This window comes from Lactuca sativa, chromosome 3, assembly GCF_002870075.4.
Source record: "Lactuca sativa cultivar Salinas chromosome 3, Lsat_Salinas_v11, whole genome shotgun sequence".
NCBI classification, from domain to species: domain Eukaryota; kingdom Viridiplantae; phylum Streptophyta; class Magnoliopsida; order Asterales; family Asteraceae; genus Lactuca; species Lactuca sativa.
The window spans coordinates 165,020,432-165,092,520 of NC_056625.2; the positions used below are offsets into that span (position 1 = coordinate 165,020,432).

The window sequence follows — 72,089 nt, forward strand, 5'->3', positions numbered from 1 at the left end:
TATCAAAACCTCAGGATGTCATGTTCCGATACAGACCAAAAGTATAAACAGTACATTATAAGCCTTACAATAGTTATTTACAACTACTGGCCTATAATCCAAAAATTCCTCAACATCATCCAAATTATGCTCTGGGTCCACTACCTATAAAACAGAAAGTTGAGTGGATCAGGCTTGGGAACTTGGTGAGCATATAGGGTTTTCAACCCATAAATAATAATAAATTTATTAATTCATCGACCAACAATAAATTTATTAATTTTATCAACCAATGATAACCCTGATTACCCATTCCCGTTATCCTCACTTTATGTCCCTAAACACCTATACAAGGGACCTAGTCTAAGGATTTTATCATCGGGATGGTATTTACTTCTAAGGGGATTCCTCAGCCATATATGTCCGTAAGGCAACCATGAGGGGGATGGAGTACACCAGTGAACATCAAGCCCACAAACACCTACAGGTTGCGAGCCTGCTAGCGTTCCACTGGACTGTCTAGAAGAGTCAATGGTCGTCATCCATACTCCGCTAGATGACTGGAACACCAACAACATCGAGGCCTCTTATCATTTTAACACACATCAACTATTTCATCTACCCATGTTTTTGTTGAGATTTGAGCATTCTAACACTCCTATGGTGTACATGCAACCCTAAATACCTTGGATCTATGTTTTCTCTATTATACATGCAAATATCAATTTCCAAGGTATTGTTCTAACTAGCTTAATATAAAGTACATATAATATAAAATCTAGTAGAATTACATACCTCCATGTTGGTGCTTGATTCCATGTAGCTCGAGAGCCTAGTGCCCCAAATGTGACACCTCAAATGGTTCACACAACATCAAGTGCACTTGGAATAACCATGAGAAAAAGTAGAACACTTCATGAATCGGTTTGCCCTCCACACACACCTAGTGGCCGATTTCTCACATCAATAAGATGCTTATATAGTTGTTACAGTTAGGGTAAACCCTAATTGTCATGGCTTTCCATTTCCTTGGATCCATGGGTTCAAATACACCATGGAGCATCCTATGGGTTTTAGCCCAACTTGATAATCCATGGAGCATTAGCCCACTATATAAGTTATGGATGATTTACACAATCAACCCATATATTTAATTAGTCTTCTTTTTATCACTTAATTAATTCTAGATTAATTCTTGATCAATACTAATTAAATAATCTCTATTAATATATTAGAACTTATAATATATTAATAAACCTTAAGTGTTATTTCTCTCATTTTAGTCTATCCAAGTGCATGATGCCATGCAACCCAAATGGACCATGCCGGGTCGAGTCAAGTCTTACCAATTATAGTTATGGACTTAGACATTAATCCAACAGTCTCCCACTTGGATAAGTCTAAAACTATTATTGCAAGTATGACTTCATAACCCGACTAGCAATCGTAGCTCTCAAAAGGTGTTGTCGAACTTTGAACAAATCAATGACGCGTCCATTAGATAAGTGATCATATATTCCTCCATTCTAGATATCATATGGACTGAGACATGGATTATAATCATTCTCTTTGTTCATTTGTTGTTTCTCAATTTCCGATTTATGACGACCGACTAATTGAACAAATCAAATCAGTCTAGGCCCGACCGAGCACTTACGTTTTGTCATCACTAAATCATCGAGGGGCCCACAAATATCACTTTTATCCCGAAGGTAAAAGGAATGGATAAACTTCGACTCATATGCTTGTACTAACTACTTGTTGAATCATACACAAAGGCACGTTTTATAACATCGAGTTACCAATGCGTTTACGTGCAATCAATGTATAACCAACTCATAGTCAACAACTCATATCTCTAGGTTTGAAGAATATAAGATATTATCGTCTCATGATTCACTCGTGATAAAATCCATGAAGTGATTCAAATGAGCGTGGGTTGAATCCAATACTCAGAACTTATGAGCACTCATGAATGTTGTAGCAACTCTTGCTATGTCTAATGCACATTAGACAAATCATACAAGCCAAATTCATGCCAATCTTGATTCATATCTACTTCCAACATATGACTGACTGTGGATGGTTTGAATAACTTAGTCATTCAGGAAGAACGGCCTAGTTATTCTGGAAGTCAAAACATGCAAAGTGAAACACAAAATAATACTAATCCTATATGGCCCCAACACTTTTAGTGTAAATAAAACATCTTTTATCTAAGCACCATATTGATTACTCAATATTCATGTTTCGATTAATCAACTTAATACTTGAATTGAAACAATAGTCATGCCATGCTCTAAGCAGGCACACTATGTTTACCTATGGTCCTTTCTTTTGTGAAATAGATCAATTAAACATGACTCCAATGATGCTAATTTCACAATCCCAATCCCTTTTGTAAATGTAAGAACACCAAATTCTTGTCATTTACCGTAATCTTGTTAGATTCTAAACTTATATGCAATAATCCCCTTGTAATGAATATACACACAAGTTACAAAGACTTGGCAACAGACATTACAAGGTGTTCCAATGGAAAGCAATTCCATGGAAATGAAGTCTCAAATTCAAAGTACATTCCTTTGAATATCCTTCTTGCATTAAGTTCTTTAATCTTACACTTATTCAAAGAATAACTTCCACCTATGTAAACAATTCCATATTCCCATTTTGACCATCACTTTTGAACAAGAGTTTCCTCTTTTCAAAATATGTCAATATGGTCCTTACTTTATACTTCCAATTGTCCATGAGTAACCAATCTTTGGTAAACCTCAAATTGTCCTCGACAATTGCTTAATCATTTTAGTCATATCCATTTCTAATCCATTTTCCTCTCTTAATGCCCTAGGCATTAGGAAAATTTAGAAAGGATAACTATTATAGCTCATGTAATCGATCCTATACCCAAAGTATATGGGACACGATTCATGCTATAAAATTTTTATTTGCCATATTCTCACTATTCGAACTATGAAGAGGTATGCCGTAATCATAATCGAATTTTGAGAACGCAACATATATAGAATTTCCTTATGTTGAACCATTCCAACATAACATTCTTATATATCCTTGACTAAAGCAGATTAAAATCTCAATCTAAGCTTGTAGAATTGGAATGAAGTATAAAATCCTCTCCCTTAATTATAGGGAAACAACTTTTCAAAGCGAATTGAAACTTTTGTTTTCTATAATTAACATTGCTAACTTGCAACATAATCATCATGCTCCCACTAGCGTAATGATTATTATCTTACTAGCATAACACTTATGCTCCCACTTAATCATCATGCTTTGACATGTACTCAGAAATCAGTTGGACTTCTTGAAAAACAATACTTTATTGACTTTCTTACCAAAGTTCAGATTTCTGATACAAGATGCTTTGATAAGACTTTATCAAAATCAGACACCTTTCCTTAGATAGCTCACTTCTGTGTCTAAACAATTATGAAGAGGGATGTCGTAATCATAATGTTTAGACCTTTTGTCATTCTCACAATTGCTATCTACTTAAAATCTACTTAATGAAAGAGTTTCCTCAACATCATTTTCATGAATCGGAGAGAAACCTTATGACACTTAGATTTTGTGGTGCAAGTGTTCCTATCCATGTGAATTTGTCATAACCATAATCACAAGACAAGGTTAGTGGCAAATCCAAACACATATGGACTGAACTTGTGCGATCTTAATTTCTTGCCACCCGGCAGCACAAGGACCTACCATTGCTTCCAGGTTGTTATGCAAACAATTGAGAACTCATAGAACTCACAAGCATAGTCAAATTTTAACTGGAATAGACACAGAAATAAGAATATGTCAACACGATAGGTTACAAACCTCAAGTCGTGGGCTAGTGATTAACAAACATCTTGATTAGTTCTTGAACCTATCTTAAGATCTTTTAGACTCCCACTAACCTCTTGACATATAAGACTCTCTTGCCAAATATTCAAGAGATAGTACAGATTCTTTTACAAACACTTCACACAATTGGCCTTAGTTGGTCTTTGTTTTATCCAAAACATCACAACTTACCAATTTCAAATGTACAAGAGTAAGAAAACATTTTACTCTACATTTGACAAGTGTTTCAAAACTTTCTTAAGATTATGTCACTCGAGGCTCAATCTTGGAGTATGACTCTAAGATTTGATTTTGGAATGAAGTATGATTTATCTTTTGATTTAACCATTTCAACAACTCATGATTCCTTTCCTTAGCCAACAAAAGCACTAAGGTGTCCTTAGAGGATCAATTGTGATATGGTTCCATAATCACTAAGATAGTCATAAAACAAGATACACAAGCACTCTCCCATCTCTTCAGATTGGAGAAACTTTTATCTTTCTACCTTATTTGATTCTTCTTATTCATTCTGCCAATCATTGAAACTTTTCCAATGTTTCAGAATTACACTTAACCTTGTAAGCATAATCATATTTACTAAACTTTCAGTAAATCATAACGATTAATCTTATCAACCTTTTTGTGGTGGACCTGACTAGTGCACAACCTAATGTACCCGATCCTTTAGTCCTTCGCTTGACTCACATGCAAATGTGAACAAGGAATTAGTCTTAATTCACCAAAGATGAAAAACCTCATTCATCACACAATACATCTTGCATGATTCCAAGTTTCTATTCAACTGAAACTTGGGTGATGAGAATCTTTCCTTATTTGATAAATTATGACACTACCAAAAACGAAAGAATCAAATTCCTTTCTCCAATATTGCTTATCAATGGAAACATATAAACAACAATTTTTCACAAATGCCTTTGTAAGAATGCTTAAAATAAATAAAATCAAAAAATTTTCTTTTATTTTAAAACTTTGCAGAAAAACTTATCCTTACAATGCAAATTCATATGAAAACTTTGTTGTTATCTATTCCTAAGCAATATCCCATAACTCTAATGCAGTGGCTCAAAATTTTGGTCATCGAACCATGCGATCAGAATCAGCACACTTCCTTTTAAGCTTCATTTGATTCTTCAAAAACATCAAAATGTAATTACATTACATCATGTATTAAGAATCTCCAAAAGAGACTTAATAGAGTTAGATAATGGACTTTACCTAAAGTAAAGTCAAACTTTTGACTTTACCATCCTCATGAGGTTTCAGGTAAATTCGGCAGCTTCACAACCAATGCCCCTTCTTTTGTCAAAAGAAACATATTGACTCTTTGGAAATGGTACATGAGACTATCACAGACTTATCCTTTCTCTTTACCATTGGGCCAAACGACTTGACCATGGACGATCCCTTTCAATTGGGAAGAGAAAGTTTTTCTGGACTTCTAATGTTACCATTTTCAATGTCCAAATATGTTTGGGAAGTATATCTTCCAATCTAATTTGCTTTACCAATGCTCTAAATCATTGCTGATTCGACATCATCAAGCAAATAGGTAAGATCATTAAGGTTCATGTCGTGATCCGTCATTAGGGAGTAACTGAAGAACCAAGTCAACAGCCAGCTACCTCGAGACTTCGACACCCGACTCTCCCGGCTTGTCAATATGTTACTTAATCTCTAAGACCTAAGCACATATAGACTATGTTTGCCAATAAGGATTGAGTGACTTAGAACTTATCAAGTCTTGAAACTTATGGGATAGAGAGATTTATCGAAGGAGGTGGAGGAAATGAAGTATGATTTCCAGTCCCATTAGTGCTTAATAAAGGGATTAGTCTTTCACCTTGATTGCCTTTTGGGATATCATCTTCATTAGGAAGCTTGTTCCTAAAGATTTGGGAAGACCATAGTTGTCTAAACTAGACATCTATAAGGGAGAAATTCAAGTTAGTTGATTTAAAGTCCTTAATATAACACCCAATATGAAATATTAAGGCTAGGACCCAACAACCTATTTATAACCAGAAGAGGGATGCCGTAATCCGAGTGATAAAATAGTTGAAGGTAGGTAAATGATGATTTACCAATTTCCACCATGAAAAAATGAAAAATAATTAAGTTTTAATTGGATTTGAAACTCCTAGATCTTTTGAGATACATTGAACTTTCAATGGCATGTTTGAATCTCGATTGTGCCCTCTTAAGTTTGTGACTGGGATGCCGAGGATCACAAACAAGGTGTGAATAACCATGCAAATTGACTTGGTACCCTTAACTTTATCACCTAATCGATGTGCCGGTTAACCACACACGCTCCACCGATCTATAATAAAGTCAAGTTACCCTTTGCCACTCTAACTAGTCCTTGTTAGCATCCCGGTTAACCACACACGCTCTACTAACAACTTGGTAAGGTACAAAGTGTAATTTCATGGGCTAGCACCTTTTCACATTTTCCTAAGTAACTAAGATTGGGAATTTATAAGTGTTTAGTTACTTAGTATTTTTCATTATACTTTTAATGAAGGGAGAATTATAGTCCTTTCCTACCCGTTCGGCTAACGACCCTCCACCAGTCAAGGAAGCGGTGGATGAGAGTGGACACCCATTACACTGCCATTTTATAGGCAGTAACCTTAAACCCCCCTTATAGACCGACTTCGTGAATGAGGCCTACTAATGGTAAGATTGACTTTATCTTATACATATCTATATAATTAAAATTATAATAATAGTATAAGGGTGTATTTTAAACATTTAAAATACTTGGTGGTTTAATCCATTAATTAAACTATACTCTTAATTTAATTAAACTTAAACCATGTCTTTATGGAATTATTAACTCTTTTAATTAAACACTTTGATTAATTTAATGAAGTCCATAAAGTTTGAATTTTAGCTTTTAAAATTCTAAGGTTCAATTTGGAATTAAAGTATTAGAGTGTAAGACTTTACAAATTCCAAAACTTGAGGGCAAGTTTTGAAACTATTCAAAACCTTTCATTTCATAACTTATGAGTTTAATGGTTCATTAAAAAGAAGACTCTTCATTTTAATGTAACCCCTTATTCTTTAATAACATTTTTAATGAAGTGACTTTTCAACATCCATAACTTGAAGACAAGTTATGGAGTCATTAAGCAATTTAATGGAAAACTCTTCATTTTTATGTAACCTACAACACTTTTATGATTTTTAAGATTCATAAATATGACTTTTCACATAACTTGAAGACAAGTTACAAAAACATATTTTATGAACTTCTTTTAGATTAATATCGATTGAAATCAACAAAACATAATTTTTTCATCAATCTAAACTAAATCATAAATCAAGGAAACATAAAAAACTTTTTGGTAATCCATAACTTGAGGACAAATTATGGAGTCCATCCATTGAGATCAAAGAATAACAACAAACAATTTGCACATAATTCCTATGATCTACCAAAACTCATAAGCATGAACATTCATAATCAACATTTTTCAAGAATTACATAAACACATATAAACTTGAAACTTTGATTATAGCATTGAAATTGGTTTAACATAATCATTACCACATTAAAAACAGCTTTTATAAGACCAAAACAGTCAAAGGTAATGATTCTAGACCAATTCCAGCACCAAAACTCGAAGATATGTTGTTTGGGGTTCCAACTCGTCGAGTGCATGAACCAACTCGGCGAGTTGGATGAATTTTGTCTTGGACTCGTCGAGTCCATCAGTGCACTTGGCGAGTCCACTGTCCCAGCAGCAAAAAACTTCGATTTTAAGCAATTTGCATCAAGTATAAGTGAAAACAAGTCTAGGCTCTTATACCACTGTTGGGATTTGAGCATTCTAACACTCCTATGGTGTACATGTAACCCTAAATACCTTGGGTCTATGTTTTCTCTACTATACATGAAAATATCAATTTCCAAGGTATTGTTCTAACTAGCATAATATAAAGTACATATAATATAAAATCTAGTAGAATTACATACCTCCATGTTGGTGCTTGATTCCATGTAGCTCGAGAGCCTAGTGCCCCAAATGTGACACCTCAAATGGTTCACACAACATCAAGTGCACTTGGAATAACCATGAGAAAAAGTAGAACACTTCATGAATCGGTTTGCCCTCCACACACACCTAGTGGCCGATTTCTCACATCAATAAGATGCTTATATAGTTGTTACAATTAGGGTAAACCCTAATTGTCATGGCTTTCCATTTCCTTGGATCCATGGGTTCAAATACACCATGGAGCATCCTATGGGTTTTAGCCCAACTTGATAATCCATGGAGAATTAGCCCACTATATAAGTTATGGATGATTTACCCAATCAACCCATATATTTAATTAGTCTTCTTTTTATCACTTAATTAATTCTAGATTAATTCTTGATCAATACTAATTAAATAATCTCTATTAATATATTAGAACTTATAATATATTAATAAACCTTAAGTGTTATTTCTCTCATTTTAGTCTATCCAAGTGCATGATGCCATGCAACCCAAATGGACCATGCCGGGTCGAGTCAAGTCTTACCAATTATAGTTATGGACTTAGACATTGTGACAATAGTCAAAATCGGGTCAAGTCTAAGCCGGTCAAGGTCAACGAGTCAAACCGGTCAACTCGATTAAAACCTTGTATGATAGGGTTTATATTATGTAATTACTGTATAACTCACTATTCTAATGAGAAAACACCACTTGGAAAGTTCATGTGTTTAAATTTCCTTAGCATTAGTGCTAAACAATGAACAAAAACAATAATACAATGTTGCATACTCATAGGGAGTGCGTAAGATCCTAAATCATGGCACAACGGGGTCTAAAGACCTTGCATTGCGAAGCCGAACACTCTCATTCATCACACACGAAAACACTCTCAAACGTTTTCACTCTATCTTCCTATATGTGAAACCTCTCCCACATATCTCTAAGTATGTGAAATCTCTCCCAAATCTCTCTAAGTATGTGAAATCTCTCTCACATATCTATGTGTATGCGAAATCTCTCCAAGTATGTCAAATCTCTCCCAAATCTCTCTAAGTATGTGAAATCTCTCCCACATATCTCTTTGTATGTGAAATCTCTCCAAGTATGTCAAATCTCTCCCAAATCTCTCTAAGTATGTGAAACCTCTTCCACATATCTCTAAGTATGTGAAACCTCTCCCACATATCTCTAAGTATGTGAAATCTCTCCCAAATCTCTCTAAGTATGTGAAATCTCTCTCACATATCTATTTGTATGCGAAATCTCTCCAAGTATGTCAAACCTCTCCCACATATCTCTAAGTATGTGAAACCTCTCCCACATATCTCTAAGTATGTGAAATCTCTCCCAAATCTCTCTAAGTATGTGAAATCTCTCTCACATATCTATTTGTATGCGAAATCTCTCCAAGTATGTCAAATCTCTCCCAAATCTCTCTAAGTATGTGAAATCTCTCCCACATATCTCTTTGTATGTGAAATCTCTCCAAGTATGTCAAATCTCTCCCAAATCTCTCTAAGTATGTGAAATCTCTCTCACATATCTCTTTGTATGTGAAATCTCTCCAAGTATGTCAAATCTCTCCCAAATCTCTCTAAGTATGTGAAATCTCTCTCACGTATCTCTTCGTATGCGAAATCTCTCCAAGTACGTCAAATCTCTCCCAAATCTCTCTGAGAACGAGGAATCTCTCTCAAAATCTCTCTCGAAATCTCTCCCAACTTTCTATAATCACTCGGGGCATCCCGACCCTCGAATTTGGCGAAAATAGCCCAAGAACGGAAGTCTACGCGAAAAACGGACTTAAGGGAACGAACCCTCCGAACCGAAAGTACTATTCACGAACCGAACCGAAAGCACTATTCATGAGGGTCCGAACCGAAAGTACTGTTCATGAGCTGAACCGAAAGTACTGTTCATCCGAACCGAACCTGGCCATGAAAGAGATCTGAACCGAACCACGCAAGGAGGAAAGGTCCGAACCGAACCTCACATGGAAGGAAGGTCCGAACCGAAGTTACTGTTCACTACTGTTCACCACAGTAGCTTCGGTTCTAGCCACCCTTCGAACCGAACCTTACCTTCGCGTCGGATAGCTGCCTCGGACCGAACCCGCCTTCCGCTTCTCGCCTTCGCTTCGGATTGCATCGCTTCGGACCGAGCCGCCGCCTCGCGCTTTCACCTCCCCGCCTCAGCCTACCGCGTCCGAGCCGAGCCAACCTTCGCGCCTTCGCTTCCGGATTCAGCCTCCGCGTCCGAACCGAGCCCAGCTGATCGAGCCTCGGCCGGGATCCGAAGAAACTCGCTGGAAATTGCATTTTTCGCCCCGGTTTTGCATATTTTTGCGTTTTAAACCCATTTTTAATTATTTTGACATGGGATTTTCACCCAAAACTTTATTTTTAATTATAGGACCCCTAAATTAATGATTTAATCACATTTTAAGAGTAAAATTTTATTTAAAAAGGAGTTGGTAAAGTACAAAAGAAGAAGTGTTGACCTTACCCTAGTTATGACGCAAGCAACCCCCATGTCCACTCCATGACAACCCACACTCCTCCCCACCATACCTTGTACTTTTTACCTCCCTCACAAGCCACCTCCCATACTTTGAGAGCTGGATATTCACCCTCTCTCCCCATTTTTCTCTCATTTGCTCTCACTTTCACAAGAAGATCAAACTCCTTCTCTCTCACTCTCTCTCTAGAAATCCAAGATTCAAGGGCTGATCTTGAGAGTTTCCTCCACCTTTGGTAAGCATAATCCATTTCCTTTATGATTATCTTAGTTATTTCCACTCAAATCATGGATATCTTACACAAACTCCATTATAATTGTGTTAGAGCTTCGAATCTTCAAGCGATCCTTCTAGTGTTCTTGGATTGAACACTTCTTTTCTTCAACACTTATCTACTGAAATCACATAAGGTGAGTTCATACCCCTACATTTTCATGTTTTCTTAAGTTTTTAGGGGGGGGAATACAAGTTAAAACACCAAGAACATAACTAAAACTTTCTAACAGCTTTCATCAGAAAAGTTGGACTCCATTCACGGACTGTTTTGGACACCTTAAACATTTTAGTTTTCAAAACTGTTTTAGGTGCATGTAGTTCCACTTCTTAGCTTTAAAATGACTACTTGCACATCTCCATACGATTTTTCTACAATTTATGGTGATTTTTACAAAACTGCCTATCATTTCAAACACCAAACCGGACCAGTCTGTGATTATGGACTTTTTCACCTAAGTTGCAGGTCATTGAAAATCATGGTAAAAATTATGAGTAAACTAGACACATTTTGGGAACTCCCAGAATTTACGGATTTAGTTTCGACTTCGTATGATTTTTCTATAAAGTTTCAAAAACAGTGTAGAAAGGCTGAAAATTTGTTAACAGCTTGTAATTTTTACTACACTTTGTATTGTGTTGAGCAAGGTGTATATTGTCAAGTTCTAAGTATTGAATGTGATATGTTGTAAATTTTATCATCTTAAACTGAAAATAAGTCACTCATGATAAGATTATTCATTCATTTAGAACACGTATACATACACATAAACTATAATACACATAGTTTATTGGATTTTATAATCCTAAGACCTTTTCATAACAGAGTTCTTATATATTACAAACGTTTTGGATAAAACTATAATAAGTATAGTTTTCAATACATCACCTAACACACACGTATGAGAAGGGTACATTCATACAGAAAGGTTTTACACTCCCGCATACAACTAGTAAACTAGTTAACCTAAATTGTGAGACACTCTCTTTCCGTACGTCCGAGTGCGGAATATAAAATCCTGTACGTTATAATCAGAGTCTCCCGGAGGGAGAACGTGATAGTTATATATAGATCTATATTGGGTTTGACACCCCACACCTTGCTGCTAGCTACAGTTGGACCTGCAGGTCTACGGGTGATAATTGTCATTTCAGTTAATCGACGCCTGAGAAACGTCGTGGCAGGTTCATTAGTCTTAAGTATGATTATAGCGGCTCACATAAGGATATAACAATACATAAAGTTTACGGGATTTTTTTTATAAAACTTAAACGAGCTTTATGACGATTTTGAAATCACTTTTATCTCAATAAGTACGGGCATTACTGCACGTTTTCGGTTTCGGTATTTACGACTACACATCATGTGATACCACGTTTATAATTTTAAGTATGGACAATACTTGTTACTTTCTTGGTCCTAAGATTTAGGACTACACGCACAGAAAATATTAACAAATTTAAGAAATTTCGAGAGTTTCACTAATATCATATGCGTTTAAATTGAAATAATCATGCATTATTTTCTGTAAATAAGGAAGACTACTCATACATTACAGTTTTCGGATACAAAACTACATTATTCACTTTAAGAAAAATATCGGATTTTTCTGGAACAACTAGGCCATTATTTGACGAGCTTTTTCATAAAGATATCCAAATACTTATGAACTCACCAACCATTGTGTTGACACTTTTCAAACTGCTTGTATTCTCAGGAAATCGCTAAGCAGGTAACAAAATACTTTTGAGGATGGGACGTTAAGGCGTCAAACTTATCTTATTTTGTCAACATATTGTATTTGAATTTGAAACATGTAATACATACAATGATGTAACTTTTTCAATTATATATATGTTGGTTGTATTTACTTTCATCACTATTACCATTGTTGTTATGATACTACACATGAAGTCCTCCATCCTTGGACGTTTCCGCCATCCTTGGTTCAGGGGTGTGACAGATTGGTATCAGAGCACGGTTTATAGTGAATTAAGTATATCAAACAACATAGGATATACAAACTATAAACACATTTGGGACTAAGAGTCTCTGATTTTATAACATTCTAACCGGTTATACTTTTCGAAAACGAATAAGTTCTGTTTAAAAGTATACCTACATGCATTGCATACGCGCGTAGTGTCATAACTAGAAGAACTTAAACTAAAAGAAGAGGAGTTGAACGCTACGAGTATGCCTTGGTATAAGTAATCAGTTTTGGGAAGGATATAGCCTGATCAACTATATTAGTCCGGAAAGTGACTTACTCATACCGGGGGATAGCCGTAGGAGGGCAACAAGTCTTATAACCTAACTTCACCCTACAAAGAGTGCTATAAGAACCAAATCTAAACATTTAAAATACTATAGGAGTAATTGTATGTTGCTATATCGCAATATTATTAATATCTACTACTATCCGCTTCTTACCCCTCTATTCTCGCGCAGACGTCATGGCAGGATTTCACCTACCAGGAGACCCATACTTTCCCAACCAGGGAAATGCTGAATGGATTGAGGAAGAGCCCGAAGAGCTGATTGAAGAGGATCCCGAAGAGGATCCCGAAGAAGAGCCCGAGGAAGAAGAAGAGGAAGTAGATGAAGGAGAAGAAGAAGAGGAAGACAACGAGGTGGACATGGATGAGGAGGAAAGTGAAGAAGAGCCAGAGGAGGAAGTCTTCAACCCTCCTTACATTGCTAGGGTGCCTGCAAACCGCTGGGGGCACAATGGGCCTGAGCCCCGTTGGGCAACCATGATCGAGAGGTGGAGTCGGCAACAGCACCAGAGGTCACCCTATGGCGACCAACGAGGTTATTATGACCTCAGACACGGGGGACCGGCTGACAGAGCTCTCCCCGTTATGACCCAGCACATCACGAACTTGGGAAACCAGAGTAGGGAAATGGCAGACCAGATTCGAAATCTCAGCGCTATTACGGCAGCCACCGATGCACGCACCCAGGATTTGGAGAGGGACTTCTATCCATTGGACCGACTCATCGAGGACCTTACCGCCGCTCGAGCGGAGGTAAGGGAGTACCAGGTGAGACACGCAGCTCTCGAGGAGAGGGTAATCGCGGCTGAGCGCCGGATTGCGGAGCTTCAGGGAGCCTCGACCTCATCCCAGGGCCACCAGGGATCAGATGCTTCACGCCACGAGTAGTGTTCGCGCTACTTATATTTTGTTATAAATCTAGGATTTCGAGTATGCGTTGGTGCTACTCTTTGTTGCGAATAGGTTGATCTTGCGACTAAGTGATCCCACTAGTCAAATGGACTTTTGTACTGCCAAAACTTTATCTTTTACTATGATGTAATGTAGACCCTTATGAGGTCAAATTCCTAAGAATATTATGTACTAGCAAATTATCAATGAATGTGGTTTGTATTTTATTTCTTTTGATGCTGACACAAACCAAGCACTTGACTCTGCTGGAGTCAACACTAATTAATTCATAAGATTAATTGCATAAACTTGACAAATAATTGCCTTCTAAATTAATAAACTCGGACAAAATGCAATTGAAATGAAACAAGTAACGCTCGACTCGTTTCACCATTGAAGTCTTACCGTCAAGCCTTTCTTTTTATTTTCTTATGTCAGAACCATGCCACCAAGGAAAAGACCAAGACCTTCCGGAAACTCAGCACCACCCACTCCGCCGCCACCCCCGGAGTTTGATCCGGTGATGTTTCAGGCTGTAGTAACAGCAGCCGTGGCGGCAGCAATGTCGCAAATGGGTACAAATGGTTCCGGCGGTTCCGGATCCGGGAATACTAACTCAAATCAGGGGGACAGCACAGGGCGCATCAAGGAGTGTTCATACAAAGACTTCACTAATGGCAAACCCGATCCTTTCGACGGGAGCGGGGGCGTCATAGTGCTGATGCAATGGTTCGAAAGGACCGAAGCAGTCTTCGAAATCTGTGCTTGCCCCGAGGCAAGCAAAGTCAAGTATGCGGCATTCACTTTCACAAGAAAAGCTCTTACTTGGTGGAATGGCCGAGTTAAGTCACTTACGCCTGCAGTGGCTAACTCCATCGGCTGGGAGAACTTAAAAGCGTTGATGCTAAAAGAGTATTGCCCAAGGGGAGAAATACAAAAGCTCGAGGAGGAACTATGGAACCTCAAGATGTCAGGAATGGACCTCGAAGCTTATACAGCCCGATTCAACGATCTAGCACTCCTCTGCCCTGCAATGGTTACTCCGGAGGAGAAGAAAGTAGAGCGATACCTTTGGGGGCTGTCATCCCAGATTCATGACAGTGTTCTGGCCTCGAAACCTACTACCTTTGAAAGTGCCAAGGAACTGGCACAACAACTTATCGATCATAGGGCCAGCCGTGGCACCATGGTCGCCGCCACCAATCAAACAAAAGGAGGAAACAACAAGATGAAGTTCTGGAACCTTAAAAAGAAACAACCGATGCGGGACCCCGCAAAGAAGCAACGGACAGTTGCTGTCCGTGCAGCCACTATTGCTCCTGCCCCAGCGCCGCCAAAGCCATATGCTGGAATCCTCCCCAAGTGCAACAAGTGCAACTACCATCACAAGGGCGCTTGTCGGGAATTGCACTGCAAAAACTGCGACAAGAAAGGGCATACCGCTCGTTTCTGTAGAGCGCCAGCACGACCAAACAACCAAGTTGCCAATGCGGGGGCAAGCCAAACCTGCTATGAATGTGGTGAAGCAGGACACTTCAGGAGAAACTGCCCCAAGGCACAAACCCCTAATGGTGATGGTGTAGGGAGAGTCCTGACAATGGGACACGGAGAAGCGGTCAAGGATCCCTCGGTGGTTTCTGGTACGTTTCTCCTCAATAACACATATGCATGCGTACTATTTGATAGTGGAGCGGAGAGGAGTTTTGTGAGCCATGAATTCAAACAATTACTAAAACAAACCCCTCTTTCATTAAAAGATACATATGTAGTAGAAATGGCTAATGGGAAAGAAGAGCACACTAATGATATATACTCAGGGTGTACCCTCACTCTAGACAACCATTCGTTTAAAGTAGACCTGATGCCGGTCACAATAAAATGCTTTGACATAATCATCGGTATGGATTGGTTAAGTTCACATCGGGCCGACATTCTATGTTACGAAAGGGCCGTTCGCCTTAATCTGCCGAATGGTGAAACCCTCTTTATCTATGGCGACAAACCCAGTTCGAATCTGCAAGTCATCTCTTGCGTGAAGGCCCAAAAGTACCTCCGAAAGGAGTACCACGCATTTCTAGCCCACATAGTAGATATGAAACAAGAGGTGAAGGATATCAACGACATTCCCGAAGTGTGCAACTATCCCGATGTATTCCCCGAAGATCTTCCAGGTGTACCCTCCGCACGACAAGTCGAATTCCGGATCGACTTAATCCCGGGAGCTACCCCCGTCGCTAAGGCTCCATACCGTTTAGCACCGGCAGAAATGCAAGAACTTTCCAGCCAGTTAAATGAACTTTTAAGCAAAGGATTCATCAGGCCAAGCTTCTCACCCTGGGGAGCACCGGTCTTGTTTGTAAAGAAGAAGGACGGATCTTTTCGCATGTGCATAGACTACCGGGAACTAAACAAACTCACTATCAAGAACCGATATCCCTTACCCCGAATCGATGATCTCTTTGACCAACTCCAAGGAGCAAGCTACTTTTCAAAAATCGACCTGAGGTCGGGTTACCATCAACTGCGAGTACAAGAAGAGGATATCCCCAAGACTGCGTTCAGAACTCGTTACGGGCACTATGAGTTTGTGGTAATGCCCTTCGGATTAACGAACGCACCGGCAGTATTTATGGACCTGATGAATCGAGTGTGTCGACCCTACTTAGACAAATTCGTGATTGTGTTCATCGATGATATTTTAATCTACTCCAGAAGCGAGGAAGAGCACCGTCAACACCTCCGGCTGATCTTGGAAACACTGAGGGCCGAGAAGCTTTACGCCAAATTCTCTAAATGCGAATTCTGGATTAGAGAAGTGAATTTTCTTGGCCATGTGGTTAGCGAGAAGGGGATACATGTGGATCCCGCAAAAATCCAAGCTATTAAAAACTGGTCAGCACCTACAACGCCGACGGAGATTCGACAATTTTTAGGTCTCGCCGGCTACTACCGAAGATTCATACAAAACTTCTCGAAGATCGCCAAACCACTCACCACCCTGACTCAAAAAGGTGTGGTATTTAAGTGGGGAGATAAACAAGAAACCGCCTTTCAGACGTTAAAACAAGCCCTGTGCAGCGCACCAGTTTTGTCTCTTCCCGAAGGAACTGATGATTTCGTGGTATACTGCGATGCTTCAAACCAAGGCCTCGGATGCGTGCTCATGCAGAGAGGAAAAGTCATCGCCTACGCATCGAGACAGCTTAAAACACACGAAGTTAATTACACCACCCATGACCTTGAATTGGGAGCAGTAGTGTTCGCTCTAAAGATTTGGAGGCACTATCTCTACGGCACGAAATGTACCATCTTCACCGACCACAAAAGTCTTCAGCATATCCTCAATCAGAAAGAGCTCAACATGCGACAACGGAGATGGGTTGAACTGCTAAATGACTACGAGTGCGAAGTTCGCTACCACCCGGGCAAGGCCAATGTAGTGGCTGATGCCCTAAGCAGAAAGGAATATTCGGGCCGCCGAGTAAGATCCTTAACCATGACCATCCATTCCCACCTGGCCACACGAATTCGGGAAGCTCAATTAGAAGCCTTGAAACCAGAGAATGTGGCGGGTGAGGCATTAAGGGGAATGGATAAGAACTTAGAAGTTAAGGACGACGGAACCCGTTATCTTAGTAACCGGATCTGGACACCGAAGTATGGTGGGATCCGAGACGTGGTCATGAACGAAGCACACAAGACTCGATACTCCGTTCATCCTGGGTCAGATAAGATGTATCTAGACCTCAAGAAGTTATACTGGTGGCCGAATATGAAAGCCGAGATTGCTACATATGTGGGCAAGTGCCTGACTTGCGCCAAGGTCAAGGTGGAATACCAGAAACCCTCAGGACTACTTCAACAGCCTGATATACCGGAATGGAAGTGGGAACAGATAACCATGGACTTCATAACCAAGCTGCCTAAGACTACGAGCGGGTTTGACACTATATGGGTGATTGTAGACAGATTGACCAAGTCTGCGCACTTCCTACCAATAAAGGAAACAGACAAGATGGAGAAATTAACCAGAATATACCTCAAGGAGATTGTGCAACTACATGGTGTACCAATATCTATCATCTCAGACCGAGATAGTAGGTTCACTTCGAGATTTTGGCAGTCCCTGCAGAAATCCTTGGGTACTAGGCTAGACATGAGTACGGCCTACCACCCACAAACTGACGGGCAGAGCGAGCGCACTATACAGACATTAGAAGACATGTTGAGAGCATGTGTGATAGACTTTGGTAAAGCGTGGGATACCCACTTGCCACTGATCGAATTCTCCTACAATAACAGCTATCACACAGCATTAAAGTCGCTCCATTCGAAGCTCTTTACGGACGCAAGTGCAGGTCACCCCTATGTTGGGCTGAAGTGGGGGATACTCAGTTGGCTAGGGAGCAAATTCCGGATAGCACCCTCACTGGTCCTGAAATCATAAGGGAGACCACAGAAAAGATTGTTCAGATTCGAGAAAGGCTGAAGGCCTCCCGTGATCGACAAAAGAGTTACGCGGATAAGCGACGCAAACCTTTGGAATTCCAGGTTGGTGATCGTGTGTTACTAAAGGTTTCCCCTTGGAAAGGAATGATACGCTTCGGCAAACGTGGGAAACTAAACCCGAGGTACATTGGACCGTTCGAAATCCTTGCCAGGATTGGTCCTGTGGCGTACAAACTTCGATTACCTCAAGAACTCGATAAGGTACATCCCACCTTTCACGTATCGAACCTGAAGAAATGTCTGTCCGACGAGACACTTGTGATACCTCTCGACGAGATCGAAGTTGACGAAAATCTCCACTTCGTGGAAGAGCCAGTTGAGATTATGGATCGGGAGGTCAAAAGAACGAAACAAAGTCGTATTCCCATCGTGAAGGTTCGATGGAACGCTAAACGAGGACCGGAGTTCACCTGGGAGCGCGAAGACCAAATGAAGCAAAAGTACCCACACCTTTTCCTAAACCCTTAAAGCCCTGGCCAAAGCGTAAATTTCGGGACGAAATTCCCTCTAACGGGGGGATGATGTGACAATAGTCAAAATCGGGTCAAGTCTAAGTCGGTCAAGGTCAACGAGTCAAACCGGTCAACTCGATTAAAACCTTGTATGATAGGGTTTATATTATGTAATTACTGTATAACTCACTATTCTAATGAGAAAACACCACTTGGAAATTTCATGTGTTTAAATTTCCTTAGCATTAGTGCTAAACAATGAACAAAAACAATAATACAATGTTGCATACTCATAGGGAGTGCGTAAGATCCTAAATCATGGCACAACGGGGTCTAAAGACCTTGCATTGCGAAGCCGAACACTCTCATTCATCACACACGAAAACACTCTCAAACGTTTTCACTCTATCTTCCTATATGTGAAACCTCTCCCACATATCTCTAAGTATGTGAAATCTCTCCCAAATCTCTCTAAGTATGTGAAATCTCTCTCACATATCTATGTGTATGCGAAATCTCTCCAAGTATGTCAAATCTCTCCCAAATCTCTCTAAGTATGTGAAATCTCTCCCACATATCTCTTTGTATGTGAAATCTCTCCAAGTATGTCAAATCTCTCCCAAATCTCTCTAAGTATGTGAAACCTCTTCCACATATCTCTAAGTATGTGAAACCTCTCCCACATATCTCTAAGTATGTGAAATCTCTCCCAAATCTCTCTAAGTATGTGAAATCTCTCTCACATATCTATTTGTATGCGAAATCTCTCCAAGTATGTCAAACCTCTCCCACATATCTCTAAGTATGTGAAACCTCTCCCACATATCTCTAAGTATGTGAAATCTCTCCCAAATCTCTCTAAGTATGTGAAATCTCTCTCACATATCTATTTGTATGCGAAATCTCTCCAAGTATGTCAAATCTCTCCCAAATCTCTCTAAGTATGTGAAATCTCTCCCACATATCTCTTTGTATGTGAAATCTCTCCAAGTATGTCAAATCTCTCCCAAATCTCTCTAAGTATGTGAAATCTCTCTCACATATCTCTTTGTATGTGAAATCTCTCCAAGTATGTCAAATCTCTCCCAAATCTCTCTAAGTATGTGAAATCTCTCTCACGTATCTCTTCGTATGCGAAATCTCTCCAAGTACGTCAAATCTCTCCCAAATCTCTCTGAGAACGAGGAATCTCTCTCAAAATCTCTCTCGAAATCTCTCCCAACTTTCTATAATCACTCGGGGCATCCCGACCCTCGAATTTGGCGAAAATAGCCCAAGAACGGAAGTCTACGCGAAAAACGGACTTAAGGGAACGAACCCTCCGAACCGAAAGTACTATTCACGAACCGAACCGAAAGCACTATTCATGAGGGTCCGAACCGAAAGTACTGTTCATGAGCTGAACCGAAAGTACTGTTCATCCGAACCGAACCTGGCCATGAAAGAGATCTGAACCGAACCACGCAAGGAGGAAAGGTCCGAACCGAACCTCACATGGAAGGAAGGTCCGAACCGAAGTTACTGTTCACTACTGTTCACCACAGTAGCTTCGGTTCTAGCCACCCTTCGAACCGAACCTTACCTTCGCGTCGGATAGCTGCCTCGGACCGAACCCGCCTTCCGCTTCTCGCCTTCGCTTCGGATTGCATCGCTTCGGACCGAGCCGCCGCCTCGCGCTTTCACCTCCCCGCCTCAGCCTACCGCGTCCGAGCCGAGCCAACCTTCGCGCCTTCGCTTCCGGATTCAGCCTCCGCGTCCGAACCGAGCCCAGCTGATCGAGCCTCGGCCGGGATCCGAAGAAACTCGCTGGAAATTGCATTTTTCGCCCCGGTTTTGCATATTTTTGCGTTTTAAACCCATTTTTAATTATTTTGACATGGGATTTTCACCCAAAACTTTATTTTTAATTATAGGACCCCTAAATTAATGATTTAATCACATTTTAAGAGTAAAATTTTATTTAAAAAGGAGTTGGTAAAGTACAAAAGAAGAAGTGTTGACCTTACCCTAGTTATGACGCAAGCAACCCCCATGTCCACTCCATGACAACCCACACTCCTCCCCACCATACCTTGTACTTTTTACCTCCCTCACAAGCCACCTCCCATACTTTGAGAGCTGGATATTCACCCTCTCTCCCCATTTTTCTCTCATTTGCTCTCACTTTCACAAGAAGATCAAACTCCTTCTCTCTCACTCTCTCTCTAGAAATCCAAGATTCAAGGGCTGATCTTGAGAGTTTCCTCCACCTTTGGTAAGCATAATCCATTTCCTTTATGATTATCTTAGTTATTTCCACTCAAATCATGGATATCTTACACAAACTCCATTATAATTGTGTTAGAGCTTCGAATCTTCAAGCGATCCTTCTAGTGTTCTTGGATTGAACACTTCTTTTCTTCAACACTTATCTACTGAAATCACATAAGGTGAGTTCATACCCCTACATTTTCATGTTTTCTTAAGTTTTTAGGGGGGGGAATACAAGTTAAAACACCAAGAACATAACTAAAACTTTCTAACAGCTTTCATCAGAAAAGTTGGACTCCATTCACGGACTGTTTTGGACACCTTAAACATTTTAGTTTTCAAAACTGTTTTAGGTGCATGTAGTTCCACTTCTTAGCTTTAAAATGACTACTTGCACATCTCCATACGATTTTTCTACAATTTATGGTGATTTTTACAAAACTGCCTATCATTTCAAACACCAAACCGGACCAGTCTGTGATTATGGACTTTTTCACCTAAGTTGCAGGTCATTGAAAATCATGGTAAAAATTATGAGTAAACTAGACACATTTTGGGAACTCCCAGAATTTACGGATTTAGTTTCGACTTCGTATGATTTTTCTATAAAGTTTCAAAAACAGTGTAGAAAGGCTGAAAATTTGTTAACAGCTTGTAATTTTTACTACACTTTGTATTGTGTTGAGCAAGGTGTATATTGTCAAGTTCTAAGTATTGAATGTGATATGTTGTAAATTTTATCATCTTAAACTGAAAATAAGTCACTCATGATAAGATTATTCATTCATTTAGAACACGTATACATACACATAAACTATAATACACATAGTTTATTGGATTTTATAATCCTAAGACCTTTTCATAACAGAGTTCTTATATATTACAAACGTTTTGGATAAAACTATAATAAGTATAGTTTTCAATACATCACCTAACACACACGTATGAGAAGGGTACATTCATACAGAAAGGTTTTACACTCCCGCATACAACTAGTAAACTAGTTAACCTAAATTGTGAGACACTCTCTTTCCGTACGTCCGAGTGCGGAATATAAAATCCTGTACGTTATAATCAGAGTCTCCCGGAGGGAGAACGTGATAGTTATATATAGATCTATATTGGGTTTGACACCCCACACCTTGCTGCTAGCTACAGTTGGACCTGCAGGTCTACGGGTGATAATTGTCATTTCAGTTAATCGACGCCTGAGAAACGTCGTGGCAGGTTCATTAGTCTTAAGTATGATTATAGCGGCTCACATAAGGATATAACAATACATAAAGTTTACGGGATTTTTTTTATAAAACTTAAACGAGCTTTATGACGATTTTGAAATCACTTTTATCTCAATAAGTACGGGCATTACTGCACGTTTTCGGTTTCGGTATTTACGACTACACATCATGTGATACCACGTTTATAATTTTAAGTATGGACAATACTTGTTACTTTCTTGGTCCTAAGATTTAGGACTACACGCACAGAAAATATTAACAAATTTAAGAAATTTCGAGAGTTTCACTAATATCATATGCGTTTAAATTGAAATAATCATGCATTATTTTCTGTAAATAAGGAAGACTACTCATACATTACAGTTTTCGGATACAAAACTACATTATTCACTTTAAGAAAAATATCGGATTTTTCTGGAACAACTAGGCCATTATTTGACGAGCTTTTTCATAAAGATATCCAAATACTTATGAACTCACCAACCATTGTGTTGACACTTTTCAAACTGCTTGTATTCTCAGGAAATCGCTAAGCAGGTAACAAAATACTTTTGAGGATGGGACGTTAAGGCGTCAAACTTATCTTATTTTGTCAACATATTGTATTTGAATTTGAAACATGTAATACATACAATGATGTAACTTTTTCAATTATATATATGTTGGTTGTATTTACTTTCATCACTATTACCATTGTTGTTATGATACTACACATGAAGTCCTCCATCCTTGGACGTTTCCGCCATCCTTGGTTCAGGGGTGTGACAGATTGGTATCAGAGCACGGTTTATAGTGAATTAAGTATATCAAACAACATAGGATATACAAACTATAAACACATTTGGGACTAAGAGTCTCTGATTTTATAACATTCTAACCGGTTATACTTTTCGAAAACGAATAAGTTCTGTTTAAAAGTATACCTACATGCATTGCATACGCGCGTAGTGTCATAACTAGAAGAACTTAAACTAAAAGAAGAGGAGTTGAACGCTACGAGTATGCCTTGGTATAAGTAATCAGTTTTGGGAAGGATATAGCCTGATCAACTATATTAGTCCGGAAAGTGACTTACTCATACCGGGGGATAGCCGTAGGAGGGCAACAAGTCTTATAACCTAACTTCACCCTACAAAGAGTGCTATAAGAACCAAATCTAAACATTTAAAATACTATAGGAGTAATTGTATGTTGCTATATCGCAATATTATTAATATCTACTACTATCCGCTTCTTACCCCTCTATTCTCGCGCAGACGTCATGGCAGGATTTCACCTACCAGGAGACCCATACTTTCCCAACCAGGGAAATGCTGAATGGATTGAGGAAGAGCCCGAAGAGCTGATTGAAGAGGATCCCGAAGAGGATCCCGAAGAAGAGCCCGAGGAAGAAGAAGAGGAAGTAGATGAAGGAGAAGAAGAAGAGGAAGACAACGAGGTGGACATGGATGAGGAGGAAAGTGAAGAAGAGCCAGAGGAGGAAGTCTTCAACCCTCCTTACATTGCTAGGGTGCCTGCAAACCGCTGGGGGCACAATGGGCCTGAGCCCCGTTGGGCAACCATGATCGAGAGGTGGAGTCGGCAACAGCACCAGAGGTCACCCTATGGCGACCAACGAGGTTATTATGACCTCAGACACGGGGGACCGGCTGACAGAGCTCTCCCCGTTATGACCCAGCACATCACGAACTTGGGAAACCAGAGTAGGGAAATGGCAGACCAGATTCGAAATCTCAGCGCTATTACGGCAGCCACCGATGCACGCACCCAGGATTTGGAGAGGGACTTCTATCCATTGGACCGACTCATCGAGGACCTTACCGCCGCTCGAGCGGAGGTAAGGGAGTACCAGGTGAGACACGCAGCTCTCGAGGAGAGGGTAATCGCGGCTGAGCGCCGGATTGCGGAGCTTCAGGGAGCCTCGACCTCATCCCAGGGCCACCAGGGATCAGATGCTTCACGCCACGAGTAGTGTTCGCGCTACTTATATTTTGTTATAAATCTAGGATTTCGAGTATGCGTTGGTGCTACTCTTTGTTGCGAATAGGTTGATCTTGCGACTAAGTGATCCCACTAGTCAAATGGACTTTTGTACTGCCAAAACTTTATCTTTTACTATGATGTAATGTAGACCCTTATGAGGTCAAATTCCTAAGAATATTATGTACTAGCAAATTATCAATGAATGTGGTTTGTATTTTATTTCTTTTGATGCTGACACAAACCAAGCACTTGACTCTGCTGGAGTCAACACTAATTAATTCATAAGATTAATTGCATAAACTTGACAAATAATTGCCTTCTAAATTAATAAACTCGGACAAAATGCAATTGAAATGAAACAAGTAACGCTCGACTCGTTTCACCATTGAAGTCTTACCGTCAAGCCTTTCTTTTTATTTTCTTATGTCAGAACCATGCCACCAAGGAAAAGACCAAGACCTTCCGGAAACTCAGCACCACCCACTCCGCCGCCACCCCCGGAGTTTGATCCGGTGATGTTTCAGGCTGTAGTAACAGCAGCCGTGGCGGCAGCAATGTCGCAAATGGGTACAAATGGTTCCGGCGGTTCCGGATCCGGGAATACTAACTCAAATCAGGGGGACAGCACAGGGCGCATCAAGGAGTGTTCATACAAAGACTTCACTAATGGCAAACCCGATCCTTTCGACGGGAGCGGGGGCGTCATAGCGCTGATGCAATGGTTCGAAAGGACCGAAGCAGTCTTCGAAATCTGTGCTTGCCCCGAGGCAAGCAAAGTCAAGTATGCGGCATTCACTTTCACAAGAAAAGCTCTTACTTGGTGGAATGGCCGAGTTAAGTCACTTACGCCTGCAGTGGCTAACTCCATCGGCTGGGAGAACTTAAAAGCGTTGATGCTAAAAGAGTATTGCCCAAGGGGAGAAATACAAAAGCTCGAGGAGGAACTATGGAACCTCAAGATGTCAGGAATGGACCTCGAAGCTTATACAGCCCGATTCAACGATCTAGCACTCCTCTGCCCTGCAATGGTTACTCCGGAGGAGAAGAAAGTAGAGCGATACCTTTGGGGGCTGTCATCCCAGATTCATGACAGTGTTCTGGCCTCGAAACCTACTACCTTTGAAAGTGCCAAGGAACTGGCACAACAACTTATCGATCATAGGGCCAGCCGTGGCACCATGGTCGCCGCCACCAATCAAACAAAAGGAGGAAACAACAAGATGAAGTTCTGGAACCTTAAAAAGAAACAACCGATGCGGGACCCCGCAAAGAAGCAACGGACAGTTGCTGTCCGTGCAGCCACTATTGCTCCTGCCCCAGCGCCGCCAAAGCCATATGCTGGAATCCTCCCCAAGTGCAACAAGTGCAACTACCATCACAAGGGCGCTTGTCGGGAATTGCACTGCAAAAACTGCGACAAGAAAGGGCATACCGCTCGTTTCTGTAGAGCGCCAGCACGACCAAACAACCAAGTTGCCAATGCGGGGGCAAGCCAAACCTGCTATGAATGTGGTGAAGCAGGACACTTCAGGAGAAACTGCCCCAAGGCACAAACCCCTAATGGTGATGGTGTAGGGAGAGTCCTGACAATGGGACACGGAGAAGCGGTCAAGGATCCCTCGGTGGTTTCTGGTACGTTTCTCCTCAATAACACATATGCATGCGTACTATTTGATAGTGGAGCGGAGAGGAGTTTTGTGAGCCATGAATTCAAACAATTACTAAAACAAACCCCTCTTTCATTAAAAGATACATATGTAGTAGAAATGGCTAATGGGAAAGAAGAGCACACTAATGATATATACTCAGGGTGTACCCTCACTCTAGACAACCATTCGTTTAAAGTAGACCTGATGCCGGTCACAATAAAATGCTTTGACATAATCATCGGTATGGATTGGTTAAGTTCACATCGGGCCGACATTCTATGTTACGAAAGGGCCGTTCGCCTTAATCTGCCGAATGGTGAAACCCTCTTTATCTATGGCGACAAACCCAGTTCGAATCTGCAAGTCATCTCTTGCGTGAAGGCCCAAAAGTACCTCCGAAAGGAGTACCACGCATTTCTAGCCCACATAGTAGATATGAAACAAGAGGTGAAGGATATCAACGACATTCCCGAAGTGTGCAACTATCCCGATGTATTCCCCGAAGATCTTCCAGGTGTACCCTCCGCACGACAAGTCGAATTCCGGATCGACTTAATCCCGGGAGCTACCCCCGTCGCTAAGGCTCCATACCGTTTAGCACCGGCAGAAATGCAAGAACTTTCCAGCCAGTTAAATGAACTTTTAAGCAAAGGATTCATCAGGCCAAGCTTCTCACCCTGGGGAGCACCGGTCTTGTTTGTAAAGAAGAAGGACGGATCTTTTCGCATGTGCATAGACTACCGGGAACTAAACAAACTCACTATCAAGAACCGATATCCCTTACCCCGAATCGATGATCTCTTTGACCAACTCCAAGGAGCAAGCTACTTTTCAAAAATCGACCTGAGGTCGGGTTACCATCAACTGCGAGTACAAGAAGAGGATATCCCCAAGACTGCGTTCAGAACTCGTTACGGGCACTATGAGTTTGTGGTAATGCCCTTCGGATTAACGAACGCACCGGCAGTATTTATGGACCTGATGAATCGAGTGTGTCGACCCTACTTAGACAAATTCGTGATTGTGTTCATCGATGATATTTTAATCTACTCCAGAAGCGAGGAAGAGCACCGTCAACACCTCCGGCTGATCTTGGAAACACTGAGGGCCGAGAAGCTTTACGCCAAATTCTCTAAATGCGAATTCTGGATTAGAGAAGTGAATTTTCTTGGCCATGTGGTTAGCGAGAAGGGGATACATGTGGATCCCGCAAAAATCCAAGCTATTAAAAACTGGTCAGCACCTACAACGCCGACGGAGATTCGACAATTTTTAGGTCTCGCCGGCTACTACCGAAGATTCATACAAAACTTCTCGAAGATCGCCAAACCACTCACCACCCTGACTCAAAAAGGTGTGGTATTTAAGTGGGGAGATAAACAAGAAACCGCCTTTCAGACGTTAAAACAAGCCCTGTGCAGCGCACCAGTTTTGTCTCTTCCCGAAGGAACTGATGATTTCGTGGTATACTGCGATGCTTCAAACCAAGGCCTCGGATGCGTGCTCATGCAGAGAGGAAAAGTCATCGCCTACGCATCGAGACAGCTTAAAACACACGAAGTTAATTACACCACCCATGACCTTGAATTGGGAGCAGTAGTGTTCGCTCTAAAGATTTGGAGGCACTATCTCTACGGCACGAAATGTACCATCTTCACCGACCACAAAAGTCTTCAGCATATCCTCAATCAGAAAGAGCTCAACATGCGACAACGGAGATGGGTTGAACTGCTAAATGACTACGAGTGCGAAGTTCGCTACCACCCGGGCAAGGCCAATGTAGTGGCTGATGCCCTAAGCAGAAAGGAATATTCGGGCCGCCGAGTAAGATCCTTAACCATGACCATCCATTCCCACCTGGCCACACGAATTCGGGAAGCTCAATTAGAAGCCTTGAAACCAGAGAATGTGGCGGGTGAGGCATTAAGGGGAATGGATAAGAACTTAGAAGTTAAGGACGACGGAACCCGTTATCTTAGTAACCGGATCTGGACACCGAAGTACGGTGGGATCCGAGACGTGGTCATGAACGAAGCACACAAGACTCGATACTCCGTTCATCCTGGGTCAGATAAGATGTATCTAGACCTCAAGAAGTTATACTGGTGGCCGAATATGAAAGCCGAGATTGCTACATATGTGGGCAAGTGCCTGACTTGCGCCAAGGTCAAGGTGGAATACCAGAAACCCTCAGGACTACTTCAACAGCCTGATATACCGGAATGGAAGTGGGAACAGATAACCATGGACTTCATAACCAAGCTGCCTAAGACTACGAGCGGGTTTGACACTATATGGGTGATTGTAGACAGATTGACCAAGTCTGCGCACTTCCTACCAATAAAGGAAACAGACAAGATGGAGAAATTAACCAGAATATACCTCAAGGAGATTGTGCAACTACATGGTGTACCAATATCTATCATCTCAGACCGAGATAGTAGGTTCACTTCGAGATTTTGGCAGTCCCTGCAGAAATCCTTGGGTACTAGGCTAGACATGAGTACGGCCTACCACCCACAAACTGACGGGCAGAGCGAGCGCACTATACAGACATTAGAAGACATGTTGAGAGCATGTGTGATAGACTTTGGTAAAGCGTGGGATACCCACTTGCCACTGATCGAATTCTCCTACAATAACAGCTATCACACAGCATTAAAGTCGCTCCATTCGAAGCTCTTTACGGACGCAAGTGCAGGTCACCCCTATGTTGGGCTGAAGTGGGGGATACTCAGTTGGCTAGGGAGCAAATTCCGGATAGCACCCTCACTGGTCCTGAAATCATAAGGGAGACCACAGAAAAGATTGTTCAGATTCGAGAAAGGCTGAAGGCCTCCCGTGATCGACAAAAGAGTTACGCGGATAAGCGACGCAAACCTTTGGAATTCCAGGTTGGTGATCGTGTGTTACTAAAGGTTTCCCCTTGGAAAGGAATGATACGCTTCGGCAAACGTGGGAAACTAAACCCGAGGTACATTGGACCGTTCGAAATCCTTGCCAGGATTGGTCCTGTGGCGTACAAACTTCGATTACCTCAAGAACTCGATAAGGTACATCCCACCTTTCACGTATCGAACCTGAAGAAATGTCTGTCCGACGAGACACTTGTGATACCTCTCGACGAGATCGAAGTTGACGAAAATCTCCACTTCGTGGAAGAGCCAGTTGAGATTATGGATCGGGAGGTCAAAAGAACGAAACAAAGTCGTATTCCCATCGTGAAGGTTCGATGGAACGCTAAACGAGGACCGGAGTTCACCTGGGAGCGCGAAGACCAAATGAAGCAAAAGTACCCACACCTTTTCCTAAACCCTTAAAGCCCTGGCCAAAGCGTAAATTTCGGGACGAAATTCCCTCTAACGGGGGGATGATGTGACAATAGTCAAAATCGGGTCAAGTCTAAGCCGGTCAAGGTCAACGAGTCAAACCGGTCAACTCGATTAAAACCTTGTATGATAGGGTTTATATTATGTAATTACTGTATAACTCACTATTCTAATGAGAAAACACCACTTGGAAATTTCATGTGTTTAAATTTCCTTAGCATTAGTGCTAAACAATGAACAAAAACAATAATACAATGTTGCATACTCATAGGGAGTGCGTAAGATCCTAAATCATGGCACAACGGGGTCTAAAGACCTTGCATTGCGAAGCCGAACACTCTCATTCATCACACACGAAAACACTCTCAAACGTTTTCACTCTATCTTCCTATATGTGAAACCTCTCCCACATATCTCTAAGTATGTGAAATCTCTCCCAAATCTCTCTAAGTATGTGAAATCTCTCTCACATATCTATGTGTATGCGAAATCTCTCCAAGTATGTCAAATCTCTCCCAAATCTCTCTAAGTATGTGAAATCTCTCCCACATATCTCTTTGTATGTGAAATCTCTCCAAGTATGTCAAATCTCTCCCAAATCTCTCTAAGTATGTGAAACCTCTTCCACATATCTCTAAGTATGTGAAACCTCTCCCACATATCTCTAAGTATGTGAAATCTCTCCCAAATCTCTCTAAGTATGTGAAATCTCTCTCACATATCTATTTGTATGCGAAATCTCTCCAAGTATGTCAAACCTCTCCCACATATCTCTAAGTATGTGAAACCTCTCCCACATATCTCTAAGTATGTGAAATCTCTCCCAAATCTCTCTAAGTATGTGAAATCTCTCTCACATATCTATTTGTATGCGAAATCTCTCCAAGTATGTCAAATCTCTCCCAAATCTCTCTAAGTATGTGAAATCTCTCCCACATATCTCTTTGTATGTGAAATCTCTCCAAGTATGTCAAATCTCTCCCAAATCTCTCTAAGTATGTGAAATCTCTCTCACATATCTCTTTGTATGTGAAATCTCTCCAAGTATGTCAAATCTCTCCCAAATCTCTCTAAGTATGTGAAATCTCTCTCACGTATCTCTTCGTATGCGAAATCTCTCCAAGTACGTCAAATCTCTCCCAAATCTCTCTGAGAACGAGGAATCTCTCTCAAAATCTCTCTCGAAATCTCTCCCAACTTTCTATAATCACTCGGGGCATCCCGACCCTCGAATTTGGCGAAAATAGCCCAAGAACGGAAGTCTACGCGAAAAACGGACTTAAGGGAACGAACCCTCCGAACCGAAAGTACTATTCACGAACCGAACCGAAAGCACTATTCATGAGGGTCCGAACCGAAAGTACTGTTCATGAGCTGAACCGAAAGTACTGTTCATCCGAACCGAACCTGGCCATGAAAGAGATCTGAACCGAACCACGCAAGGAGGAAAGGTCCGAACCGAACCTCACATGGAAGGAAGGTCCGAACCGAAGTTACTGTTCACTACTGTTCACCACAGTAGCTTCGGTTCTAGCCACCCTTCGAACCGAACCTTACCTTCGCGTCGGATAGCTGCCTCGGACCGAACCCGCCTTCCGCTTCTCGCCTTCGCTTCGGATTGCATCGCTTCGGACCGAGCCGCCGCCTCGCGCTTTCACCTCCCCGCCTCAGCCTACCGCGTCCGAGCCGAGCCAACCTTCGCGCCTTCGCTTCCGGATTCAGCCTCCGCGTCCGAACCGAGCCCAGCTGATCGAGCCTCGGCCGGGATCCGAAGAAACTCGCTGGAAATTGCATTTTTCGCCCCGGTTTTGCATATTTTTGCGTTTTAAACCCATTTTTAATTATTTTGACATGGGATTTTCACCCAAAACTTTATTTTTAATTATAGGACCCCTAAATTAATGATTTAATCACATTTTAAGAGTAAAATTTTATTTAAAAAGGAGTTGGTAAAGTACAAAAGAAGAAGTGTTGACCTTACCCTAGTTATGACGCAAGCAACCCCCATGTCCACTCCATGACAACCCACACTCCTCCCCACCATACCTTGTACTTTTTACCTCCCTCACAAGCCACCTCCCATACTTTGAGAGCTGGATATTCACCCTCTCTCCCCATTTTTCTCTCATTTGCTCTCACTTTCACAAGAAGATCAAACTCCTTCTCTCTCACTCTCTCTCTAGAAATCCAAGATTCAAGGGCTGATCTTGAGAGTTTCCTCCACCTTTGGTAAGCATAATCCATTTCCTTTATGATTATCTTAGTTATTTCCACTCAAATCATGGATATCTTACACAAACTCCATTATAATTGTGTTAGAGCTTCGAATCTTCAAGCGATCCTTCTAGTGTTCTTGGATTGAACACTTCTTTTCTTCAACACTTATCTACTGAAATCACATAAGGTGAGTTCATACCCCTACATTTTCATGTTTTCTTAAGTTTTTAGGGGGGGGGGGGGGGGGGAATACAAGTTAAAACACCAAGAACATAACTAAAACTTTCTAACAGCTTTCATCAGAAAAGTTGGACTCCATTCACGGACTGTTTTCGACACCTTAAACATTTTAGTTTTCAAAACTGTTTTAGTTTCATGTAGTTCCACTTCTTAGCTTTAAAATGACTACTTGCACATCTCCATACGATTTTTCTACAATTTATGGTGATTTTTACAAAACTGCCTATCATTTCAAACACCAAACCGGACCAGTCTGTGATTATGGACTTTTTCACCTAAGTTGCAGGTCATTGAAAATCATGGTAAAAATTATGAGTAAACTAGACACATTTTGGGAACTCCCAGAATTTACGGATTTAGTTTCGACTTCGTATGATTTTTCTATAAAGTTTCAAAAACAGTGTAGAAAGGCTGAAAATTTGTTAACAGCTTGTAATTTTTACTACACTTTGTATTGTGTTGAGCAAGGTGTATATTGTCAAGTTCTAAGTATTGAATGTGATATGTTGTAAATTTTATCATCTTAAACTGAAAATAAGTCACTCATGATAAGATTATTCATTCATTTAGAACACGTATACATACACATAAACTATAATACGCATAGTTTATTGGATTTTATAATCCTAAGACCTTTTCATAACAGAGTTCTTATATATTACAAACGTTTTGGATAAAACTATAATAAGTATAGTTTTCAATACATCACCTAACACACACGTATGAGAAGGGTACATTCATACAGAAAGGTTTTACACTCCCGCATACAACTAGTAAACTAGTTAACCTAAATTGTGAGACACTCTCTTTCCGTACGTCCGAGTGCGGAATATAAAATCCTGTACGTTATAATCAGAGTCTCCCAGAGGGAGAACGTGATAGTTATATATAGATCTATATTGGGTTTGACACCCCACACCTTGCTGCTAGCTACAGTTGGACCTGCAGGTCTACGGGTGATAATTATCATTTCAGTTAATCGACGCCTGAGAAACGTCGTGGCAGGTTCATTAGTCTTAAGTATGATTATAGCGGCTCACATAAGGATATAACAATACATAAAGTTTACGGGATTTTTTTTATAAAACTTAAACGAGCTTTATGACGATTTTGAAATCACTTTTATCTCAATAAGTACGGGCATTACTGCACGTTTTCGGTTTCGGTATTTACGACTACACATCATGTGATACCACGTTTATAATTTTAAGTATGGACAATACTTGTTACTTTCTTGGTCCTAAGATTTAGGACTACACGCACAGAAAATATTAACAAATTTAAGAAATTTCGAGAGTTTCACTAATATCATATGCGTTTAAATTGAAATAATCATGCATTATTTTCTGTAAATAAGGAAGACTACTCATACATTACAGTTTTTGGTTACAAAACTACATTATTCACTTTAAGAAAAATATCGGATTTTTCTGGAACAACTAGGCTATTATTTGACGAGCTTTTTCATAAAGATATCCAAATACTTATGAACTCACCAACCATTGTGTTGACACTTTTCAAACTGCTTGTATTCTCAGGAAATCGCTAAGCAGGTAACAAAATACTTTTGAGGATGGGACGTTAAGGCGTCAAACTTATCTTATTTTGTCAACATATTGTATTTGAATTTGAAACATGTAATACATACAATGATGTAACTTTTTCAATTATATATATGTTGGTTGTATTTACTTTCATCACTATTACCATTGTTGTTATGATACTACACATGAAGTCCTCCATCCTTGGACGTTTCCGCCATCCTTGGTTCAGGGGTGTGACAGACATTAATCCAACAGTTTTACCCAACATATTTGTAGATAAAAATATATATACAATTTAAAACTTGTATAAAACATCCATTCAACATCCATCTCAAATAAACAAACAATATATATACACATAGCACATATTTTAAAGAAAATACTTCATATTTATGTGTAAGATGAAAGTGACTATACACTCACTTGATTTAATGATAATCGGGCAGCACTTCGTTTCTTAAAATGGTCGTTTCTGATAAAACCGGGGGCTTTAATGAAAAATCGGGCTCTGTGAGGTTGGAGCTTCAAAACCGAAAAGATAAATTTTTTTTTTGGGTCTTCAGGCACTTCGGGGCGTGTTTCGGGTGTTGGAAATGATACCGGGGCTTCGGGGGAGGTTGACACAGTGAAAATATGAGTTTAGGAGTGAAAAATGCCAAATTTCTAAATGTAGCAGGGAGATCTCGCAACCCCCCTATTTATAGGGTGCGAGACCGAAGTTTGAATGGCTGAGAAGACTCCACGTGACATCTACCAAGCTCGGATGCGAAGGCGCGTCGGATGTGAGGGCGAGGCATGTGGCTCGCTTTGGAATTTCCACTGGTGCGAGGCGTGTCTGATTTCGGTTGGACCTCCCTTCGGTCGTATCAGCAGCTGACACGAGGCGGACACGCGTCGGTCTCGAACTGGGCCACGCTTCGGACTCGTCATCAGCATTGGACACGGGTCAACAGGCGAGGCGAGGGTGACATGGCCTCTTCTTAGCCTAAAACATGCGAAAATTCTCGGAAATTGCACCCAAACCTCCTAAAATCAATAACTTTCTCATACGGACTCCGTTTTTGACGTTCTTTATATGCACGCGTAGGCGAGAATATATTCTACAACTTTCGTTTAGACTTCGTTGTCTACTTTTGACTTTATTTTTAATATTATTATTTTTAACAGACCAGGACGGAAAAATCCGTTAAAAATTCATAACTTCTTAATCCGACATCCGGTTTCGTCTGTCTTTTTATCATTGTACTACTATTGACGAGACATTCGATTCTCGTTTAGGTTGTGTCAGCTAAATATCACTCAAGGTTCTAAATGGCATGAGGCGTGGCGTGGCGGCAAGGACAAGCCTCAAGGTTAACGAGCCATGGCGAGCCATTATGTTTTTCAAGGCGTGATGTAAGGCGGCGATTTTGTATTAATTTAAATTTATATTACCACATAAATATAAATTTATATTAAATATAATTACTTTTTAGAAGTGTTAAATCAATAACTAATAATAAAAAGTTAACAAAAACCACAATACTTGTATCTCTGATTAGAAAAGACATAACAAAGAGCAAAAAAACCATGTCTTAAACGAAAAAAACACGTGCCATAACGCGTTATAACGCGCCATGGCGCGCCATATCACGCCTTGCTATGCGCCACGCCTAACAGCAACGTTATGAGGCTTTTCGTAACGGCGAAGTCACGCCTCACGCCATGGCGCGCCTTTTAGAACACTGATATCACTCGATCTTAAATTCGAGTTTTTAGTTGTCTACTGCTAAGCTAAAACTTAGAAAAATCATAACTTCCTCATACGAAGTCAGATTTGGACGTTATTTTTATCAAAATTCTCGGTTTAATGAATACTACCACTTTCATTTAGATTGCTAAGGCTAAAAAGTACTTTATCATAAATTCACCTTTTACGCTTCTCGGTGTTGTGTCGGTTCCGTCACGAAACTTCGACGAGTCATAACTTCTTCATTATAACTCGGATTTCGGAATTCTTTATATCTCCGGAATCCTTGTTTCGGCCACTACAACTTTCTTAAAACATATCAGCTTTATTTAATATTTATTTTCAACGCTTATTTTTCTTATTAATTAATTAAATCATAATAATTAAGCAAATAAGCACATAATTCACACAATATTCACATAATTCCTCTTTATTACTTCAAAATGAGTTACAAATGTTGACCTAGACTATTACACCATTATTAATGCTTTAGCCTAGAAATACGGACGTTACATGTATGACTAAGATGTATGTATGATTAAGATGTATCATTATGGTGTCCTTGTTAATATGTGATAGAAAAGAGAGGTTAGATTTATGTATAGGACTAGTTTATAACCTATGAGAACCATGATTATAAAATTAATTAAACTTTCATATTAACAAATCAAAATTATTAATCAATTATTTTAAATAAATTATTATTTAAGAGATATTTTTTTTAGTTATATAAAGTTATAATCTTTTATTTAAATAAATACGTGAAGTTATATCACCTTATAATTTGTATTAATTTTATTTTACTTTTTAATCGAATGTTGTTAATTTAATAAAATTAAAGTGAAAAATTTTGAAATTTGAAATTTAAAAAGGAGAATCAATTATTAAATTAATGTAATTAGAGTGGAAAATATCGGGAAAACCGCAATAAAGTCCCTACATATTGGCCTCATAATCGATTTAGTTCCTATATTTATTTTTTTATTCAATTAAGTCCCAAATACTGGTAATCGTATTCAATTTAACCCTTTGACCCGGTCAACAGGTCATCCAACTTTCAAAACTTACATTTCTGGCCCATATTTCAAAATTTATTACAAATTTGGTCCAAAAAATTTACACTTTTGGCCCAGATTTTAAATTTTCTTACAAATTTGGTCAACACTTTACTCTTTATGCCCAAATTTTAGAATTTTATTATGAATTCATCCTAACTTTAGTTTTTTTTACAACTTTTTTTCTCAAAAAATTGTTTCTAATATGTTTTTTCTTTTTTGTATATGAAGTATCTAGTTATAAGAATATATATTTATTAAGTATATTAATATATACAAATCCATTTTTATAAAAAAATTTATACAAAAACGTATTTTACAAAAAAAAATGTATACAAACCAAGGTTGTCAAGATCGGGATCCTACCTAGGATCGCTTTTTGGGTTTGCAAGATCGGGATCGTAAGATCGAGATCGGGATCATAAGGTCCCACAAAATAGAATATAATTTTAATTTATAATATTTAAACATGAAAAATATTTCAAACGTTTAATATTTTGTTCAAAAGTTATAAAAACTTCAAAATATTAGTCATAAATCACGATAAAAAAATGATAAATGGTAGATTGGTAAAGCGTAAAAGACATAAAGTGTTAAAAAAAATTTCATTTGCAAAAAAAAAAATAAACAAAAAAAAAAATTAAAATCAAAATCAAAGGAAGGTAGGATCGGATCAGATCTCGATCCTACGATCTTACGATCCTACCTGTGATCCTACCCCAAATACAATCCTTTTACGATCCGGATCGTTTTTCATACCTAGGATCGTACGATCGTACGATCCTACGATCAGGATCGCGATTTGACAACCATGATACAAACACTTATCACCTATATATATATATATATATATATATATATATATATATATATATATATATATATATATATATATAACTAGCCGTTTACCCGCGCTAAGCGACGGGTGAAAATAGTTTCTTTTGACAGTTATTTCTATTCGGAAACATGTATGATTAGGAACTCAGCTTTGACACGAAGGTAATGAAAAGGTAAACCCCTAACATTGAAAACCAATAACCGTTTGTGAATAACACCTCTTTTGCATAGTTGTAAGCTTTTGGTGAATAGTTTTTTCAAGAACATTAACATATTAAAAAGAAGATGCAATGCACAAGCAAAGAGTTAATTTGGGTGAGTAGGTTTATATAGGGTTTATGGTTTTGGTTTTAAGTATACGGATTTTAGGTTTAGAATTTTGGGTTTAAGGTTTTTCATTTGGTTTTGGGTTTAGGTATAAGAAAGATTTCGTTCAGTTAAGTCATTTCCTTATATTTACGTCGAAACAGATTTCCATCCCTAATTTTTTATAGAATAGTTTGTTTTTATGTGAAGAAGATCTTGATGGTCGGTGGTCGGTGGTCGGTGGTCATAGGTAGGTACATAAATTGGAAAAAGACGATCAATGAACCTTTGAGCCATAATTTTTTATCGAATAAGTTAATAAAAAAATGACTAAAATGAGAGGGTGTTAATTTGGAGCAAACAATGGAAGATACTCACATAAATTACATGGAATCGGTCACGGGACCGAAAGTGACAATTTATAAAATGTTGGAATTTGCTGCAAAACTATTTAAAATTCGGAACATCTTTGAAATCGGCCAAAATAATTCCAATACTATCAGGTTCCTTATCTTACCTATTTCATCTTTTATCTAATATTATGTGTTTAATGCAATCTTATTATTTTATAAATATAGTCCACCTCTTTTTTTTCACAATATGAGACAAACTCAAGGAGCATATTACTCCCCTTTCATGATCACTCTCCTTAAACTCTCGGCACATTATATTTTCCTTACATATATTATATTTTCCTTACATATACCAAGTTAGGACTCTTAAAAAGGATATTTGAACTAAAAAATACACAATTCTCCAAATAATTATTTCAATGAAATAAAGATATGGATGAATGTTAAGTAGAAATATGAATAGGATGCAAGTTTTATTGAATTGGTTTAAACCATTTGTCTAACACATATCAATTTTTTTATAGTTTTTTAAAATACATGTAATATATTCAAATAGATTTCGTATGCATAACTAAATGGAGAAAGATAGTTACTCCAAAAATGCAAATCAAAATTTGAACTTCACCAGCTGAAGTTGCAATGTCCAATTTGAAAGTAAAATTTGCAAGCCCTCTGTTAAAATTAAAATTCAAACTAAATGGAGTTACAAATTCCTAATTATAAACTATGTCACACACATGTATTTGGAACAAACTACAATTGCCGACACCTATGTCACATACAAGTATTCGGATGTTTTGCTAAACAATTCTAAGAAGATCCAGCTCGTGGTGGTACATTGTGGAACTATTCAAATTCAGTACTCCCTTGGTCTCTCACCAGCTGACCAACCAACCAAGAAAATCCTTTAGATTTCATACATTCATACAGATCAGATCACACACAAATCTGCTGAGAGATTCAGTGGTGAGATATTTTGAATTATATAATTTGTAATACAAGAGTGAGAGAGCTATAACCTGGTCCTGGTGAACATGATGGAGAGGATGCTGACATGAAACCCAAATTCAAGAATCGGGAGTATAGATTAGGGAATTTTGAGTATATTAAAAAATGGTCCTTGAGTTTAGTTGATTTTTTTTTCAGTTTTGGAGTGTCCATAACTTTGTGTGTGCCAAACTCCATATTTCACTTCAAAGTGTGTCCATAACCTTGATTTTTGACCCTGCAACATGAAGATAACCGGTTTTCATCTTATGCATCCTTTTACCAAATGAGCCTTTAAAGTTAAGAAAGTAGACAAACCATTGTATTACATATTACAGGGACGGGATGAAATATAGAATGATAGAGGGTAAAAATGGCAATATAAGAATATCTAGAATAAGGGTGTGAGATAGAACAATAGAGGGTAATATGGTAATTTGTTGTTTTCAACAATTCCATTGAAGTTTTCTCTCCTATCAGGGTCTCTTAACGCCATTAACATGTGTTATTAACAAAGATTTAATGTAAAAATATGAAATTAGTCATTGCAAATAGGATTTCAACCTTCAAAACTTAAGAACCAAGTTCAACTAATTCTCAAAATTCCTTAAAATCACATTACATATCAAAGTAAAACTGATAGTTTGAGATCATAAAGAACGAATTCACATGCAGTGCAAAAAGAAAAAAGAAAACAAATGCAATTTAACATGCAATTGATAAATTCAATATTATTTGAACCACAAAAGTTTATATTTAAAAATTCAAGCGTCAATATTATAAAACCCCATCTAATTAACGAATCATAATTCTTAATTTGAAGAAAAAACCAATAATTTATGACAGAATTACATCAGAGTACTTCGTTGTTAGTCTCTTATTTTATCACCTAAATATATTAAACCATAATTATTAAAATCAAGATTTTTAAGAAAGAAAGAGCGGATAAGAAAAGAAAATACTCTCTTTTGAGAAGCATCTATGTTACCACCTTTGAGAAGCATCTTTCAATATAATCTTGGGGGTTTCAGCTGCTGCCACTATCCATGAAGCTCTGTGTAGGCTCTGTTGTAGATACTGAGTCAGTAGTATGAAAAGAAAATTAAACAAAAAAGTTGGATTTATAGAACTTGGTCAAGAGGACAATGGCAAATGAGTCAAATATATCTTAAAAGCAAAACAACTATCCCATCAACAAAAAATTTAATATGATAACAGTTAATACAACCTATTATATAAATAGGAAACCCTAACCCCCAAATCAACCCAATCAAAATTTTATGTACGAAATGAATAGAAATACATCTAAATTTTCATCAGATACATGGCATAAGTTTTTCTTATGAATCTATTAGATGAGAAACTTACAAGATCTTTGGTGTTGACAAATCTCTTTGTACGTATGCTCCAGGAAAAAATACAAGATAGATGTGAGCAATTGCTTACCTTAATATCGGTGTTGGGAGTGAAAGAAAGACAGAACAATTGCTTACCTTCGACATCGACTGATAAAATATGGAAGAGAAAAGGATGAGGGTAGAGGTGGTAGTGGTGGTTGCGTTAATTGGCGTTGAAGGTGGTGGTAGCAACTTCGATTAGGCTTCGATTCACGGTGGTGTTAAGAAATTTCAATGCCAAGCATCTTCCAATGGATGCTAATGTTTGAACCAAATAGAAACACGGTGGGATAAATAGATGAAGATAAAGAAATTTCAAAAAAATACATCTATCCTTAAATCACGAAGGTTCATTTTCAATAATCAAATTGAAGAGATGATGTTGCCCCGCTAGTGAAGTTGTTCAAGCAGATGATTTTGTCTACGTTTCTCTCCAAATCACGATATGATAAGTTTTGATTTAAAAAAAAATGACTCGCCTGTTCTTCCTGGGGCGGCAATGGGATCGAAAGTAGAAAACATGTCTCCATCTGTTTGATCGTTCTCCCTTTCAACTCCCATAAAAGTCGTAATCGTTTGGTTGAATGTGTGCAATTCTGAAGGTTGATTTTGACCTAAAAAATCTTGATTGAGTGGAACAGGCAACAAACAGATTGTTGGGTGTAGAGAGATAATCGACCAGATGATTGAGTATGTATGCAGTGGTGAACAATGATGGTGGTTGAGGCAAAGCGGCAATCGGCGACGTAGCAGAAGGCCAAAGGCTGAGTTTTTTGTCAAGATGATGTAATCACCTGTGGTAGAGGTCGACGGCTAGGGTTTCTAGAGAGACTTATGCCAGATCAGTGTGATGAGGGAGTGATGGGTAGCTTGTATTTGAATGTATCTATATATATGAACAATGAACAAAAATACCAAGATATGCGGAAATGCTCAGATAAGATAATGAGCAGGTCAAAACTCAAAACAATAACGCCTTGATAACAGGGGCGATAGGAATACTAATTCATTATCCCTTCCTTGACTTTTTTAACTATTGACGGACTTCTTACTTATCCTTATATACTAAATGTTATACTAAATTTTGACCGGATTATATTTAAAGCATAAAATCATTGTACATGAAGCAATAAAGTTTGTACCTCTTAAATTTCAGCCTTTGACCAAAGATGCATTTTAAGGTATAATATATATATATATATATATATATATATATATATATATATATATATATATATATATATATATATATATATATATATATATGCACACAAATAGGTGTGTATCTATTTTTTTTATAAAATCGTGTTTGTTTATATTTTTTTGTAAAAATGTGTTTGACTAATTCTTTATATAATACATGTTTGTATACATTTTATATAATCGTGTTGGTATACATTTTATAAAAAAATGTTTAAATAATTTTTTATATAATACGTGTTTGTATATATTTTATAAAATCGTGTTTGTATACATTTTATAAAATGTATACAAAATGTAAACAAACACGATTTTATAAAAAAGATATAGATAAAATAGGTGTTTGTATACATTTTTTTTTTGTAAAATACATTTTTGTATACATTTTTTATAAAAACGGATTTGTATATATTTATATACTTAATAAATATTTATTTTTATAACAAGATATTTCATATAAAAAAGTTTTTATATAGAAAATATAAGACTTTTAAGTGAAAATACGTTTTTTTGTATAAATATAATTTTATAAAGAAAAAACTTATTAGAAACAATTCTTTGAGAAAAAAAAAAGTTGTAAAAAAAACTAAAGTTATGATGAATTCATAATAAAATTCTAAAATTTGGGCAAAAAATGTAAAGTTTGGACCAAATTTGTAACAAAATTTAAAATTTGTGCCAAAAGTATAAATTTTGGATCAAATTTGTAATAAATTTTGAAATTTGGGCCAAAAATATAATTTTTGAAAGTTTGATGACCTGTTGACCTGGTCAAAGGGTTAAATTGATTACGGTTACCGGTATTTGAGACTTAATTGAATAAAAAAAATATATAGGGACTAAATCGATTATGAGCCCAATATGTAGGGACTTTATTGCAGTTTTCCTAAATTTAAAATTTGAAATTCAAATTTGATAATTAATAGTTTGACAAATGATCTGATATTTGAAATATAATATTAATGATGAAATCTAATAATATGACACTTGTCAATAAGAGAATAAACCTATTTATTTATTAGAATAGAAAGAAAGAAGATTAGTGTGATGTTTAAGTTGTAAGTCCTTGAATAGGTTCTTCATAATAAAGAGAGCCATTATTTTAATCTATGAAACTCATCTCTCATAAATCCATTTATGCTTTCGTGTCCATTAATCAACTCAATACAAATTTGCCAACTCTGCACTAAACCTACTAATTTCGACGATCAAAAGATGTTTTTTAATAAATAGATAATTTGAATGGTCATATGTGTACAAATGATATAGTTTGGTGGTATTTTTTTTTTTTTGATACAACTCAAATTTGAATGGTGTTTTTCATATGTTTTTTAAACTTAGTTACTGTTTTAAGTCATTTTTCCATTCTATAACTATAATGTTTCAAAAGCTTCTATAAATAAAGAGAATGATATAAAAGATATAAACACAAGCCTAATCCATTCATTTACACATTTCATCGATATTGACCAATCATTATTCTCAAATATACATTTTTGTGGGAACCATCACAATTTTCATCTTCATTTCTTCTTTCTAAAAATATATGCAACAAAATTATAAGTTTTAAATGAATAGAACCCAACAATAAAAACCAAACCAATGACCAACTCACCGGTTAGAATTGCAACCATCTCCACAATCGCTATCTTCACTACCGTCGGTCAGCGTCAGACCCGAGAACAATTCATTAGGGTTAGGGTTCGGCGGACCAAAAAGAAACTCAACACGGAAGTCAGGACCTGCTATCGATTTTCCTTTACTTCCAACTTTATCCAATTCCGTTATCGAAAACTGAAGAAAAACAAATCCGAAAGCGCAAAATTAGAAGCTCTATCATATATTTATCATATATTTGAATGATTGAATCTAAGTAAATGAGATCGGTTGAAGTACATGTATCGAGTTGTCTTCGATAAAAGCAGTATTGAAGCAAGCATAGAAGAGACGACCTCCAATGTTCTTCTCGTAGAATGTCACACACACATCTCCATTAACCTTTCCAACCATTTTACAACATCATTGATTTGATAAAAGGAAAAAAATGGGAAAAGGTTAAAACTGACCAACGAACTATTTCGTCTAACCACTTTTAGTCACTAAACTTATATGTCCACTTTTAGGTAATAAACTTTCCAAAAATAATGGACAAAAATAAGATTCGGAAAGTTCATTACTTAGATGTGAAAAAAAAAAAAATAAGTTGACGCGCTAAAAGTAGACGATTTTTTGAAACTCCGGTACCTAAAAGTGGACGAAAAAAGTTGAGCGACTAAAAATGGACAAATGAAATAGTATGTTGGTCGTTTTTAACCTTTCCAAAAAAAATCGATTTCAGGTAATCTACAATCATACTTGAACAGTTTTCCCAAAGTAGCAATCGAGGCAACTCTGTGTCTCCTCTTCGTCTTCCTCGATAAAGGAGAAAGAGTGTCGACCACCGTTTCTAATTTTTCTACAGAAATTCCGGCAAGTGTCTGTGGATGGACGATATCGTTGTCCAGAAACCTCTTGCATTTGTGACACAACGAAGAAGACTGTTTCTATGTTTTTGGTGTCGATCAGTCGGATCTGTCGAAACTCTCTGCAACTTGGTTCCGGAATGTTGACGTCCGGCGGACAGCTGCTCGGAAACGAAAGAGATTTCTGCCAGTAATTAACGTAACGTCGTTGGCTTGGAATTGTCACCTGCATATCATTTTCATTCAACTTTCAATTTATTATTCTTAATATAACAATGTTCTTCTTTTTTTACTTGTGAACTGTAAATTGTGATGGTATGTTAATTATCAAGTTGATATTAGTAGTTTATGATATATATTAAATTTAAGGGTTAATATCATAAAAGGGTAAAATACTTAATAGTTTATATATTTTTATTTTTCTTGATTAAACATTAACTTTTTTTCCTAAAAAACACCTTGTTTTTTTTTGTTTTTTCTCAATTTGGACCTTTTAACATGTTTACCCGTAATTTTTCGATTTTAGACAACTTTTTTTCTGAAAAAATCCTGATCTTTCTTTTTCGAAATTCCCTCAACATTTTATTTTTTTCCAAAAAAAATGTCCGTAACCGGAAGAATATCGGTAAACATGCTAATAGGGCCAACTAAAAGAATAACATTACAAGGTCTTTTTCGGGAAAAAAAACAAAATTGAGGTTAATTCCAAAACAAAAAGGTCTTTTATGATATTATCCCTAAATTTAATTTTTATGTTTCAACTTAGTTAAAACTTACTCCAAGGTTATTTGTGGTCCTTTTATCTGCATAAACCTGAAGAGCTTCCTCTGCTAACCAGCCACTGTAAACCAAGTACGAAGATACCATCAACCCTGTCCGACCTTTCCCTGCCTATTGAATTTTCAAAAATATTTAATTTTTTATATCAATATATTCACATAAACCTTAGGAAAAAATAATCCAAAAAGGAAATATTTTTAAATTTGCAATTTTACCATGCAGTGAATGACAACTATATTTTTTGGGTCGCTTGAAAGCCAGGAATGAACACTTTGACAGAACTCCTTGATCATAGGGAGCGATGGGACGTGATTATCATCGAATGGGAATCTTTCCACACGATCATTAAAATGGGATGGATCATAATCTTGCTCTATACATAAGTTATACACCTACAAGGTTGAGAAAACAATAAGTTATATCTTATATTCACATATAATAACAAAACAAATAATAATAATAATAATAATGAGAATGGTATAGTATTTAGTCATTTACCTTGTAGTGTCCAGCATGTCGCATTTCCAAAACCTCTTTGACTTGCCACATAGGATTTCGATAAATGGCTCTCATTCTTTCGGCTGGAAAGGACATTGCTAATATACGATCTGTGATGTAAGACATATCAAGATCATATCCACCAACAAGCATCCGCCTTCTCTTTTGAGACACCAATCTACGTACAAACATATGTGTCGACATATAATTCATTAGTTGATATTGAGCTGCAAGAGCCTTCTCATCTTTAGTGTTTCCTGGCACCAATGTAGTAGAATTCAACCCCATTTTTGTTCTTTGGTATACAACACTCTACTTCCTAGGCACCTGTGTAGAAGTGTTTGGTAGAAGTAGTAGTAAGCTTTTAAAAGGTGTACAATTACATAAATACTAAAAGACAAGAGCTCTTAAAATCCACTTGAAGTAACTTTTGGATTGAGAGTTTTCGGTGTAATATAAAAGTTTTAGGCTAGTACTTCCAAACCAAGCTTTTTCTTTAATTCGAGTTATTTCTTAAAAAGCTCCTAAAAGCTCGTTGTCGAACATATCCTAATTGTGTTTATATGATACTAATATATTGTGTTAAAATGGTTTAGTATTTTTGTACTAAACAAAAATATTGATTAGATAACTCAAGAAACTTATACTATGTTTAAACAAGCGGTTTAAGTAGGATACTCTTAGAAAGCACAATGACTAGGATTATGGGAATTAAGCATGCATGAAAAATATGGGAGATATGAATTACAAAAAAGCAAGTTCTATACACATCAAAAATGCAATAGCTAAAAGATTATAAGCCATAAGTTATTTAGGAGGGGCATTTCGAAAAATGTACATTGCTATTTTATGATACGTTTCCATACATTTTAGGAGAAAGCTTAACATAGACTACAAAATAATTTGGTATCATTCTCATCTTTCCCCATCATCAAAATTGCCAAGTATAATTTACACATGAAAGAAATCATGCTTTCTAAAGCCATAATCACAATTACCTTAATAGATATTTATATGAAAATTTATCAATTTACAATGCGATTTCATTTCTATATTCCTTAAACAAATTACCCTAGAACATTAATGAAGTTGTTGGAATAGAAGTAATCTACAAATTCGTGGTAGAATTATTTATTAGAATGATGATCAACCAATCGACAATGTACATGAAATCAAAAACAAATCATGAAACAAAAATGAAAGGGGTAGAGAAGAAATCAATTTGTAAGGTGAAAACAGTTGTGGAGACTTGCCTTTGGATCCTTGGAGATTCAGAATTGTAAAACCCTAAACGATCGGTCGAATTGGTCCAAAAATCGTCATAAGATTCCTGTACGATTCTTGGACCAGTTGAAGAGGCATTTCCTAGGGCAAAATTATTTGATTTTAAGGAGACAAGAAGGAGAAAAAGAAGGTTGCCATGTCTAAATTAAGAAACAAACAAACACAATCCAAAATCTGTTGTTTATGTGAGAAATGGGAGCGAATTTTTGGCCACAATTTCTTAGGCACGCCCAACGAAAGTATAGGAGAGATGTCATTGTTTAGTTTGTGTTTGTGTGAGAGAGAAATGCGCGCGAGTTTATAAGTCCCAAAGTCCTCTCTCTTTTTTTGTAAAAAAAAATGGAAGTGATTCGTAGATAATATTTGTTTTTCTGTACATAATAATTTTTGTTTTATTGAGTTATACAATATAATAAATTAATATACAAATTGTTGTTCATGGAAAAAGTTTGTTCTTATGAATCAGCTCCCAAAAGGAAAATGATTACTAGAATCTTATCTGGGAGTGAGCAAAAACCGAAAAACCGCAAAAAAAATAAATAAATAAATAAAAATAAAAAAAAACGAGACCGAAATACTGAAACTAAACATAAAACTTATGGTTTGGTATCTACTTTTTCAAAAACCGAAATTTTCGGTCCGGTTTCACTTTTAGGAATTCAAAAAGCGCAAAATAACCGATCTGCGACAATTGTGAGAACACATTGTGTTCCAAGTTTTTAGGATTATCTAAGTGGAGCATTGTTTGTATTAGTAGCAAAAGATGAAACCTAAAACGATTTTAAAATAAAATAGTAAATTAGGAAATGGAAAAGGAAAAAATTAAATAGATTTTTATTATCACTAAGATTTGTTAATTTTTTCTAAAATGGGAGAAAACACAAAACATTTGTCAATCGTTCCGTGGGAAGCGGAACAAAGGAAAGAATATATATATATATATATATATATATATATATATATATATATATATATATATATATATATATATATATATATATATATATATATATATATATATATATATATATATATATATGAGATTAAAAACCAAAGTAAAATTCCCTATGTACTTGCTAAACATCTAAAAATTATATTTGTCCAGCTTAAACTCTAAATAACGTATTTGACATTGAATGTTTTTTTAATATCATATATACCTAGACCTATTTTTTTGATAATTTTTATTGATTTATAATCTTTTTTACCATTTTAAAATCATTAAAACTAAAAACAGAAATCAAATGGACAATATTGCCCTTCCTTTACAAATCACATGTTTAATTTAATTCGGACGATATTTTACTATCATCTCCATCCTCAAATTGTTGTTGACTTCTTCACGATCGCTTTCTATCTCCTCACCGCTAACGTCTCACCGACTTTTTTTTTGTTGACGGTACTTCTTGGTTGCATCAAGGGTATGCAGATTAAAATGGATGTATTTGTCAGCCGCAAGAAACAAACAGCAATGGAATCCTTCGTTGCTTGCGCAATTTCGTGTTCTTGAAATCGTTATCATCTCCGTTACATTCAAATTATCTCCATGGCGTCAACCTAAATATGGTAATTAAAAAAGTAAAAGCTTGAGCAATATAGAAGAGCACAAAACAAATACATTAATAAACTGACAAAGATATATGAATGTATATTAAATACCAAAAGTAATTTACATAGATACATCGTAGAGTTGTTTACCAAAAAGCAGGCGTCTACGCTCATACATCACCGCTAAAACATACAAAATATAAAGAGTGTCAGAAAGCGGTCTACATACCCAAATAACAAATAAACATAACTAATCAACATACTCATCATCACCACCACCATCATCATCGTCATGGAGCGTCCCTGATATGCCTGCCCCATCACTAGGTCATTGTTAAGGGGATAAGCGAATCCCTGAAAGTGAACCAATCGCACATAGTCCCCGCCATCCACTATTGATAATGACGGACATCATGTACCTCCTTACTCAGCTCGTCCATGTGCCTAGAGAAATGGGCTATATCCATCTCAGGTTGCGGGCCTCGCTGAGTAGAGCACGTCAAACACGTTGTTGACGATAACCCTGCTGAATATCTCTCTCTTCTTCGTGCTCCAGACCCACCAGGCAAATGGGCACATCGACGTCATCAGGAGGAATCCTCAAAACTCGACTAGGCCTACGAATAACCACTCGTAACCGCGTCATAGCCGCCTCGTCCAACTCCCAAAGAGGAAAATAATTATCCCAAGGGTATCAACACCATAGCACCGAGCCAAGCAAAAATTGAAATGGCCACCACAGATCTTGCTCCGTGGCTAAGAGCCTAGAGCTAAACTGGAGGAGAGGAAGGAGGCAATGGTATAAGGGATATGGAGGTGAACATCGGTGTGGAAAAGACACCATCTAGGAAAAAGTTCACTGAAGGGACCTTATTATGATCCTCACGATGATGGATAGTGGAGGCGATGAGGTAGTGCATGAACCGGTGCAAAAGAGATCTGAAGTTGCTCTCCTTCGTCGATCTCGATACGTAATCCCTAACAACGAGTGCCCAGATACTCAAATGGTTGTATTCTCTCGGCTCTGAGACAATACAACCGTCTAAGTAGGCCTCCAAGAAGGATGATCAGTATCCTCGGCAGAGTATATATCCAATGTGGAATAAATCTCCATGGGATGCAATGCGATCAAACTGGGCCCTTCCTTTTGAAACATGTAGTACCTGAAAACATTTTAAACAAAAATCGTAAGCACAAAGTGTCACACCCCAAAACCGGAACGGCGGAAACGTTCTGGGGTGGATGACGTCATGTCAAGTATCACAACATATGCAGTATAGTAATCAAAGTACAATAACCATTACAATAATAGTAATAGTTTTACATAAGTTACAGTTTATAGAGACATCAAAGTAATACAGAAACTAGTATAGATGCAGCTTGGTTCTAGGCTGGCTTCACAAAAGCTCCCGGGTGTACCTGTCTATTGCTGACTTGAGAATACAAGTTAATTTGAAAGCGAGTATCAACATTTTCATAAATGCTGGTGAATTCATAAATATTTAGTGTCATTTGCATAAGTAAACATTTTATTCAAAATAACTTTATAAAAAGTAGTAGTTTAGAATCTACGGTGTATTAGTGTCCTTTCCAGAAAATCCTATATTTTCTAATTAAAAGCAGTCTTCTACCAAGACACGACGGTGTTATGTTTTAAAGAGAAATTTTCCCTGAAATACTATCTTTACCAAAATACGGCATTTGACTTTAAAGAAAGTAGGAGAATATCACTAGTAAAAATACTAGGGGAAAATAACATATGCCTCAGCAGAAAATACTGTTGACTAAGGCAAAAGAAATCATAGACTCCAGGAGAGTATTGAATGAATGATACACCTGGCTCAGTCTAACAAAAGGAAACACAGACCCCAGACGGTATCAAATGTACGATACAGCTAGCAAGGTCTAAAACAAAGAACACAAACCCCAGACAGTATCAAATGAAAGATACAGCTAGCAAGGTCTAAAACAAAGGGGCACAGACCCCAAACAGTATCAATTGAACGATACAGCTAGCAAGGTCTAAAACAAAGGGACACAAACACCAGACAATATCAAATGAACGATACATGTAGCAAGGTCTAAAACAAAGGGTGAATGTGAACTTGTATGTAACCATGCTGATCGACGATAGAGTATCCGATGACCCTCCAGGTCACGCGTAGAGGTAGTGGCAGTAGTAGTAGTAGTTTTATGTCGCCCATGGGCCTTACCGGCGCGGACTGTAGCTAGTAGTCAGGGTGTGGGAGTGTCAGTCCCGTATAGATCTATACACATGATGTTCGCTCTCCTTCCCGGAGACTCTGGTTACACGACGTTGGTGCAATGAAGCGCCGTAGCGGGAATTAGTGTGCCACATTCTAAAGTAAAAGAGAGAGGTAGAGATAGAGATAGAGATAGAGGTAGAGACTCCTAACTATTCCTATAATAGTTATTAGGGTTCCAGAAACATGAATAATAGAGGGAGGCCTTTACTACCCAAGGCGATGAACTGGCTGAGAGAGAGAGAGAGAGAGAGAGAGAGAGAGAGAGATTTTATGTCCATATATGTATACATGATATATAATTAATGTTTAAACGACCTTCGGACGGATATCCGATACCCACCAAACCACATCCCAATGAGGAAAAGGAAATAGGGCGAACTAGCCTTCCTAAGTCTTTTAAACATTATTTATATAACTATACAAATACAGTCATGCATTTAACGATAGATCTATGAATGATGAATGGAAGGATGCCCTTGCTACCCAAGGGAAATGAACTGGTCAATGGAAACCTTTATGTCTATATATGTATACATGTTAACAAAATAAAAGAATAGAAGAAAACTTTGATGAAAACATTAGAAAACCTTTACACCTAAGAAAGTTTACGACATTATGTCAGTTTGTAAAACAAGTTTGAAGCTCTTTGAATATCTTAAGCTGGGCAAAACAGTTATCATGCAAAAATGTATTTGGCTATACAGTTATTAATCACATGTGATTTATATAATAACTATATAGGTAAACTTGTATTCCCCCCTATAAAAGCAGTTAAAATCATTTAAAAGGTTAATTCAGGGGTATGAACTCACCTATTGTAAGTGGATCGGGCGGAGGTGCCGGTTGGGTGCTCGGTGTCAGGTAAAGACTTGAACACACTTAGTGACCTATTAACATATGTTTACATACTATTAGTAATTATAATACTAATTTAAACACGTAAACGCATCCTAATGTGCGGAAAACACTTTGGTCAAGTGCTAGGAGGCTATTAGGTTGCAAATAAGGGAGTGTATGGCCTAGTTAGGGAGTTTACTCTTCAAGAGTAAACTCTTTATAGAGTTTTCGGCCCAAATGACCAAATCCCCATGAGTTTACGTCCGTAAACTCATGGTGGAGGTGTTCTAGGATGCTTAATGGTCTTATCTCACTAGTGGAATTAGGCTAGGTCCAATTATATGGCATATAAAGGGGTTTAATGCTCTAAATGGACCATTTGAGGAGTTTACGGCCCTAAACAAGGATTTTACGGTCGTAAGCTCTTATATGCTCATTCCTTTGGTGTATTAAGGTCTTAAATGGTAGAGAATAAAGTTCTATGCATTTTTCCAAACCGTATAGGGGAGTTAGGGCATCATTTGGCCACTTTTGGGGAGTTTACGGCCCATGGACCAATCCTAGGGGGGTTTACGGCCGTAAACTCCTATGTCTAATGTTTCTTTAATGTTTAAAGCCCCTATATCAATTGTGGTTGATTCTAGACATTTTCCCAGGCCATAGGAGGTGTTTAAGGGCAATTCTAACACCTTTATAGGTGTTCACGGCCCATGAAGAGGGGTTTACGGTCCAAGAGTGTTCTTGGGCTATAAACTCAATTTTACTCTCCATATAATAAGGTTTTGGTGTTCTAAGCTCGAAGGTGTAAGTCCACAAGTCATATCTAAGCCCTAGGGGTAGTTTAGAGGGGTTTTGGGGCTTCAAAACCCCACTTATGTGTGTTTACAGTCCAAGAGTGTTCTTGGGCCGTAAACACATGATTTGGCCCTTATTTGATGTCTTAAACACGAATTTTCATGTTAACTAAGCTACACAACAAGTTAGGATAGATTACTTACTAGTTTGGGGCTCGGAATGGGCGTTTTTGGATCGAAAGCAAGTTGTAGAGAGAGAGTGTAGAGAGAGGGTGGAAAGGTTTCAAATGGACTCCACTCCCCCTTATATAGGGGTTGAGCTTGTGGCTCAGTGGAAATCTACCCGATACTAACGTTAAACGGGGCTTTTGGTCGCACCCGATTAAATGGTCATATTTTGACTTGGTTGAAACTAAAACTTTTCAAGGGATTATTGAGGGTGTTTCTAATTTGTTTCAACCCTTAATAAGTCGTTATAAAAGTCCGAAATTAATTAACCAATCCAAAAGGTTAACGGACAGTTTAATAAAGCGAGGCTTATTAACGGAATGAGGGGTTAAAAATGACGGAATAAATTTCGGGTTGTCACATCATCCCCCCATTAGAGGGAATTTCGTCCCGAAATTCAGGTTTAGGCAAGGAAGTAATCATGAACAATCGGGTAGAGGTATGAGGGCACTTCCTATTCGGTTGGTCCTCACACTCCCTAGTGAGCTCTGGCCTATGCTTGGCGTTCTAACAACCTTCACTTACGGGATGCGGATTTCGTCTCGTGCAGTTAGCGATTCCTACAGGTTCGTCTACGAAGTTAGGGTTCCCAATGGTTTCTATCAAGATGAGTGGGATACAAAGAGTGACGTCGGGCAAACACTTATCTAGTCTAAAAAGTGGATTGATTTAGGGTGAAACTTGTGGAATTTCCGAAAGTAGTAGTCGTCTGACGAGGGTTGGACCAATTTTTGTGAAGAATCTTGGATGGTCCTAAGCTCTCGGAAGGCTAGATTTTTTCAATACTTAGAACATCGTGTACTTCCATGGCGAGATCATCACTGGCGTGATCGCCATTCTGAAGTTCCAAACGTTCTCTCCTATTGGGAGTGTAGTCCTTCTGGTTGGTTCTTAGAAAGCTCGGGTTATCCTTGGATTTGTGTTTCCTGTCAATTGGCTATCAGAGGTTTTCTAGGTCATCGGATGGATTGCATGTCTACGGGTATCTGTTTGCTGACGGGTGGCTATCTCAATCTTGTGCAAAATGAACCTGCACTTCTGATTCTTGAGATGTTTCTAACGGAAACTCTCAGGGTCGGGGAGATAGGGTTTCACCATATGAGTGCTTAGAAAGTTTTTAAACATTACATTATCGTCTAGTTGACGCTTTCACGGCATGATTCTTATCGGGAAAGAATCATGCTCCTACTAGCTTTGCTATTTCATGAATAGCAGGCGCTGCTCAGGGCTAACTCAATCCTTAGAGATTTTCAGAAGTGTTGGACTATCTCGGGAGGTGGTTCTACTATTTCTGTGCGAGATAGTATTCGTGGAACACCTAGTAGTCCAATGAATCTCTAAGACATGTCCTATTCTCTAAGGCGTTGGTTTATTTCAGTTGCAGAAAGTGCGTGCTCTTGTATAACCCATCGACTAACACCTAGACTGGTGTCAAGTCTATAATCTCTTCGGGATCTGGGTTATAAGGCTTAACGCAACCTACTTTCGCACTTTAATCAAGTATTCTTGGCTGCAGAGGTTATCCTATGGTTCTTAGCATTCTAGTATTCACTTCGGAGAATGCAACCTATCGTCTACAGGGCGGCGGTGACTTCTTCCACGTGAGGGGGGGTGGGGCGGAGTGTCCTAAGCACTACTTGTCAGTAACGGGGAGGACAAAAACGCCTGAGTAGTGCGAACATCTTCTGCAACTACTCTTCCGAAGGTTCTGAGTTTTCTCGATCTATGTCAAATCTAGTGAGTATAGGGTTCCATCACTCGGAACTTTAATCTCCTCATCCGCTCTTCTCAGAGTTTAACTTATAGCAGCTTCCGGATTTCCAGGATATCCACTGAGATGCTTAATTCGGAGAATTAAGTGTGAATGGATGGTCGTAGTCAATGTCCTTGACTCTTACGACTCAGATTTCCTTATCAACTGAGGGTGTTAACTACTATGTTGGCTTAACCGGGATGACAACAATTTCGGATTTGTGGTCATTATAATAGCTCAACCTGCAGTGGTTCTCTTGACTCTAGTTCCTATTCTCTGGAATAGGATGAAGGGTTTTACTATGAAGTTCGTGGTAGAGCTCATACTTGGCTTAACCACTAATACTTGGTGTATGCAAGCCGTATATAATTGTGGTCGGCAGGATGTTCAGTTGTGCGACTCCACCCCAGACCCACAACCCAACGAGGAACAGGGAGTAGGGAGGAAGCACACATTTTAAATCTTTTTGATCTCAATTATATACCACTCTTATGCATACACTCAGTTAATAGTAGTCAATCCCATGAGTTCTTTCCTCTAGCTTCACGAACCTGATTGCGAAGTGCGAAGGGTCTTTCTGGGGAATCTACGGAGTAGGCTTCAGGTGGTTATCATCTTCTGGAATACCTGCAGTGTCTTTCGCTTCGGTTCCTATCTGTCTAACAAGGGTTGGTTAACAACGTGCGGTACCCTTCTCCTGGGTACTTCGGAAGGTTTGAAATAAGAGGGACGACTGACGGATCGCATTAGGTTTTATTATTTTTAGGTTCGGAAGAACCTTTATTTGCCGAAATGGCTACGGTGAAAGTTCTTTTTACACAGCACTAGGGATTTACACATGGTTGCATTAAGTCAACCCATGATTGATAGGGGCGTCGAAGTTGGCATACTTCGACATGATATAGAATGAGGATCGATAGGGCCATGTGTCGAATGGGCACACAAGTTCTTGGCGTCTCGGGTTTCGTCTCGTGTATCACTGTCGCGGATACTTGGACCGATGGAGTTGACGCGGAACTGTAGAGGGTCCTGAGTGTTTTCTGAATATGGTACCTTTCATGTATGGATTCTCATGAGGCCTTTCTATAATCGCCTAACATATACTAGTCATGTATAATTAAGGTGGGGAGGACTGTTGACTGAGCGACTCCGCCTTAAATCCACAACCAAACAAGGAACAAGAAATGAGGCAGCATTACTCACTCTAGGTCTATCCATCTTAATTATACATGGCTTTGATGTATATGTCGAGCCATTATAGCTCTACCTGATGAACTTTTAAATTTTATAACAGTGCTGCGACTTTCGCCTTAATGGGGAAGTAATTACATTTAGAGTTAGCCTTTTAAAGTTTTTGGTTAGTTATCTAGGATCGAGAGACGTACCAAAAATCAACCGGGTTCCTTGATGCTTCTCCCTAATCATTAGAGTCAGACTCCTCCTGTGTCCTTGTATTTTCTTAATGTTGAACAGTCCTTCTTGAAGTGTCCAATCTTACCACATATATGACAAACTGGATTGATCGCCACATTGGTGGTTGATGTAATGAACTCAACCGGGGCTCTGTAGGTATGAGAGGTGTGCCCCCTTCTTGTAGCTACACTTGCTGCAGTGGGGAAGGTTTCCTAGGTATGGTCTTGTAGGTATCGGGATGGAAGGGTTGCTAGGGGTATTGACTGTCTCAGCTCGTTTCCCTTCGGAAGGTCCTTGAGCCAAGGTACTTCCTTTCTCATTCTTGAACTTTCTCTTCAGTGGATTTGGTTGAGGTTCTTGGGTGGCTGGGTACACCGAGGTTGGTTGCTGTTGTCCATTGCTTGGATCGGAATTCCCGATAGGGCTCTTGCTAACATTGGCGTTGTTAGCATTCAGATGAGCCATGACAGCTGCTACGGCTGCCAAGACTGCAGCTTGGAACGTAACTTCATCGAATAAGAGAGTAGGTTTCTTGCCAGTGGATTGGTTACGCTTCTCCGGAGGCATGGTTTTCCTATACGGAAAGGAACACAAGCTGATGAGAGACGATGGTTAACCCTTAGACGTATCTATCCTATATTAGGCATAAATTTTTCCCGTGCCTCGGATATTGGTTGTCTGAGTGTCGACCTACATCCCTATGATGTAGTCCGGGTATCAAGGTAGGAGTATGGGTATCAGAAAAGCCATAAGATGGGAGTCGTTCTTACTAAATTACCTTTATACTGGGAAAGGGTCACTCTCCGGCTTGGAAAGATTTGAGGGAAGTTCGGAACGAAATCACAGAAGAAACAGGCTCATGAAGGTTTATGGCTAAACATTCTCAATCAAGGTTTTGAGATCCGATCTAATCGTATTACTTGCGACGGGAAAAGGCGATTTACCTAACACATAGCGTGAGTAGTTTGATCACTAACTCACTAAATTGTATTATTTTATGGGTGTATTAGCGTGACGAACACGAGGAAAATACACTTCTCGGGTTCCATGTACTGGCTCCCTCTGTCTACCTCGTATCTTTGACTGGGACCGACGTTGGTTTCCTTCGTGTAGTTATCTAGGGTTCTCTTCTCATATAGACATATTGAATTTCTACTCCGTCTTACTTCCGATTCTGACTCTGGGTGTCATCACTTCATGATGGATGACTGGAAATCTCGGAAGTCTTAGCGAATTTCCCACCAAGTCCCTAAAAAGGTATATGCACTTGGTGATTTCAATAGTCTCGACCTAGTTCATTTATTTCCTAACTGGAAATCTTCTCAATGAACCTCTTATGGGTCTGAATCAACTCTTCTGTCGAATACTGAAGTGGATAGGGTTTTCTACAGGGTTCGTGCGAGAATGGAAATGTCTAAAGAATCCTAAGAGATTATTAACATTTCACTGGGTGATCCATCTCAAGTCCTGCTACGATTACATAGGGTACACAAATCATATATAGCTTAGATCAGGTAGGCCTTCGAATATGTGATACTACTCTATATCCATATCCCAACGAGGAAAAGGAAGTAGAGCGGAACCACATATTCTTAGTCTATGGGATCCTTATTATATATAACCTTGGGAATATACCCTCTGTAATTGTAGGCATATCAATAAGGATCTTTTTAGTTCTTCACACAAGGTTATCTATGGATCCTAAAATACCCCTATGGTATTTTAATTTCTTGTTTGTTTCTTATCTTCTGAATATGATTCTGGGATTAATGTGAGTCTTTTAGTATTCCAAAATACTCCCATAGTGTTTTAAACTTTAAGTTTGGCTCTAGCATTCCTATTTGGTAAGTTTCAAACCTGTTGCAACACCACTATCACTCCCAAGCACACGTTCATCGCATCTCGAATAAATGTAGTTGATCAGGTTACATTTATTCCAGCTTACGATTACATGACTGCTCAGCTTTGACGGTAATGCTCAACATCGAAGACTTTTATTCTTGTTCTTCTTGTGATACTTTGTTCGAGTGTTTAGATTCTGGATGTTATTATACTTTGGTAAAATAGGGTTATATTTTAAAGTATATTTCTTGGTCAGAGTGTTTTATCCCTATGTATTTATAGGATGTATATCTTTTATGAATTGATATACTGAGCTCACTATAAACAATGCCCTGATACCAATCTGTCACACCCCAAAACCGGAATGGCGGAAACGTTATGGGGTGGATGACGTCATGTCAAGTATCACAACATATGCAATATAGTAATCAAAGTACAACAACCATTGCATTAATAGTAATAGTTTTACATAAGTTACAGTTTATAGAGACATCAAAGTAATACAAAAGCTAGTATAGATGCAGCTCGGTTCTAGGCTGGCTTCACAAAAGCTCTCGGGTGTACCTGTCTATTGCTGACCTGAGAATACAAGTTCTTTTGAAAGCGAGTATCAGCATTTTCATAAATGCTGGTGAGTTCATAAGTATTTAGTGTCATTTGTATAAGTAAACATTTTATTCAAAATAACTTTATAAAAAGTAGTAGTTTAGAATCTACGGTGTATTAGTGTCCTTTCCAGAAAATCCTATATTTTCTAATTAAAAGCAGTCTTCTACCAAGACTCGACAGTTTTATGTTTTAAACAAAATTTCCCCTGAAATACTATCATTACCAAAATACGGCATTTGACTTTAAAGAAAGTAGGAGAATATCACTAGTAAAAATACTAGGGGAAAATAACATATGCCTCAGCAGAAAGTACTGCTGACTAAGGCAAAAGAAATCATAGACTCCAGGAGAGTATCGAATGAATGATACGCCTGGCTCAGTCTAACAAAAGGAAACACATACCCCAGACGGTATCAAATGTACGATACAGCTAGCAAGGTCTAAAACAAAGAACACAGACCCCAGACAGTATCAAATGAAAGATAGAGCTAGCAAGGTCTAAAACAAAGGGGCACAGACCCCAGACAGTATCAAATGAAAGATACAACTAGAAAGGTCTAAAACAAAGGAAAAACAGACCCCAGACAGTATCAATTGAACGATACAGCTAGCAAGGTCTAAAACAAAGGGACACAGACCCCAGACAGTACCAAATTAATGATACAACTAGCAAGGTCTAAAAAAAAGGGTGAATGTGAACTCGTATGTAACCATGCTGATCGACGATAGAGTATCCGATGACCCTCCAGGTCACGCGTAGAGGTAGTGGCAGTAGTAGTAGTAGCTTTATGTCACCCATGGGCCTTACCGGCGCGGACTGTAGCTAGTATTCAGGGTGTGGGAGTGTCAGTCCCGTATAGATCTATACACATGATGTTCGCTCTCCTTCCCGGAGACTCTGGTTACACGGCGTTGGTGCAATGAAGCGCCGTAGCGGGAATTAGTGTGCCACATTCTAAAGTAAAAGAGAGAGGTAGAAATAGAGATAGAGATAGAGGTAGAGACTCCTAACTATTCCTATAATAGTTATTAGGGTTCCAGAAACATGAATAATAGAGGGAGGCCTTTACTACCCAAGGCGATGAACTGGCTGAGAGAGAGAGAGAGAGAGAGCTTTTATGTCCATATGTGTATACATAATATATAATTAATGTTTAAACGACCTTCGGACGGATATCCGATACCCACCAAACCACATCCCAACGAGGAAAAGGAAATAGGGCCAACTAGCATTCCTAAGTCTTCTAAACATTATTTATATAACTATACAAATACAGGCATGCATTTAACGATAGATCTATGAATGATGAATGGAAGGATGCCCTTGCTACCCAAGGGAAATGAACTGGTCAATGGAAACCTTTATGTCTATATATGTATACATGTTAACAAAATAAAAGAATAGAAGAAAACTTTGATGAAAACATTAGAAAACCTTTACACCTAAGAAAGTTTATGACTTTATGTCAGTTTGTAAAACAAGTTTGAAGCTCTTTGGAATCCTTTGAATAGCCTTTCATAAAAACTTTGGAAAATGATTTGTATAAAACAGATTAAGTGAGGAAAACCTTTGAAAAACCTTTAATAAGAGTTGAAAGCGAGATTTGAATATCTTAAGCTGGGTAAAACAGTTATCATGCAAAAATGTATTTGGGTATACAGTTATTAATCACATGTGATTTATATAATAACTATATAGGTAAACTTGTATTCCCCCCCCCCCCTATAAAAGCAGGTAAAATCATTTAAAAGGTTAATTCAGGGGTATGAACTCACCTGTTGTAAGTGGATCGGGCGGAGGTGCCGGTTGGGTGCTCGGTGTCAGGTAAAGACTTGAACACACTTAGTGACCTATTAACATATGTTTACATACTATTAGTAATTATAATACTAATTTAAACACGTAAACGCATCCTAATGTGCGGAAAACACTTTGGTCAAGTGCTAGGAGGCTATTGGGTTGCAAATAAGGGAGTGTATGGCCTAGTTAGGGAGTTTACTCTTCTTTATAGAGTTTTCGGCCCAAATGACCAACTCCCCATGAGTTTACGGCCATAAACGCATGGTGGGGGTGTTCTAGGATGCTTAATGGTCTTATCTCACTAGTGGAATTAGACTAGGTCCAATTATATGGCATATAAAGGGGTTTAATGCTCTAAATGGACCATTTGAGGAGTTTACGGCCCTAAACAAGGAGTTTACGGCCGTAAGATCTTATATGCTCATTCCTTTGGTGTATTAAGGTCTTAAATGGTAGAGAATAAAGTTTTATGCATTTTTCCAAACCATATAGGAGAGTTAAGGCATTATTTGGCCACTTTTGGGGAGTTTACGGCCCATGGACCAATCCTAGGGGGGTTTACGGCTGTAAACTCCTATGTTCGATGTTTCTTTAATGTTTAAAGCCCCTATATCAATTGTGGTTGATTCTAGACATTTTCCCAGACCATAGGAGGTGTTTAAGGGCAATTCTAACACCTTTATAGGTGTTCACGGCCCATGAAGAGGGGTTTACGGTCCAAGAGTGTTCTTGGGCTATAAACTCAATTTTACTCTCCATATAATAAGGTTTTGGTGTTCTAAGCTCAAAGGTGTAAGTCCACAAGTCATATCTAAGCCCTAGGGGTAGTTTAGAGGGGTTTTGGGGCTTCAAAACCCCACTTATGTGTGTTTACGGTCCAAGAGTGTTCTTGGGCCATAAACACATGATTTGGCCCTTATTTGATGTCTTAAACACGAATTTTCATGTTAACTAAGCTACACAACAAGTTAGGATAGATTACTTACTAGTTTGGGGCTCGGAATGGGCGTTTTTGGATCGAAAGCAAGTTGTAGAGAGAGAGTGTAGAGAGAGGGTGGAAAGGTTTCAAATGGACTCCACTCCCCCTTATATAGGGGTTGAGCTTGTGGCTCAGTGGAAATCTACCCGATACTGACGTTAAACGGGGCTTTTGGTCGCACCCGATTAAGTGGTTATATTTTGACTTGGTTGAAACTAAAACTTTTCAAGGGATTATTGAGGGTGTTTCTAATTTGTTTCAACCCTTAATAAGTCATTATAAAAGTCCCAAATTAATTAACCAATCCAAAAGGTTAACGGACAATTTAATAAAGCGAGGCTTATTAACGAAAGGAGGGGTTAAAAATGACGGAATAAATTGCGAGTTGTCACACAAAGCTAAGTCAATTCCCCAAAATACCTCATACCAAACATACATAAAAAGTTGGAACTAAACTGAGTCTATTTTACCCCCTTTGGTATCTTTCAACCGACACTGGGTCTATTTCATCGCCTTCGGTATCATTCAACTTGTACTAGATCTATTTCACCCCCTTCGGTATCTTCCAATCGGTACTGGGTCTATTTCACCCCTTTCGAGATCTTCCATACAGTTATATCAGCAAGAGTCACAAAGAAAACAAGCACATATAGGCATATCAACAAGAGTCACAAAGACAACAAGAACATACAAGCGTAACAGCAAGTGTTACAAGGAAAACTTTCATCCTACAAACATAATCAAGTGGGTCGGCATTAACGCCTTCGACCTACGAGTACATTGAAGAGACTTACCTCTCAAATGCTAATTAAATGTTGTTGCTCTCACTGCCAACAATACAACTGCTACTCCACTCCTAGATAGTCATACAAGGTAATTCTTAGTCTACCTTACAAAGATAAGGGTTGGCCAAAAGTTAACTCAAGTCAAACTCAATTGACCTCCACGTCGTAGCCGACCTTGGCTACATCGTGGCCCACGAGTCAAAAGAAGCCAACAAGACATTAGCAAATCCTCCACGACGTGGCCTTCCTTGGCCACGTCGTGGGCATAAGATGACAAAACAGTTGATTGGCCTCTACTCGTCACGCCATGGCAGCCTAGTGCCACGCCGTGGGGAACAGTCTAATTACCTTAATCGAGTTAAGCTGCTTTTAACTCAAAACCAAAGGCTCAATAACCCATATCCACTCTTTCCCAATGCCTTAATGGATAAATTTTTCAACTTTACCCATTAAGACACTTCAATAAGACAAGATCTCTAATCAAAGGTCTAATAAAGGAAAAATCATGACATGGGCTTAACCATTAGGCACTTTTCCTCAAAGGCTTTAGTCCAACCAACTCCATATGAGTTTTTAATTCCAGATCTAACATAAAGATGGGCGCTTTCTAGACATGCATGACCATTGCATGTCTAGATTCCATTTTAGCTCAAAATGAGCAAAAAGGTGACCAAAACTCATTCAAGGCTAAGAATCCTAACCAAAGTCTAGATCTACAAGATATATTGCTCATGGGACTCAGGAGAGTCATAAAGTTGCAATCTTTATCACATAAAACCAACCAAACATCACTTATGGCCCAAAATAAGCTAAATAAGCTAGATTTACCACCAAAGAATCATCAAGATGGAAAATTGAGGACTTACCAAAGGTCTAGAGAGTGATTCCAAGGATGGGGAGGAGTTATTGATTGATATTTGTGTTGGATTAGTGTCTAAGCATGTAACTACATTTGGTATGTACTTGACCCGGTTGTGCATGGTCCTTTTGGGTTGCCTTCACCAAAGCAACATGATGGGATGATTTATGAATAAGAGAGGTTATATGGTTTATTAATATATTATATGAATAATATATTAAAGGAGAAATCATATATTTTAATTAATATTTGACAAGAATTAATTAAGAATTAGTTATGTGGCGAAAAGACATTAATTAAATAACGGGGACTTAAACTGTCAAATGTTTGATAGTTGAATATTGGGCTGGGAAGCCTTATGGACTAAGCTTGGACGAAATTAGGGATGTGTCCATCCTAATTTCGGCCAAATAGGCCCTATTCCAGAAGCTTCCTTGGACTGATTAAGGCCTAAGCTGTCCATTAGGGTTTTGACTGAAACCCTAGCAGCACCAGTATAAATAAGACCCTAGGGCATCCAATTTTAGGCCACTTGAAACCCTAGGAGTCTTCATAGCCGAAATTGTGCCATCGCCTCTCTCTCAATTAGCATCCTCTTGCTTGTGGTGTTTTTAAACCATTAGATGAATGACACTTGTGACTCTAAGCTCCATGACAAGAAGTTTCAAGCCATTGTAGAAGAGGTAATCATCTAGATCTAATTTCTTATGTTAATTTCGAAACATGTATGCAAGATCTAGGGTTTATAAGACTTGGATGAATTGCATGTACAATAGAGAAAACTAGATCCAAGCATTAGGGTTTGCATGATGTCACACCCCAAAACCGAGAACAACGGAATACGTTCTGGGATAGAGGACGTCATGTTCCCATAACAATGCATAATAGTAAAAACAAGCAACAACATCCATTGCATTAATATAGTAATTGTAATACAAGCGTGTTCTGTACAGTTTGATAGACACTAAAAGTATAATAAAAAATAAAGAGGAGTCTTGTATGCGCTCCATCTTCTCAAAAACAACATCTATACATGTCTATTGCCGACCTGAGAGTATCAGCATAAAGCTGGTGAGTTCATAAGATTTTAGTGTCATTGCTTGTATAAAAGTATTTACAGTTGTGAAACCAGAAAGTTGTTATCCAATTTGAAAATAGTGAATCTCTAGAAAATCCTATATTTTCTAATAAAAGTAGTCTTCTGCCAAGACATTGTTACTTGTAGGTTTGATCCTTTGAGTATGTAAAAGTTTTCCCAATTAGACTCTTAATTATTATAAAAATATAGTTTGGACTTCGTTTGAACAAAGTAAATGGGAAAATAATGTATTATTCTAGCAGTGTTACTGTCGACTGGATGGTAATTAACCGCAGACTCTAAGTAGCGATATGTATTCAATACACTTCGGGGAGTCTACTTTACCTTTAATTCATAATTTGTTAATTTAGGATTCCGAATTTGAATTTGTATGTAACCAGGTGGATAGGCGATTGAATGTATCCAGGTCATACGCAGTATGATAGCATGTTATCATCCCTGGGCCTAGTCGGCTCGGACTGTAGCTAGCATTCGGGATGTGTGAGTGTCTGCCCTATGTAGATCTATACACGTAGAGCCCGCTCTCCCTCCAGGAAACTAAGGTTACACGGTGAAGGCGCAGTTTAGTGTCGTATAGAAGAATAGTGCATCACATTCTGTTTTAGTATGTTCTCTTGTTTTAATGTATAGTATGCTTCTCGGTATAATGTATTTAGTGTTCTTTTGTATAGTATATAGTATTCTTCTGGTATGGTACTTAACATGTAGAGACTCATAATACTACTAACCATAGTAAGTATCATAGTAAGGGTAGTGAGGAGTGGTAAACCTTAACTATACCTATTATAGTTAACTAGCATGTTGCAATCATTCTTGGATACCCAAAAGTATTGGACTGGGTGAAGATATTCATATCCAACACAAATACATACAATATATAACTAAGACCCCAATCAAACAATAACAGAAAATAAGGCGAGCTATCAGTCCTAAGTCCTTCAAGTCTTACTTATATAAATATATTGGTCTAGATATATTTTAGAAACATAAGAAGTTTTAAAAGAGTTTGAAAATAATTTGTATAACAAATTAACATGAAAATAGTTTGTTAACAATTAAGGCAGTTTTGATGGCAAAACGGTTAAAGTATAGAATTCCTTTATGATTATAAGTTACAAATTACATGTGATTGATACTATAAATTGTTGGGTTCAACTTGTATTCCCCCCCCCCATAAAAGCATTTAAAAACATTTTAAAGGTTAATTAAGGGGTATGAACTCACCTGCAGTGAGTGGAGTGGATGGAATGTCGGGTAGGATGCTAGGTGTTAAGTGAGGACTTGAACACGCACGAGGGTCCTATGTAACATGAAGTGATACATAATTGTATCTAATTAATCATTTTATCACCAATTTAGCAAGTAAAGACCCTTTAGTGCATGAAAACACTTTGCCACAAGTGAAAGGAGTGCTAAGGGTTGCTTCTAAAGAGTGTATGGCCTCACTATGGAGTTTACACTTCAAGTGACCACCCTAACATGAGTTTGCGGTTAAGAGACTGTAACATCCGGAATTTCAGGTATTCTATTTATTCATTTTATTTTGAGTTTTGTGGAAGAACTCGGTGAGTTGGTGCATAGACTCGCCGAGTAGAGACGCGATTTCTCATCTAGATTAATAACCGGACTCGACGAGTCGCATTGGTGGACTCGGCGAGTCTGCGCTGTTTAATGAAACCCTAATTTCTCGGGTTTGGGGCCTATTTAAAGGGCCTTATGGTCGTCATTTGTGCTCACCAGTCCCCAGAGCGAAACCCTAGTGAGCTTGAGCGTTTGGAGTGAGAGAAGGAGCCATTATTGACCTTGGAGGTGTTATCTAGCAAGGGAAAGGAAGCTATATCCAAGGGGAAACAAGAGGATCAACTTCCTGAAGATCTGAGGTCCAGAACATAACATTTGAGGTACTATTTTCGAACCATTTTCTGTTATGGTGATGTTCATGTTGATTTAGGGCTTATTGAGCCCTTTTGTGGCTAGATCTAGTGCTTCCTTGGTCCCTTAAGCGAGTTAGGTTCTGGATCTGGACCCTTGGAGGTCCAGAGTGTCCCTTTGTCCAAGCTTTTTATGAATCCATGGAGGTTTTGGATTGGGTTCTTTGTGCTTGAGGTCAAAACACCATTTATGAGTCATTAGGTGTGTTATGAGCGCCAAGACATGAACTTTACGTGATGAATAAGCTTGGAAGGACTGGATCTATGAGTTAGTGAAGCAGATCTGACCTCAGAAGGTCGTTTGGGGTTGTGCATGGAACGCACTCGCCGAGTCCATTTCCAGACCCGACGAGTTGGTGCGGGTTGTTCAGTGTTTTCGAACCAGGGGTTAAGTAACCGAGTCGGGTGAGTGACTCGGTGAGTCGGAAGGGACTCAGAGGAATCGGGTACCCGTAGAGACTCGGCGAGTCCACGCCAGACTCGGTGAGTTGAGTTGACCGTTGACCATTGACCAGAGTTGACCGGTGTTGACTTGATAGGGTTAGTCAACCTTAGTTGGGAAAGTGTTAATTAGAGATGTATTGTGTTATAGGAGGACTATAGCTCGGGAGATCGAGCACTAGTGATTTCAGGGATTTACAAGTTATCGAGATACGCGAGGTGAGTCTTCTCACTATACTTTACCTTGAGTAGGTAATCAGAGTTATGTGACAGAGTATTTGTATGCTATATGTATGTTATGTGTTGTACTGCATTATCTCTATGTGATTTATGTTGTGCATGTTTATAGAGTTGGAACCGGAAGGTTCACAGAGTTAGAACCAGAGGGTTCACAGAGTAGGGTCCACGGACCCACAGAGTTATAGCCTCGAGTGGCTAATATGTGCTATGTGTGGTATTTTGGGGAACTCACTAAGCTTTGTGCTTACAGTGTTTGGTGTTATTTGTTTCAGGTACTAGTGATGATCGTGGGAAGGCGCCGGCCTGATCAGTACACACACGGGATTTTTATGTTAAGAGATCTTGGGATTTTTATATTTTATGGATTCGAGTTTCAAACACTGATGTTTTTATGAATATTAAATGAATTATGCTTTTATAAAATGCGAAAAATTGTTTTGAAATTTACGGTGTTACAGAGACCACCTCCCCCATGAGTTAACGGCCGTAAATTCATGGGAATAGTGAGTTTGTGTGTTTAAAGGTCTCTTGCATCACTAGGAAGGGCCCTAAGGTCAAAACAAAGGTCTTGGGAAGTGATTACGGTTCAAAAGGGTACTCCCTTGGATTTTGCGGTCCTTGGACCACTCCTTGGGATTTTACGGTCGTAAACACTAGGGTTTACGGCCGTAAACCCTTGGGCACAACCTTTCATTTGTATTTTGTGGTCCTAGGCTCATTTATACAAGTTTCTAGTCCATTTATCATTCTAAGGAAGGAATCAGGGACACCAAAACACCCTTTATGGTGTTTACGGTTTTGGTGTTTACGGTTCATGAATGTTCATGGACCGTAAACTCATGTTTACTCCCCTAAAGGCACGATTTTGGGTTTTTAACTTCATGCATGCAAGTTTCTAAGTCAAAGATGAGCATTAGAAGGGTTTTGGAGGGATTTTGGGGCTTCAAAACCCCCTTATGGGAGTTCACGGTTTTGGGAGGTGTTCCCCAACCGTAAACTCAAGTTTTTAAGGTATTTGGGTGATTAAATCCCAAATTTGCATGGATACAAAGCTAAAGAACAAGCTAGGAAGGATTACTTACGGTTTTGGAGCTTAAATGAGGTGTTTCTTGGCCAAAACCCACTTGTAGAGAGAGAAAGCTTCTAGGAGTGAGAAAAGGTTCAAGTGAAAGCCACTCAACCCTTATATAGGGTTTGAGTTGGCGGCCAGGTGGGGATCCACCCCAAACCGACGTTAAACGGAGTTTAAAATTTTACCCGATTAAATGGTCGTAACCCGGCTTACTCGTAAACTAAAATTTTTCCCAAATAATTTTGAGGGTATTACACGTGTTTTTATTTATTTCATTTCGACACTAATAAAATAAAATACAACATTAATTGATTTGTCTAAACCAAATGTTAACGGAAATTTTAATAATAATAATAATAATAATAATAATAATAATAATAATAATAATAAATATTCTATTAACGGAAATGGGTTACAGAGACGGAATAAATTTCAGGTTGTCACACATGAGCACATAGGATGTTCTTTTGGCTTAAACCCATTATTGGTATCAGAGCTTTGTTTGGTTTCTATTGTATTGATGCTTTACATGTTTCATCTTCTAAAAAATCGTTTTTCTACCCTCTGCCCGACCTGACTCAACGAGTCACTAGCTAAACTCGGCGAGTCCAGTTAGTGACTTGGCGAGTCAAGTTAGTGACTCGGCGAGTCGGGAGGTCAGACAGAGGGATACTCGGGATTTTCCTGCTATTTTGCTAAAGGATATTTACCAAAATCGTTTTTGACTAATAAAATATGAATTTTATTGTTAGATATGATTATCCTTACCAAAATAAAAGATAATTACCATTTACTTGAATAATAAATTCCTTATATGATAAAATTTAAATATTTAAATTATTTGATGGATTATCTGTTGGATTAGTGTCTTAGCCTGTAACCATATTTGGTAAGTACTTGACCCGGTTGTGCATGGTCCTTTTGGGTTGCCTTCACTCAAAACAACTTGACTGGAGAAATAATAGAGAAAGAGGTTATTATGGTTTATTAATATATTATATGAATAATATATTAAAGAAGAAATCATATTTATTTAGTTAACATTGGTCAAGAATTAATTAAGAATTAATTTTGTGATTAAAAGAAGTTAACTAAACTAGGGGGCTGAATTGTAATTATGTGATAGTTTCAAAATAGGGCAATGGATGCCCTACGGGATAGGGTGGACGATTTCAAGGGGATAAGGCCTCAGAATTCGTCCATGATAAGGTTTCTAGGGTTATCCTTTGGACTGCTTGGTGGGCAAGCAACCAGATAAGGATAAGGACTGAAACCCTAATCCCTACACCTATATAAACACCCCTTGGCATATGAAATTCATCAATGACTTGATCCCTAGGGTTCCTAGAGCCGAATTTCATACCTCCCCTCTCTCTCTCTCTCTTGCCTCTCCATTTTTTCTTGGTGTTTGTGAGCCATTAGAGGTACTACACTTGTGGTACTTGCCTTCAAAGACAAGAAGATTCAAGATTCAAGTTGTTATTACAATATAACAACAAGAGGTATGTATTTCATCCTTCTTTGTGAGTTTTGAAATTACCAGAAGCATGCTAGGTTTCTTTATGTGTTCATAATGTTGTATATCTAATAGTCATAACATAGATCCAACTCTAGGGTTGCATGCACACATATGATTGTTTGTAAAAACCCATCAGTGGTATCAGAGCCATAGGTTTTTGTTTTCCATTATTTTTCTATACAAAAGTATGAATTTGACATATTAGGGTTTATAGCCAATAAACCCTGAAGGTATGATTTTCGAATTTAGGGTTCATAAGCCTTAAATTTCGAAATTTGGTTAGGGTTTCCCAAACCCTTTCATTAGCCTCCAAGATTTCGAATTCTAGGGTTATCCAACTCTTGAATTTCGAAATTGCCTTCTTCCCCAATATTAGATCCTAAATTCTAGGGATTTGAATAATGTCATATCTTGTAATTATCTTTTAAGTGTTTAAATTTGGTAATTAAATATTTTGAATTATCTCATCCCAAAATTTCAAATTTTAGGAGATTTAAGGGATTAGGTTAAATTAATTGTTTAATTTAATAGATATCCTCCAAGATCTAATAATTCAAATTAATTGTTTAATTTTGTATAATTATTAAATCAATGTTTTAATATTTAAGATTTTAAAAATTAAAAAGTTTGATTTTTCGAAAATTTTAAATATAGTTAAAACCTAATTGTTTTGAAAAGTTTCAAAACTTGCCCTCAAGTTTTGGAATTTAAATTCTTTGATTAAAAGTTTAATTTTTGAAAGTCTAAATTCTAAAACCCTAATTTTGAAAAGTTCAAATTACACCCTTATGGTTTTATTAAATTAATTAAGTGTATAATTAAAAGAGAGTTAAGAAATCCATAATGATATGGTTTATGTTTAATTAAATTAAAAGTGTAATTTATAAAATTAAACCACCTAGTATTTTAAAAGTGTAAAATACACCCTTATACTATGTATAACATTGAAAGTCTAATATTATATATGTATAACTTAAATGCTAGTCTTACCATGAGTATGCCTCATTCACGAAGCTGATCTATAAGGGGGTATAAGGTTATCGCCTATAAAATGGCCATTTAATGGGTGTCCACTCTCACCCACTGCTTCCTTGATTGGTGGAGGTTCGTTAGCCGAACGGGTAGGATAGGGCAAACCCTCTCCTCATTAAAAGTATAATGAAAAATAAAGTAGCTAAATGTTTTATAAAATTCTCAATCTTAGTTACTTTAGGCAAAAGTGAATTGATGCAATTCCATGAAATTACACTTTGTACCCTTGCTTAGACGTTAGTGGAGCATGTGTGGTTAACCGGCACACTAATTGGGTTATATGCAAAGGTGGCAAAGGGTGACTCGATGTTTGTCATAGTCCGATGGAGCGTGTGGTTAACCGGCACATCGAATAGGTGACTGTAACATTGGGGGCACCATGTATATTTGCATGGTTATTCACACCCTGTTTTGTGATCCTCGGCATCCGAGTCACAAATCGAGGGGCATATGGAGATTTAAACATGCCATTGAAAAGTTCAATGAATCTCAAAAGATCTAGGAGTTTTCAATACATTTAAAACTTAAATTCCTTTTTCTTTTTTTCATGATGGAAAATTAGTGAATTCTCATTCACTTACCTTCAAATGTTCTGCAAGTTGGATTACGGCATCCCTCTTCCAATTTTTAGGATGTTGTGTTGGATCCTAGCCTTAATATCTCATTTGGGTGTTTTATTAAGGACTAAATCAACTAAACTTGAATTTTCTCCCGTTTCATAGATGTCAAAGTCTGACAACTATGGTCTTCCTAAATCCATTGGAAAAGGTTTTCCACATGAAGATGATGTTCCACGATTGGATTGTGGAAGTGGAAATCATGCTTCATCTCTGCACCTCCTCCAATAATTCTCCATGACCCACGTGTTTAAAAACTTGAACATTTCAAGGTCACTCAAGCCCTATTGGAAGTAAGACACAAAGATGGAAAGTTTATGTGTACATACATCTTCAAGATGAAGTCACACATTGACAAGATTGCTAGATGTCGATGTCTCAAGGAAGTTGGTTGTTCGGTGACTTCCCGAATCATATGGTAAGTTCTTTAGAGAGTACTATATGATCGACCATGACATGACCCTTATTGATTTGACTCATTTGCTTATTGCTGCTAAATCAGAAATGATTTTGCGCACTGGTCGAGCAAATTTTGTCTGATAAATCAATATCCCAACCTTCTATGGGAAATGGCAAATTGGAAGTCCAGAAAAGTTTTCTCTACGCAAGTGAAAGGCTGAGTCTGAGATAGTCCTATGTATTGTTCCAGAAGAATCCATATGTTTCTACTGCCAAAAGGAAAGGGCATTGGTTACGAAGCTGCCTTGACTACCTGAGAGATCTAAGAAATGGGAGAGTCAATATGTATGACTCTGCTTCAGGAAAAATCCGCTATCTACCTCCATTAAATTCCCATTTGGATATTCTTAATAACATGATGTGATAAGACTACATTTGGTGTTTTAAAGGATCGAAGAAAAGAAAGGAAGCTTAAAGTAAGGAGCAAGCTGAGTCTGATCGCGAATAAATGGATTACGATCGCATGGATTCGATTATTGGATTTTAAGCTGCTACTTAGAGTTATGATAGATTGCTTAGGAATATGTAATAGCATAGTTTTCAGTTGCGTTGTAAGGATATAAATTTTGATTTTGTCTTATTTATATTTCCTTGCAATGGAAATTATGAGAATTGATGTCTATGTGTTTCTATTATAAGCAATATTAAGTGGATGAGATTCTTGGTTATATTATTTATGGTAGTGTTGTAATTTTCTAAGTAAGGAAAGATTCCCATCGCCCAAGTTTCAATTGGATAGAATCTTGGAATAATGTGTCGTATGGAAATCTTGGTACTTTGAAATTTTAAGACTAATTCCTTGACAAAGAGTCAAGCAAAGGACTAGGAGAACTGGTACACAATGTCGTGCACTAGTAAAGTCCACCATAAATAACAATAAGATTGTTCGTCATATTTACTAGAGGATTAGTGAATATGATTATGCTTATAGGGTTACGCATGATTCTGAACCATTGAAAAGTTTCAATGAATGGCAGAATGAATAAGAAGAATCAATTAGGCAGAAAGATAAGAAGTTTCTCCAATCTAAGAAGAAGGGAGAGTACTTATATATCAGGTTTTATGATCGTCTTAGTAATAGTAAAGAATCATATTACAATTCATCCTCTAAGAACAACTTAGTACACAAGTTTGGCTAAGAAGAGGAATCAAGAATTGCTATAGTGGTTAAGACTTTGAGATGAATCATACTTCGCTCTAATATCAAATAGTAAAGTTAAGATTGTGACATCGAGTGACACATCTTAAGTAGGTTTATAACACCTAAATGTGGAATAGAGAAAGTTTTCTTATTCCTACACATTTAAAATTTGTAAGTTGTGATGTCTTGAAGAAGACAAAGACCAACTAGAACAAATTAAGTTGAGTGTTAGTCTTGATAGAATTTCTGTCACACCCCCGGCCGAGGCGGCGGAACATGTCGGGCTGTGCGACTAAGTTCATGGATCACAGATAAATTGAATATACAGCACAAGTACAACAATGAACAAAACAGCATTTCATTACATATTTATGTTTTCATGCAAAGTTCTTACAGATAGTAATAAGATAATAATACGAGTTTGCCTTCACAATTAGGCATAACAGTTCAAAAGTAGAAAATTAAAGTACTTGCGAGCCATGTTTTCCATCGTCTGAGTGTGCCCGAAATTTCACTGATTTCCTAAGAATACATGTATTTTAAAAGTCAACACGAGGTTGGTGAGACTCACAGGTTTTCTACTAGCCGCATTAATAATATTTTCAAAAGTCCAAAAGTATATGTTTCTTGTATAACAATAGTTGAAACAATGCTTGTCATGAGTCTTTAAAAGCCAAAAAAGTAATTTTATAAATAAATCTATGCTTTTAAAGAA

General features: G+C 38.1%; 1 protein-coding gene and 1 long non-coding RNA gene across 3 annotated transcripts; both read right to left on the reverse strand.

Annotated features, from left to right (window-relative positions):
- Nucleotides 1-38,147: 38,147 nt before the first annotated feature.
- Nucleotides 38,148-40,898, reverse strand: LOC111880208 (uncharacterized). Of its 2 annotated transcripts, XR_002846403.3 has the most exons (5): nucleotides 40,212-40,898; nucleotides 39,856-40,142; nucleotides 39,479-39,552; nucleotides 38,520-38,725; nucleotides 38,148-38,448 (listed from the first exon to the last, which is right to left on the reverse strand). It is a non-coding gene; the product is annotated as an uncharacterized LOC111880208 (long non-coding RNA). The 2 variants fall into 2 exon arrangements; XR_002846401.3 differs by having other exon boundaries at nucleotides 39,856-40,891.
- Nucleotides 40,899-42,507: 1,609 nt separating this feature from the next.
- Nucleotides 42,508-46,233, reverse strand: LOC111880209 (phosphatidylinositol 3,4,5-trisphosphate 3-phosphatase and protein-tyrosine-phosphatase PTEN1). Its single transcript, XM_042900701.2, has 8 exons — nucleotides 46,078-46,233; nucleotides 44,825-45,151; nucleotides 44,542-44,718; nucleotides 44,324-44,437; nucleotides 43,440-43,772; nucleotides 42,981-43,082; nucleotides 42,700-42,878; nucleotides 42,508-42,620 (listed from the first exon to the last, which is right to left on the reverse strand). The coding sequence occupies exons 2-8, from the start codon at nucleotides 45,110-45,112 to the stop codon at nucleotides 42,608-42,610; spliced, it is 1,206 nt and encodes a 401-aa protein (XP_042756635.1). The 5' UTR covers nucleotides 45,113-45,151; nucleotides 46,078-46,233; the 3' UTR covers nucleotides 42,508-42,607.
- Nucleotides 46,234-72,089: the final 25,856 nt, after the last annotated feature.

Bases quoted from the DNA above. Each gene is read 5' to 3' on its own strand.
- LOC111880209 (XM_042900701.2), bottom strand. From the start codon at position 45,112: ATGGGGTTGAATTCTACTACATTGGTGCCAGGAAACACTAAAGATGAG. The intron at 44,719-44,824 runs GTAAATGACTAA...TCAACCTTGTAG, and splicing joins GACATGCTGGACACTACAAG to GTGTATAACTTATGTATAGA. The intron at 43,773-44,323 runs GTAAGTTTTAAC...AATGATATGCAG, and splicing joins GGACCACAAATAACCTTGGA to GTGACAATTCCAAGCCAACG.